The sequence below is a fragment of the Hyla sarda genome, chromosome 1 (genome assembly GCF_029499605.1).
Source record: "Hyla sarda isolate aHylSar1 chromosome 1, aHylSar1.hap1, whole genome shotgun sequence".
NCBI classification, from domain to species: domain Eukaryota; kingdom Metazoa; phylum Chordata; class Amphibia; order Anura; family Hylidae; genus Hyla; species Hyla sarda.
Window position 1 is genome coordinate 303,750,948 of NC_079189.1, and position 72,089 is coordinate 303,823,036.

The 72,089-nt window shown below is 43.6% G+C and overlaps 2 protein-coding genes across 6 annotated transcripts in view; one reads left to right on the forward strand and one right to left on the reverse strand.

Moving 5' to 3' along the window:
• Positions 1–212: 212 nt before the first annotated feature.
• Positions 213–27,396, reverse strand: C1H19orf44 (chromosome 1 C19orf44 homolog). 4 transcript variants are annotated; one of them, XR_008843552.1, is made up of 11 exons: positions 27,018–27,044; positions 24,809–24,919; positions 21,206–21,525; positions 20,798–21,089; positions 19,068–19,416; positions 15,815–15,885; positions 6,610–7,093; positions 4,615–4,701; positions 3,883–4,049; positions 556–677; positions 213–463 (listed from the first exon to the last, which is right to left on the reverse strand). XR_008843552.1 is itself a non-coding variant. In XM_056518163.1 (10 exons), the coding sequence occupies exons 2-10, from the start codon at positions 24,911–24,913 to the stop codon at positions 371–373; spliced, it is 1,968 nt and encodes a 655-aa protein (XP_056374138.1). In that variant the 5' UTR covers positions 24,914–24,919; positions 27,132–27,396; the 3' UTR covers positions 213–370. The 4 variants fall into 4 exon arrangements, 3 of the variants coding, with proteins under 3 accessions (XP_056374138.1, XP_056374137.1, XP_056374136.1); XM_056518163.1 differs by lacking the exons at positions 556–677; positions 27,018–27,044 and adding an exon at positions 27,132–27,396; XM_056518162.1 differs by lacking the exons at positions 556–677; positions 27,018–27,044 and adding an exon at positions 27,132–27,396 and having other exon boundaries at positions 24,809–24,922.
• A 25,498-nt stretch (positions 27,397–52,894) lies between these two features.
• The window catches only part of EPS15L1 (epidermal growth factor receptor pathway substrate 15 like 1), a 247,297-nt gene continuing 228,102 nt past the window's right edge, over positions 52,895–72,089 (forward strand). The window contains exon 1 of one of the 2 annotated variants that reach the window (XM_056518167.1): positions 52,895–52,920. In XM_056518167.1, the coding sequence (XP_056374142.1) occupies positions 52,915–52,920 (6 nt within the window). In that variant the 5' untranslated portion in view covers positions 52,895–52,914. Of the gene's footprint in view, positions 52,921–53,157; positions 53,247–72,089 lie in introns of those variants that run through there. The other variant, XM_056518165.1, reaches the window with a different exon arrangement.

Genomic DNA, 72,089 nt, shown 5'->3' on the forward strand with positions numbered 1-72,089 from the left:
GGTTTCAAGTTACAATGGTCCAGAAAAGACCATTCTGTGTTGAAACTATTGTAAGATGAGGGATCACTGTATAAGGTTACAAGAACCTGATAAGCTTTTTTTAATTGATGCTTGGCACTCTAAAGCACTAAACAATGTGACCAATCAGTGGACACAAATGGGCACTGTCAGAATCAAAAACTTTTTTACATGTACATCTTGGCAAAAGAAAATATTTGCAAAGTGTTTTATTCTACATAGTAGAACAAAATACCAGTCAATATTAAAACTTTCACTATATAATTAAGTAAAAAGTGTTTTTCATGAATTCATGCAGGTAGATGTAAAAGTAGTTCTCAGGCCTTCACTGAAACAAGGTTGCAATGCGAGGTCACCGATCCCCGTCTAAGTGTGAAGAATGTAGTCTACTTAACACCTCTCTTGGCCTTTGCTTCAATTTATTAGCCCTCTGCTGCTGGATAAACTGAAAAATAAAATAAAAAATGACAGAAGTATGTTCAGGATCAGCTGCTTAATGTACTGAGAAGAAAAATAAGGAATAACACTATAGCGTACAGAAACCTGCTCTCCTTAGATACATCTGTAGAAGGCCATCAGGTTAAAGCAGTATTAGGTCTGTACATGGTCCTAGCTTCTTGATTTAAAGGGGTTGTCCAGCAAAAACAATCATTTTAAATCTGGCGAGTTAAAAAAAAAAAAAACTCCTCTTACCTTCCTTGCACCCCTGTTGCTGCTGGTATAACAGAGCTCTGCTCCCAACTGTCTGGTGTTTCCGGGTTTGGGGATGTGATGTTGAATGAACGGCTGCAGCAGTGTCCCACCTCAGCCAGTGATTGGCTGAGAAAGCGTGTGTCCTCTCAAAACCCGGAGGCACTGGACAGCCAGAAACCAAGCCACTGAAGTGAGGACGGAAAGTGTGTTTTATTTATTTACTTACCCCTTCACTGACCAGATTTAAAATAAAGTGGTTGTCTGGGCAAAACATTTAATGGCTGTGTACCCTTTTACAAACATACTGTATCTCCAGAAGGATATAGGTATTTTGGAGATAGTTCAGATTAAAGCTACTAAACTAAAAGGACCTTAACATGTATAGCTTGAAAGAAAGAAGAGACAGAGGGGATATGATAGAGACTTTTATATACATAAAGGGAATCAACACGGTAAAGAAGGAAGAATATATTTATATAGGAGAAAAACTACCACAAGAGGACAGTTATAACCCCTTAAGGACACAGCCAATTTTCAAATTAGCATTTTTGTTTTTTCCTCCTCTGCTTTTAACATCCACAACTCTAATTTTTCCACCTACAGACCCATAGGCTTGTTTTTTTTGCACAATCAATTGTACTTTGTAATGACATCTTTCATTTCATCATAAAATGTACAGCGAAACCCAAAAATTATTATTTTTTGCAACTTTTGGGGCGCTTGGATTTTACGCAGTGCATTTATGGCAAAAATTATAAATTGGTCAGGATTTACTATTGAAAACCCGACCTGTTTTGTTGGGTTGTGGGCCAGAAATTCTGTCTGCACCAGAATTTGTGCCAGAATTGAGAAAAAACCTGACCAACTCTCTATTTTACTTAGTAAACCCGAAAAGGGGGCGTGGCCACTGAAAAAGGAGCGTGGCCCGATATTATTCACAAAAAAAACTACATCATTTACTAAGGTTTCCACAGAAAATGTGGTGGATTTGAGCTGAGGAAAACCCTACAGATCAGAGATGTAAAAATAAAAAAAAAGTAAAAAGAAAAATGTAGGGAAAAGTGCCAAATGTAGGGAAACCTTAGTAAATACAATGGAAAACAAAATTGTAGGGAATTAAAACCCACAAAGAAAACTACACTCCACTCTTAGTAAATCAGGGCCATTATCTGTATTCCGTAGGTCAATGCGATTAGAATAATACCTAATTTATATAGTATTTCTATTATTGTACTACTACAAAAAAATGCTAACTTTTCTTTAACAAAATTGGTTTGCATAAAATTGTCTTTTTCTGACCCCTATAAGTTTATTTTTCGCTATACAGGGCTGTATGAGGGCCCAATTTTTGCACAGTGATCTGTAGTTTTTATCAGTACCATTTTTTTTTATGGGAATTTTTGATCACTTTTTATACATTTTTTTCTGATATATGATGTGATTAAAAATCAGTAATTTTTTCTATGTTTACTGTGCAGTATCATAAACAATTTGTCTTAATAGTTTGGACATTACTACATGCCAAATGTAATTTTTTTTTTTTTAAATGGGAAAATAAGGGTGATAAAATTTTTCTTTTTATTAGGGGAGGGTGTTTTTTCATAATTTTTTAATACTTTTATTTTACCCTTTTTAAATCCCCACAGAGGACTTTTACATGCAATCATTAGATTGCATTCACTAGATAATGCTATGCCTATAGCATATCATTACATAGTGTGATCGTCGATCCACTGATACAGCCTGGCTAAGCTAAGGAGCATCATTGGATCAGCAATCGGCGGCCGAAGGCACATAAGGGGACCCTGTTCAGCTCACCAAACCCTCGCAATCACCTCGCAGGGGTTTGGTGAGCTCTACTGAGCTACCTGCAACTTCCATTTTCACTTTAGACGCTGTGATCGGCATTGATCACAGCATCTAAAGGGTTAAATGCAGGGGCAACTGTGGGATCGCCGTTGCTTGTCATAAACAGTGAGTGTTTGGTTACTTAAGGATTCAGGGCGTATGCCCTTGGTCCCTAAGTACCAGGATACATGGGCGTACCCGTATGCCCTTAACAGGTTAAATTAGAGGGGCAAAGGTTTATGCATTAATATCAAGAAGTATTGCTTTATTGAAAGAGTAGTAGATGCATGGGATAGCCTTACTGCAAAAAGTGGTAGGAGTTCAATTATGCGTGGGATAGGCAAAAGGCTATTCTTCATATAAGATAGAGATATGCATAAGGCTATCCTTCATATAAGATAGGGATATACATAAGGCTATCCTTCATATAAGATAGGGATAAGACTATCCTTCATATAAGATAGAGATATGCATAAGGCTATCCTTTATATAATATAGGGATAGACTTAAGGCTATCCTTCATATAAGATAGAGATAGGCATAAGGCTATTCTTCATATAAGATAGAGATAAGCATAAGGCTATCCTTCATATAAGATAGAGATAGGCATAAGGCTATTCTTCATATAAGATAGAGATATGAATAAGGTTATCCTTCATATAAGATAGGGATAGGTATAAGGCTATTCTTCATATAAGATAGAGATATGCATAAGGCTATCCTTCATATAAGATAGAGATATGCATAAGGCTATCCTTTATAAAAAATAGGGATATACATAAGTCTATCCTTCATATAAGATAGAGATATGCATAAGGCTATCCTTCATATAAGATAAAGATATGCATAAGGCTATCCTTTATAAAAAAAATAGGGATATACATAAGTCTATCCTTCATATAAGATAGAGATAAGCATAAGGCTATCCTTCATATAAGATAGAGATATGCATAAGGCTATCCTTTATATAAGATAGAGATAAGCATAAGGCTATCCTTCATATAAGATAGGGATAGGCATAAGGCTATCCTTCATATAAGATAGAGATATGCATAAGGCTATCCTTTATATAAGATAGAGATATGCATAAGGCTATCCTTTATAAAAAAATAGGGATATACATAAGTCTATCCTTCATATAAGATAGGGCCAAGGCAAGCATTGACAAGCACTAGGTCTCCTTCAGAGTTTCCCACATGAAGTTCCCTGCAAGATTTGTGACAAGAATAATCCCAATAAGAGCATGCACATTACACACGTATCATTATACAATTGAAAAGCTTTATTTACATGAAGTGAACATACATCTTTAAGAAATATTACCTCCTTGGTGTTCTCCAGTGTAGTATAGCAATAGGATTCTTTCTCTAAAGAGGTTACAGTGGAAATATACAGTTGTTGAGCCATGCCTACAAATGACCTTGTGAGGAACAGATGCTGTTTTAGCATGTCATTCAGTGCCAACGCCATTGGATTGTATGTGGTCAAAGCTGGTGGATAAAAAAAAAAAAAATGTAATTTTTATAGACAAAGGTGGAAAATGTGAGATGGCATTTCATTGGCCGCTGTGAGACTTTTTTTTTTCCCCCTTTGCACCACTTTTCACAAATTTTCCCACACAGTAAGTTCCTGCTAACTTCCCTTTCTACTGATAAAGAAAACAAATGTTTTAAACATGAAGTTGAAATGGGTTTTTAACAAGGTCATTTAATCTATAGTGACATTATTAATTATAAAGAAATGGAAGAAAAAATAATTTTGGTAAAGCACAACAGATCAACTGGATTTTAAGGTAAGCACCATATTGGCTTAGATTTACCAATCTGTCTGAGACACACATTGTCTGATTTACCCATAGCAACCAACCACAGCTTAGCTTTCATTTCTTACATTTCTTTGGTAATGAAAAAGGACTGGTTTCTACGGGCAAATCAGACAGTTTTTGTCGCAGACAGTTTTATAAATCTGGACGAATGACTCTTAACAGTTCTTAGGCATAAATATATTTAAAATACTGCAATATTCTTTCACACTATAGCTGTGAAAAGAAATTACCTTCAATTACATCGGGGTTAACTACGTGACTGACCATTGACACTGGATCCATAAACGGTACAGTTGTGTGTTCTATGCCAACACTTGCTGTAAATAGAAAATAAGAATTTACATACTATTCCCAGATTAAAATTAGACTCAAAAACATAAGAATATTGCTATTAACAGAATAACATTGTTAAAACCGTTTTCAGGGTGAGGGTTTTCTCTGATTCTTCATGGTAAAAGTAAGGTTTGTTGCTGAACAAAAAGCCCACTCAGAAGCAGAGAGCAATGGGGACAGGGCACCATTAAAACAGCAGCCCTGGGGGATCGGGCAGTTGAGTATGACTTATTTTTTATTTATACTGCACCCAGAGGCAATAAAAAAAAAAACAGAGCAAACAAAGCATAACACTATTTTGTCAGGAAGAGCTCTATAAAAAATGTTTTTATTTAATTTATCAAAAAATAAAAAAAATCTATATTTGTCTGAATGCTCACCACATAATCTTATAGGTAGAAATTTATCAAAACCTGTGCAGAGGACAACTTGCCCAGTTGCCCATAGCAACCAATCAGCTTGCTTCTTTCATTTTTAGGAAGGCCTGTGAAAAATGAAACAAGCAATCTGATTGGTTGCTATGGGCAACTGGACAACTTTTCCTCTTCACAGGTTTTGATAAATGTCCCCCATAGTAGCTCAAAAAGTACAGTGAAACCACCTCTGAGTAGTCGTCTTAAAGGGGTACTCCGGTGTTAAAGGTTTTTTTTTTTTTTTTTTTTTTTTTTTAATGAACTGGTGCCAGAGAGTTAAACAGATTTGTAAATTACTTCTATTTAAAAATCTTAATCCTTCTAGTACTTATTAGCAGCTGTATGCTACAGAGGAAATTATTTTCTTTTTGAATTTCTTTTTTGTCTTGTCCACAGTGCTCTCTGCTGACACCTCTGTCCATGTCAGGGACTGTCCAGAGCAGCATAGACTTGCTAAGGGGATTTTCTCCTGCTCTGGACAGTTCCTGATACGGGCATCGGGTGTCAGCAGAGAGCACTGTGGACAAGACAAAAAAGAAATTCAAAAAGAAAATAATTTCCTCTGTAGCATACAGCTGCTAATAAGTACTGGAAGGACAAGTTTTTATACTAGAAGTAATTTACAAATCTGTTTAACTTTTTGGCAACAGTTGATTTAAAAAAAAAAAAATGTTTTCCACCGGTGTACCCCTTTAAATAGGTTTAACTATAGTTTCATTTCATGTAGTACTTAATTTTTATTATCTTGCCTAGTTCTGTGCAGCACAGTAGTTTTCATGCCGCCATGCTTGCTGTTGACTGAATAACCAATATAAAGACTGCAATTTCCCTGATTCTTCTCACAGAAATGACTTCTACTTACAGCTACCTGCACACCTCTGAATTACAAAGTTTAAAAGGTAGAGCTAGAATTACCGTACTTAGTGTCCTTACAAGCAGTATATGTTCTGCTGCTAAGACCAGCACATTCTGCCACGATACCCAGCATGTCAAACACAATCCCTACAAAGACAGTTAACTCCATTTCTTTAACTTCTCAATTGCCACAGTGAATATCAACCTCAAAGCCCACTGGCACCCCTGCAACACAATCAGGGGGGCCGATACATTGCTGTGGCAGCTGACCCCCAGGTTTACTATGCATGCAAGGACTAAGGAAGGGCCTTATATGTGTGTGTTACCCTTTCTTTTCTTAGAAAATGTTTTATGTATGATATTACAAAGTATGATGATAAGGAAATAACTATTATAACCCATATACAACCTATACAATGAACACATTAGTTACTGTGCATAGTAAATACTAAAAAGCTAAAACAAGAGCCAAAATAGCAGTTTTTTTCCTTTCACCTCCTATAAACTGGTGTCCTAGATGAGCTCCCTGAAATTTTCTATAGTCAGATTCTATAACAGCTAGCAGCCAAACCAGCAGATTATACTATACGCAGTAAGCTTGATATAACTGAATACGGTACTTACCGTGCGGCCAAGGAGAAATTAATTCAGCATTATTGGCTTGCACAGCAATATCCTTTACTGTTACTCTTTGTATGTTCCCAGCCATTTTATTCCACTGTCTTGCTTTGTTGGATGGTTTGTTGGAATGATCGGAGTAAAGGATAGATTTTTTTGCCGACATGGATTTAGAGTATGAATATGAATTCAATTTTGAACTATGTTCTGTATCAGAAAGCACAGATTCTTCAAAATCCTCTGAATAAACAGAATTTATGGTGGGTTCATCTAAGGCTTCTGGAATGTTGTGCTCAGAAGAGCTAGAGTGTTCTTTGTGTCGATAGGTTAACATTTCTGAATCCTCATTGGTTTCAGTGTGTGCTTCTATAACAGATTCCTCTTCTGAGACAGACTGTCTCGAAAATATCTTTGTATCCCTGCTAGGTGAGGGACCTTTGCCTTCAGCAGAGGAGACATGCTTGATATCCTTCGGCTTTTCACTAATCATCTGAAATAAGAAAACCGGCACCACTATCATAAATATACTATATATTATAATGCAGAGTTCCGTAAATAAGTTACATCTAAAAAAAACATATACCCCTTAAAAAGAGCTTAAAAGGGTACTCCACCCCTATCCAAAGGAATGTCTGATTGCGGGGGTCCTGCTGCTGGGACGCGATCTACGTGCAGCATTAGGGGCTCTAAACAGTATGTGGGTTCCAGCAGTGGGGGTCGTGAAGTCACGCCATGAACATTCATGAACCCCCGTCACGGAAACCTAGCGTTCTAAACATACAGGTGAAACTCGAAGAATTTGAATATCCTGCAAAGTTCATTTATTTCAGTAATGCAACTTAAAGGGGTACTCCGGTGGAAAACTTTATTTATTTTTTTAAATCAACTGGTGCCAGAAAGTTAAACAGATTTGTAAATTACTTCTATTAAAAATTTTTTAATACTTCCAGTACTTATTAGCTACTAAATACTACAGAGGAAATTCTTTTCTTCTTGGAACACAGAGCTCTCTGCTGACATCACAAGCACATTGCTCTCTGCTGACACCTCTGACCATTTTAGGAACTGTCCAGAGCAGCATGTTTTGCTATGGGGATTTTCTCCTTCTCTGGACAGTTCTTAAAATGGACAGAGATGTCAGCAGAGAGCACTGTGGTCATGATGTCAGCAGAAAGCTCTGTGTTCCAAAAAGAAAAGAATTTCCTCTGTAGTATTCAGCAGCTAATAAGTACTGGAAGGAATAAGATTTTTTTTTTTTTTTTAAATCAGATATTTTTATTAAGATTTTAAACATTTTTAAAACAAAAACAATACACCAACAGTAAACCTCCCCTCCACCCACCCCACCCACCTTACAAACAAAACGTCCGTCTCTCCCCACCGCAGCATCAATAATACACACTAGTAGTGAACTAGAGGTTCAAATATACCCATATCCCGATGAACTCGCTCCCTCACATCTTGCACACAAACCTCAGCAAGCAGTACCTACAGGCATTCCAACAGAGCTACCAGAGAAACACAAAGATAGTGAGTAAGGAAGGAGGGATGCCACATACAGAAATCCCCAGAATTCGAGCCAAGCATACCACGGCAAGTACAGCCCAAGGACTCACAGTCATTTATGAGTCAGTCGTCGGGGGGGTCAAAATAGTGAACCCAGGGTCCCCAAACACCATCAAATTTCCGTTCAACGTTACGTTTAATATATATCCCTTTCTCCAAGCGCACTATCTGCCGTAATCTTTTAATAAGATCAGCCACTCCCGGAGGAGACGGTCTGATCCAGAACTGCGCGATCAGTTTCCTGGCTTGATACAACACCCGTAAGATCCCCACTTCTCTCAAGGAGGGTTCTTCATCACAGCCAATAAGGTCAAGTAAGCATACCTTAGGTTCTCTAGGCAGTGTAACCCCATAAATATCCCTGATAAGATGTAACACATCAGCCCAATATGTATCTAAGACGGGACACGCCCACATCATGTGAAGCAGATGAGCCTCCAACACACCACACCAAGGACAGGCAGAGTCAGACCGCACCCCAATAGTATGTAAGAACAGTGGGGTCTTATACACCCTGTGCAAAAAGAACAGCTGCGACAGTCTATTAGACTCCGACAGGGACAATGACGGGGTAAGCGACAAAGCAGTAGACCATTCCTCGTCACTCAGCCCGCCAAGGTCTCTCTCCCACTTTGTTCTGACTGTTAAGGAGAAACGTTCATGATAAAAACTCAAGAGCTCACCGTACAGCCAAGAAATAACTCCCGCAGAGTCCCTCTTCGTAACTACAGATTCAAGGACCCTGTTCGTTTGTACCTCCAGCAGTCGCAGCCGATTCTGAGTTTCGTACACATGACGGAGTTGCAGGTATCGATAAAATGAGGAACGCAGTAAAGCGAACTCCTCCTGCAAATCCTCAAAAGATCGGACTACCCCCTGTACAGCCAACTGCCCCACTTCACACAGTCCCTTTCTCTCCCAATAACCAGCATCCACAAAAGAGCAGAATACTGGCAAGCCCGGGTTACGCCACAGCCGTGTACACGACATGAAACTTGTAATACCTAGTAGCTTACGCGTGTGGCCCCAAAGCTTGCAGAGAAGCTGGGCAGTGGGAGAGGAATCCGGAGGTCTGGTCAGGGCTCCAATTTCCAGAATATACAATGGCACCCTCCCTCCATGTTGGGCAATAAACAATCTACCCGTAGGACCCAGGAGAGACGTCTTCGCCCACCCCCTAACCTGATGCAGTTGCGAGGCAAGAAAATACAACCAGGGATTAGGTAGCGCCAGTCCACCCAAAGATTTTCCCCTTTGCAATGTCTCAAGTTTGATTCGAGCAGTCGCATCCCCCCACACCAACTGCCTGAAAAGTCGCTGTATCCTATGAAAGTAAAATATTGCTATCCACACAGGTGAGTTCTGCAGCACATACAACAACTGCGGCATGAGCACCATTTTTATTAGATTAGTCCTGCCAACCACTGAGATCGGCAATTTACACCAGACGGCTACCTTCTGAGAACTCCTGTCCAGTAGGGGTGTCAGATTCCGGGGTATGAAATCATGTACAAATGGTGTGATGGTAATACCCAAATATTTAAATTCCTTAACTACCTGGATATTAGAGAGGGCAATCTGAGGAATACTAGGCAAGGGATCCAGGGGCATCAGTACCGACTTATCCCAATTAATGAGCAGGCCAGAGTAGGTACCAAACTCAGAAATAATAGACATAGCAGGGGTCAGGGACCTAACAGTATCACCCAAAAACAGTAACATATCATCTGCATAAAGCGCTACCCTCTCGTCCATGGAGCCATAACAAAATCCATTAGATCAGGTGAAGAGCGCAGGAGGCAAGCCAGCGGCTCTATAGCTAGTGCAAAGAGTAGGGGCAACAGGGGGCACCCCTGCCGCGTACCTCTCCTCAACTCAAATGATGGGGAAAGCCATCCATTAACTGGAATACAGGCAGTTGGGCACTTATAAAGGAGTTTAACATAGGAAATAAACCTGGGCCCAAACCCCATAGCCCCCAGCACCTTCCATAGATAAGTCCATTCGACACTATCAAATGCCTTGGCAGCGTCCAATGAAAAAATCTAGCCCCTGCACCCTCCTGAGTCATCTGCAAGTTAAGATACACCCTTCTAATATTATCTACAGTAGATTTACCCGGTATAAAGCCAGTCTGATCCCCATGGAAAAGGGAAAGTACAACCTTAACTAATCTGTTAGCGAGTACCCGGGCCAGCAACTTCACATCAGCACACAACAATGAGATCGGTCTGTAAGAACCTGCACATAGAGGGTCCTTTCCCGGTTTTGGGATAAGTACTATAATGGCCTCCATCATTGAACGAGGCAGAGCTCCCTCCAAAGCCGCTGACCCGATCACTCGCAACAGCTGGGGGAGGAGTATCCCTGAGAATTTTTTATATACACCTCACTCGGAAGGCCATCCGGCCCCGGGGCCTTTTCATTAGCAGCTTCCTTCAGTGCTTGTTCCAATTCCTCCAGAGAGATGGGCGAGTCCAGCTCGTCCCTCTGCTCCAGAGAAAGGGAAGGAAGCGAAGCCCTGCCCACAAAATTCACCAAGGCCTCCTCAGTACAAGAGGCCTTAGAAGAGTACGCCTCCCTATAAAAGTCTACCATCACACCCAAGATCTCCTCATCCGCCTTGACCTCTCTCCCTCGACCGTCTCTCAAACAGCCAATATATGCAACCCCCTGCTGGGCCCGAGCAATGGATGCCAACAATTTACCCGTTCCCTCACCACACTCAAAGTAACGCTGCTTATTAAAAAACCTCTTATGTTCAGCCGTCTCCTCCAAGTATTTAGTATATTCATCCTGTGCCCTCAGCCACACTTCCTCCACCCCAGGGATAGGGTGCAAGACATAACTAGCTTCAGCTTCAGTGACAGACAGTGACAACTTTACACCCCTCTCCCTAGTGAAGGACTTGTGAATACTTATGTCTCGAATAAACAGACCACGCGAACGCCTTTAGAGAGTCCCAGACCATGGAGATAGAAGCCGAACCATCGTTAAGGGCAATAAAGTCCCCGAGTTCTACACCGACTAATTCAGCAGTAGTCAGCAAATGGAGCCAGAACGGGTTCAGTCTCCACAGAGGGCGCACCCCACCAGAATCCCCCCCTAAATCAATTCGCAAACGGATTGGGGAGTGATCCGACAACCCCCTGGCCAAATATTCAATATCTCTAACCAGTCCAGCCATGGTCTCATCCCCAACTGCCATGTCTATCCTGGACAGGGTGCTATGCGTGGCCGAGTAACAGGAGAACTGTCTAACACAGAGATTACGGAGACGCCACAGATCATGTAAATCTATTTCCATCAACAGCTTGGCAAGGCCAGTAGGCCTAGATGAGGGAGGAGCCTGAGTTCCCCAAAACTTATCTTTGGAAGCATCCAAAACCTGGTTGAAATCGCCACACACAAGCACAGGGGCCACTGGGAATCCAGACACTATAGTGAGGATACGTCGTACGATATCATCACTATAAGGGGGAGGAATATATACACCAACTATAATAATCAGTCGATGAGACACCTCACACAATACACAGACAAATCTGCCATCATGGTCAATGATAGAGGAGATAGCCTTAAACGGAATGGATTTGTGGATCAGCAGACTAACCCCTCTAGAATGTGAGGAAAAGGTAGAATGATAAGAATGACCGACCCATGCCCTATGAAGGGCCGAGGTAGTTTCTGCTGTTAGATGAGTTTCAGTGAGGCAGAGTATGGCAGGGTGAAAATGTCTCACCGAGTTAAAAATGGCATAGCGCTTCGCCACATCCCCCAACCCCCTAACATTCCATCCTATAAAATTAAAGACCGCCATCAGGGATACTGGAGCAGCCGAGGACGAGCACCCGCAGGAACCCCACAAACAGTACGTACAGCCACACAGGGAGAGACGGAAAACAAAACAAACACCCCAAAAGAAAACACAAAAACAGCCACACAAGTCGCCGCGTCACGCGGCACCCAGGGGCACTAGTATACCCACACCACTCATAACCAATCGTATCAATGAAACATAATAGGAGTTGTGCAGTAAAGTGAGAGCATACAGCAGGCATACAAACGGCCAAGTGAACACAAGCAGGTATGCATTCATTCAGCTCCTAAAATGAAAAGGAAGCATGGATATCCCACACAGTATACACGTGTGCAGCTTCCCCTCCACAATCCAACTCCCAACCCCCCACCAAGGCTGCACAGTAGGAAAAAATAATCAGACATCAAGGTAATGTAAGGGCACACATATTTAACTAGAAGAATAATAGGTATGAGAGACACCGAGGGCTACCAAAAAACAAAGCCCAATATGTCTCACATAGTGACCTAAAATATAATGTGCAATGAAATACCAGAACCATCAACTTAAAACATAAGCAAGTAGTAGCAAGGTCCCATCAGCGTGAGCACAGGGAGGAACAGTTCAGTGCGGGTCCGGCCCCGGGGAGCCTTCACAGGCCCCCCGGCGCAGCTGGGAACCCAGGGCAGCCACCCTCAACCTGGCAGGATACAGCATGGAATATTGTACATCCAAGGCTCGCATTCTACTTTTAACATCCAAGAAGGAGGCACGCTTCTTTTGCACCACCGCTGAAAAATCAGGAAAGAAAGAGATGACGTGATTGTCCACAGTCACTGGTTGCTTCTCTCTAGCCAGCCGAAGTATCAGATCCCTATCACGGTAATGAAGAAGTTTCACCAGCATAGACCGGGCTGGACCACCAGGGGGGAACGGCCTCGTAGGAACACGGTGAGCTCTCTCCACTGCAAAGAGAGGAGTCAGGTTATCAGCTCCAAAGACATCTTTAAGCCATGTTTCCATATATTCCATTGGAGAGCGTCCCTCACATTTTTTCAGGCAGTCCCACAATGCGCACATTATTGCGGCGCAGACGATTTTCCAGGTCATCTGCTTTAGCTTTAAGTAGGGCAATATCTTGGCTGTGTCTAGTAGAGTCTCGGACCAATGGAACAACTGTATCCTCAATGTCGCTGATCCGACCCTCCGCTGCCGAGGTGCGGTCAGCCACTCTTTGCAGGTCGTGACGAATAAGTGAGATGTCAGATTGTACAGTTCCCACCTGCACTGATAGCTGAGAAAGAGTCACATTGCATCTCCGTATTTCAGTGAAAACCGCAGCCAAGGTAGGTTCCGCCCGGGGTGCAGGAGAAACAACAACAGCAGCCGCAGCAGCGAGCTCAGGAGGAGTACTAGGTAGGGAAACACGTAGATCTTCAACAGAAGCCTCAAAAAGATCCGCACAGTCCCCAAGGGGGTCCGGGGGGGGGAACACACCAGCCATTGGGAGAGGGGCCACTCCGCGGTCAGGGGAGTAAGGGGACGGGCGTCTCAGAGCAAACCTCTCCAATTTGGCCGCCACCTCTTGTTGCAGAGTCAGTGTATTTCTACCAGCGGGCGATCCACCGGTTCTCTGTTGGGAGGTACCATCCCCCTCCTTGTTCCTGCGGCCCATATCAAGGTGGAGGTAAGGTATCAGGAAGATCACTCAGGTAGCATGGTAGCAGTATGCAGCACTCAAGTCAGCCAGCAGCAATGGGAGGCAAAATACTTCTATAGTCTGCAACAGCAGGGAGCACTTAGTCCAGCCAGCAGCAAGAACAAGCAGGGCACCCCTTGAAGGTGGAATATCTGTCAGCACTCAGTCCAGCCAGTAGCGGTAAGAGCAGGGGCTAGGAAACCACTGTAGGATGCGTCCACGTACAGCACGCAGGTCAGCCAGCGGTAGGAATAGACAGGGTACCCCTTTAAGTTGCAGCCATAGTCAGCACTCAGTCCAGCCAGCAGCAGTAGGGGGCAGGGTACCCCTGTAAGATGCAACAGCTGTCAGCACTCAACCCAGCCAGCAGTAGTTGGAGGTAGAGAATCAGTAGGTTGCAATCACGTTCAGCGCTCAGTCCAGCCAGCAACAAGATATCTCAGAGTACCCCTTTAATCCGTAGCAGCACTCAGTCCAGCCAACAGTCCAGCACTCAGTCCTCAATATGATGTATAGGGCAAAAGGGGTCCCCAAGTCACAGCAGCCCACCCTTCAGCAATGCCACCACAGCTCCACTCACTGTAATCCAGGGGTCCTCCAGCTGTTGAGACTCCGGGTACTGCAGGCGCTCTCCTCTCCCACGCAGCTGCCCACCAACCACGCACAGCAGGGCCAGGCATTCACAGAGGGAAACGCAGGGACCCCGGCAAGAGGCCCTGCAGTCTCACAAGATGGCGGCCGGCACAGCACGAGGCCCCTCTCCCACCAGCACCACATCTCCACTGCCACAAAGTCTCCTCACCGCAGCCTCTGAGGACGTCCGGGGGCCCTGCACTCAGCTCCGGAGTCCGGAGGCACCAGCACGGCTCCCCGCGCCGCAACAAACAGCCGGAGACAGAGGGGGTGTCACAAGATGGCGCCCAGGACCTCGCCGCCGCCGCAGAGAGGATCTCCGCCAGCCACCCCCGCAGGCCGCACTCTTCACCCGCTCACCGGGCCTGTCCCGATCCGCCACCAGTCCTGGTAAGAGGCCTCTTCAGCTCCCCAGGGAGCGCAGTAGTGCTCAGTCGGCCGCAGGAAGGGATACCAAAGGCCGCAGGCTTCAGGGCCTGGATCGTTCCCCGCAGCTGGGCTCACTTCCGACGCCTCCTCTCCTCCAGACAATACCTCCACAAGGTTCCCCCCAGCAGCAGGGGCCCCTCAAGGTATGGCAGCACACTTAATTATACAGGATGGTAGGGATATCTTCAGGATAAGTTACAGGATGGCGGGAGCTCTCCTCACACACGTCTGCTCAGGCAGACATCCCAGCCACGCCCCCAAGGATTAAGATTTTTTAATAGACGTAATTTACAAATCTGTTTAACTTTCTGGCACCAGTTGATTTAAAAAAAAAAAAAAAAAAAAGTTTTACACCGGAGTACCCCTTTAAAAGGTGCAACTAATATATGAGAGACTCATTACATGCAAAGCAAGATAGTCGAAGCCATAATTTTTCATAATTGTGATAATTATGGTTACTGCTCATGAAGACCCCAAATCCCCAATATATTATGATTTGGGGAGTCATGTTATCTGCTGGTGTTGGTCCACTGTGCTTTATTAAGTCCAGGGTCAATGCATGCGTCTACCAGGAGATTTTGGAGCACTTTATGCTTCCTTTCAAGTTGCATAATGAAATAAAATGGACTTTTGCACAATATTCTAATTTTTCGAGTTTCACCTGTACTGTTTAAAACGGTGGATGCTGTGCAGAGATCGTGGGGAGTCCCAGCGGCAGATAACCTTTGGATATGGGATAAGATGTCTAGGTGCGGAGTACCCCTTTAAGGGCCCATTTACATGCCAGAATTCCCAAGCAAAATCCAGCGGAAAACTTAGCTTGGAATATCCGATGCAGAAACCTCCTATTGATTCTGCTGCACAATGCACACACAATTTCAAGCTGCGATATTAAAATTCTGGACTCCACTAAAAGAATTAACATGCTTACTCTTTCAGCGGAATCGGCTTGGACATGCTTAGCCATCAATGAAGACTGCAAATGTCACAGCGGTCCCAGCACCCAGTCGGGCAAATATTGTGTTGTATAAATGGGCTATAATACTAGTGGCTTTGCCATAAACAGCTAAAATGGAACTACTTACCTTTACTTTTGCCTTTTCTGTGTCTATAGGGAGTGCCAGATCATCCAAACTTAGAATGTTTTGTTTGAAATCTACAAGAGAAAGTATTCAAAATGATACAGAAAGCACAGTATTTCAAGCCAACAGTTCACAATACAAAAGCTGTTAAAACAAGCCTTAGGACTGCTCAGGAATGCGCCATCTCCATAGAAGACAATGCATTTTCCAAATGGAATCCCTAGAAAGAATTAATAAGTCAAGTCTTTCTTCGGAGGCTGAAATCGGAATTTCAGCAGCAAATGTTTCCACCACTAGCACAGTGCAGCAGAATCCCATTGCAAACACTGGGACTCCATCGTGTGAACGAGGCCTAACTCGACGACGGGATAAGTACTTGTACTAGAGTTCCCCTTTAAGGGCAAATAAACAGATTTTGGCCTGAGGATACAGGTAATTTACATTTTTGCATTTTCATCTTTTTGTCCTTGCTCTTTTAAGAGACATAACTGTTTTTCCATCCACAGAACCACGAGTGCTTTTGTTTTTTTTTTAGCAGTACTTTGTAATGACTTAGATTTTATCATAAAATGTACGGTGCAACACCTTCAATTTTGCGATTTTTGGAGGATTTTGTTTATATACGCAGCACCCTTTACAACTGACATTATTATCTGCATTCTGGTGGTCAATATGATTTTTGTAAACAAAATTTGTTGTTTAATATTGCCCTTTTCTGACCCCTTTAGCTTTTGTATTTTTTTGTCTATGTGGCGGTTTAAAGAGTACCTGTCAAGAGCTTGATACATTTTTTTTATCCTCCCAAGTTCACAATATCATGAAGTATCATGATAAACCACATCTTTATTTTTATGATTTTTACGTTTTCTACCTTAATAATGTTGTGTATCTTCTGCTCAGTGTCAGTCAGCTGCACAGACTGGCGAGTGGCTTACCCAGCAGGTGTGACATCATCTGAAGCCCTGCAATGGGGAGCTTCCTCCCTCACTCTGCTACACACAGCCCAGAGCAGTTCAGTGTGAGATGGGCTGTGATTGGCTGAAACTGCACACACCCCCTCAGCTCCTGGCACTGAACTGTACAGTTTGCCAGCTCTGCCCAGCCTCTTCCTTAGGGAGCAAAATATTTAGCACAATATTCAGCACTATGCATCAAAGACTGTAGCTCAGCTCAAAAGGAAAGGGATCTGAAATATTTAACTCCATACACTGTGCTTAGTTGAGGTCCCACCTGAATTTCCTGATTTTTGTGTCCGTCAGACTGCTGCAGGAGACAATCTACTTGCTGAACTGCAGGCAAGACCAGAAGAAGGACCTTCTGGTGGCCAAACTTTTAGGGGTTAATTTAAACACAAACTTACAAAATTTTATTAATAAAGTATATTAGAAAAGTAATTCAAGTAGAATAATTTATAAAATTAATTTTAATTACTAATGACAGGTACCATTTAGGGGCTAATTCTTTGTGTGCATGGTTGTCTGATCTATGATGTGACCAAAAATCACAGCAATTCTGGCTTTCTTTTTGTTGTTTATGCCATTGACCGTATGGGATTAATAATGTTATATTTTAATAGATCAAACAATTCTGCACGTGGCAACAGGAAAAATGCTTTTTTATGAAGATGAAGAAGATTTAACTTAGTGGAGTACTCCTTTAATGCTCTGTTGCATAAATCAAGTATTAATGTGTGGGACTTACACCAACATCTAGTGAGATTACCCATTTCTAACCTTACTCGACCTTCTGTTGTACACTACAAAAGTACCAAAGAATATAAAATAACATTGTGGACTTAATAGTCCACATGATTGCGAGTTACTTATGTAAAGTGACATTCAGAGTAAAACTGTTTAGTTTTGCCACATAACAACCACAGTTCAGCCTTCATTTTACCAGAGCTTGATAAGAAATGAAAGCTGAGCTGTGACTGGTTGCTATGGGCAAAACTAGACAGTTTTGATTTCAGGTAAAAATCTGGGCCTTAGAGATTGATTACTAAGAACACAAGCAGATTGGATGGACAACAGACTGTTTTTACATCAAATACATGCAATCTGATTGGAACAATTTTTATGTTGGACAATATTATTTTTTGTCTTTTTGGTCTTTAGCTAGTACTTTTACTTGCATTTTACGGCAGTTTCTCGATCTATTTGCGTCACATGACATTGCCAGTTATCTCAGTTTTTTGTATATGTTTAGGTGGAATAAATTTTAGACATTTCATTTACATAGCAAAATAGTAATGTTATGTGTGTGTGCGTGTGTTTCTTGAGGACTGTTATGTTATATTTTCTTTGATTTAATTTTGTTAACTACATGAAGGTTAGTAGCATTTTATCAGTGGCCTGAGGGCCAATTACAGTTCTAAAATAATTACTACATTGCCAGTCCAGAATGCCTAGCATTCCACATCTTTGTCCAGCCATCATTTAAACGTCATGGGATCAGTGGAGCCAACAGTACAGAATAAGAGAGAGACACGCAAAGTGGTGTGTAGCAGAAATGCTAGACATTACGATTTGTAATTTATGCAACACGTGGCCCACAGGGACTGTGTAATCTGCCACCTGAGGCTAGATATTTATTCCACCTCATAGCAGACAGCCCTGAGTCTCTATGATCCCCTGGTTCTGTGTTGAGCTGCTGATTTTTACTTACTGGTTTAAGAATGAGATGAGCACTCATACTTAAACTTAAATAGGTACTGTCAGATCCAAAAACATTTTATATGTAACTGATAAAAATTAAAGACATTTTGTAATATGGTTGTTTAAAATTTTTTGAATATTAAATAAAATAAAAAAATTGGCTGTGGAAAATCCCACCACTACGGGTCCCCATATCTGCTGGGACACTAACCAGTCCAGCAGCAACACCAGCTTGTCCATGGGTCATGGACAAGAGATGAGTCATGGACAAGGCTGCATGAGCAGACACACCAATCACCTCCCACCACAAGGAGGGACACACCCCCTTCCCCTGAGAGGATGTCTAACACTGTGAGCTAATGAAATGATGTATTTTTATAATAAATATAGATGATAGAGGCATAAAAATGATGTACATGGTCAGGATGATTAGGTACAAATTAGTAAAAAAAAAAAAATTTGGGTGGGATCTGAAAGGTATGCTTTAAAAAAAATTCAAAGCAACTGCCAAGAAAAAGACAAAATATTCTATTATTTGATGTCATTTGTAAATCTAAATACAATGCACATATATAAGTAAAACATAAAAATTGGAACATTACCATTAGAACTTGCACTGCTAAGATCCTCAGGTCTGGAGAAAAGCTCATCAAGGGATTTAATGTCACTTCTCTGGGACAAAGGTGTACGACTTCTTCTCCCCAGCCTTGTCCTAGGAGATGGACTAGTCAATGAACTTCTTATAGATGGTGAAGGAGACCGTGACCTAAAGCGAGTTAAGGAGTGTGTTCTTGAAAACTTAGGGCTTCCATAGCTAGGAGGTGATGGTGTTCTAGAACGTAACCGGGAAGGGGGGCGGCGAGGAGAAACAAATCCCAGAGCTGAGGGACTGTGACGAAGCTTTCTTCGAGGGGTTGATTTGCTGGGAGGTGATGGTGTCCTAGGTGGTTTCTTATGTAAAGGAAATGAAACATTAATCATCAATATACCAAACAGAATAGAAGAGATTAAAAATATCCAGCACTATATAAATGTGGGACAAAATACTCAGTCAAAATGTTTTGCCCACACTAGAATATCCTTTTAAAGATGTGCAGAGTACATATAGAGTAAATACAGGCCAAGTAGACAAGTCGATAAGTTCAGGAATTAACAAGTTCAGGAGGCGAACCCAAAATAACCAGACCAAACCAATGGGAAGGGAAGGGTACGGGGGGCCACTATTAAGTACAATCTTTATTTTTTATTTATGATTTTAAAAAGTTGAGCAGTTGCACACGTAATCCCAAATTATAACTAGTCACACTACTAATCATTTTGAGAAAAAAAAAAAGACTGTAATTAATTGTAATCAGGGGACACATCACTTCTACGGTTATCACTCCGTTTTTCAGTGAGAGAGGTTGAGTTCTTGGATCAACCCACAGGAGTCACTGGTATGCTTTATAGGAAAAGACATGCCAGTAGTGTAACAGGCTCTCTTCTTTCTGGTGTCACTTGCAGCTTCCCCCCTCCCACATTCTCCCTTGCCTTCTAGCTTCTAGAGACACAAAACAAGCAACTACAATTTCCATCCTCAACCTAAATACCATTCTAAACCGCAACCCCAAATAATGGCTGCACTCTAATACTGCAGTATGAGCTTCGATAGATATTAGGATCTAGGCTCTACCCTTACACACTTAACAGTGACTGCTGGGATCCCTCATGATCTCAAGAACTGGGCCCAAGTCTCCTGTTAGAATAAAGCACCAGCTGCTGCCGGGCATAGCGGAGTACAATTCTTGCAGAAGAAGAATCACTTGCAGCACTCCATGCAGTGAATCAAAGGTGAATAACTTTATTCCATCAAGTGAATGGATACAACATTTTCGGTTGCCCTTGAGTACAATTCTTGGCTATCTCCATAGACAATTATATTTCCAATAAAAATTGACATGAAAAGAGATGTCAAGAATTTGAGAAAGTCCAGGGTCTGGATGCTGAGACCCCCAACAATCACTAAAATGAGTGTGGAGAAGTGTTCAGTTAAGCACTTCTTTTCTCATGTGTCTTCATTACAAGATGGATTCTATAGAATGTCTGTGGAGACCACCTCATGCAGTAAGGAAAAAGATGGGGGGGGGGGGGGGAGCAGTGCTCAGCAGAGCGCTTCTTCCCATTTGTTCTAGTAATATGAGGGGGGTCTCAGCATCCAGACCCTGACTGATCAAAACTTTTGCCATGTGCCCATGACCTGTCCAAAGTTTTTATTTTTTAAATGATTCTAACACTATAAGCCCTGAACAGTTGCTGGGTTCTACCATGAAAACCATATGAAACCAAAGCTCACCGGAAGCTTCCACCATCTCTCATCATTTTCTGAGTATTCTACTGAGCTGCCAACAAGTCGTAGCATTTCTTCTTCTTCACTTTCCATAGGTCCTGACTTATTTTTTGCAGTTTTCCTTCCAACAGTATTCCCATTGCTCTGTCTTACGGACTCTGGCTCCAATATATTAACTTTCTTTTTAAAAAATCTTTTTTCGCCGGTGCTGAATTCACTACTCGATCTGTTAGAGAAAGGTCTTTCTTCAGACGTCCTCAGATCAGAGTCGTTCTCAGAAACATCAATCTCCAATTGTCTGCAACAATACAGTGAGGACATTAAGTAAAGACTGAACGTTATCGTACTTTCTGAAGGAAAACAAAAAATCATTTAAACAACCAAAAGTGTATACATAACACATCTCATGTATACCTTCGTCGATGCCTGCTTTCAATTTCTGCCAGCCTCCTCAGGGCTGCACTGGTTGGCAGCTTTGACTGGACTGGCTGGGGTTGGGGTTGGGTGGGCTTTTTGGCCACAGTTGTGATAACAGCATTGCTCTTTACATCGTTACTAGATGGTGCCTTCTTCTTTAGAAACCTACTCTGCATTCCCAATATCTGCTGTTGAGTAGCAGTTGCTCTGTACTTTTCACTTTCCTGTTCTTCAGCTGACAAGTCACTCAGGTCAGCAACTGATGGCTGGGAGAGTTTTAAAGCACTTGTCTTCTTGTTAAGAGCTTGCATGTATTCCTAAAGATATAAAACATATACACATTATCCAAAATGCTGTAGAAAGATGTGATGGCCTGTAAACAATTTCCAGATCATGCATCAGTGAAGAGCTGGCTCTAGGTTTATATTGGCATTTGGGTGGCAGAGTCACAGTGGGCCGCTTTATACCTCAACTCTGTCAACTTCTGTAGGTGGTAACAGTTGGATGGATCACATCTAGGGCCTGGAGATCTTTACCGGCATCAGTGGAGACACAGATCTGCACCATGGACTCTGCTCCTATATCAATCTACTTAAGACTATGAGAATCTCGACTGTTTTTGTCCAGTATTGACAAGAACTATAGTATAATATAGTCTAGAACTAGCTTGCCTGAAATGGCAACAGTGTTTATTTGCTGCTATATGGTTTGGATGTCTGTTCATGCTTAGTATATGAGAATGAGTTTACCTGCATGGATACCAACACATAGGATTGTAGAGGCCACCTCTAAGATGGTTTATATGCATAGGGGCTCACTTACTGACTGCTACCAGCATTGAAGCATGTCACTCTCCCTTATCTTGTTTACATTGTATGTGGCATTAATACACAGAGTGTCTAGCGTGTTGGCTTTTTGTTATTTATATGGCCTGGACTAACACACACTAATGATCAAAATGTATATAGGGCTGCACATTTTGGGAGGAAATGTGCAATTGTGATTATAGAAGTAAATATTGCAATTTTGATATTATAAACAAATAGTGAAATCTCCTCCGTTTAATTTTCAATCTACCTCCCCCATTTCATGTGCCTGGCCTGGTCTGCGCACACTATGGCATTGTTGCTCCCTCCCACGCGGTTGTGCAGCACCATAGAGTGCTATAAATAAACTATTAAGTCACTTCCTCCCAGCTATAGGCACTGCTGGGAGGGAACAACAGTCGGACACATACTGGAGGGGCTTAAGACACAGGAGCTGGACCGAGCCACTGCGACATGGAAGCCGGACAGAGCCACCCCCGGAACCAGGTAATCGTAGAATTTTCCTGGGGGCATAAATGACATTTAGCAAAACGCAAATAACATGATGCGATTTCGATATATCATACAGCCCTAGTATATGTATTTTTAATATTGCCAGTGTCCACCTCATGGTGACAGCAAAGTGTACTTCTTTACTGAATTATACTGCTACCAATTCATGTTCCCTTGATGTGTATACTGTGTCAAAAAGGTATGTACATTTAGATCATTGTAACCCTGTCACATTACGGGTTAGCTATTAACCCCAAGATGTATGGTTCCCTGATCAACCTACCATTATTTTGCGGGGAAAACACACCAGAAACTGGGACCGTGTAAGCACAAATGCACTTTTGACATTAGGTGTCTTGGTGCATTTTTTATGGGTTATGGTTTGTTTGGTTGGTACTGACTTTGGAGTAGTGGTGTTCTCCTACCTAGAGGGAAACATAATTCTCTATCATTCTAATTTACTTGTTTGTTTTGTTTTCTCCCACCTATTATAGGTTAAGGACTGTCACCGTGGTTGAGGCCACCCTGTTAAGGGTCCTCAAATGGCACGGGGAGAAAGATGGGTTTTTGAGAAATAGAGTGCACATCTATCTAGCTCCATCCATCGCCTATATTTTATTTATTTATATTTTATTGCATATAACTTTGTAATGCAACAGTGATTTACTTTCTGGACATTTCCTTGTGTTAAGACAGGGACCAGGAAGTGGCGAGCTGTAGGGACCCAGGGGGTAGGCAGGTGTGTACAGCTTTTTATTTTCTTTATGTTTAAAATTGATATTTTTGTAATTATTAACAAGTCATCGTATATATTATATAATACTTGCCATGCCAAATCGTACATTTCTTTATTCCCATCTGGTCATTTTTAACCCCTTAAGGACTGAGCGATTTCACATTTTTGCATTTTCGTTTTTTCCTCCTTGCCTTTAAAAAATCATAACCCTTTCAATTTTGCACCTAAAAATCTGTATTATGGCTTATTTTTTGCGCCACCAATTCTACTTTACAGTGAAATTAGTCATTTTACCTATAACTTTTTTATTTTTCTGTGTTCAGGGCGCTACCATTTTTGTTCTTATCAGACTTTTTGATCACTTTTTATTCACTTTTTTGTGGTATAAAAAGTGATCAAAAATGCGCTATTTTGCTTTTTTTGAACGCCATTGAACGTGCGGTTTTAAAAGCGGTATATTTTTATAATTCGGACATTTCCGCACGCGGTGATACCACATGTTTATTTTTATTTACACTGTTTTATTTTGTTACTAGGAAATGCTGGGTGATTTAAACTTTTAATTCAGAAGGGAATACCTGAAAGGGTTAACTTTTTTTTTTTACACTTTTTTTTTTGCGAGCTCATAGCTCCTATAGGGACCTATGAGCTTGCAAAGGCTTATTTCATACACAGATTGTTGCCTTGCCGTTGCATGGCAACAAGCTGTGTATTTGGTGGTTGATTGCTCCAGCCTGTAACTCAGGCATAGAGCAATCAATCAGAGCCGGGACGCTGACGGAAGAAGGTAGGGACCTTCTCCTATCCGGGTAGCTGATCGGGGCATCGAGATTTTATCGCGATGACCCCGATCCGCCCCGACTGAGCAGCCGGGAAGCATATACCTTCACTTTCGATGCGGCGCTCAGCTTTGAGCGCCGCATTGGAAGGGTCAATAGCGCGTGGCCGAACGATCGCAATATTAGCCGCGGGTCCCGGCTGTGAATAGGAGCCGGGACCATCCCGCTATGACAGAGACCAGACTTAGGACGTACTCATACGTCCTAAGTCCTTAAGGGGTTAAAAATAGACAAAATTGCCATACAAAATTCTTTAAAGGAGAAATGCGGCGCAAAACATTTAAGTTTCCCTGTGCCCAGGCTGCAAAAAATAAAAAATAAAACTTTAACTTACCTTCCTACATTCCCCCCTTGCAGCGGTATTGGCCGATGTCCTGCCTCGGCCGGTGATAGGCTGAGCGCACTGTCAAGAGCTCAGGCCGGCTCCTTACATGACAGTGCGCTCAGCTTATCATCGGCCGAGGCGGGAGATCACTGCGGCCGGCGATACGCTGACCGCAGTGTGACGTTCCGAGCCTAAGAAGCAGGGAAAAGAAAATTTTTTTTTTTGTTTTTTTTTAGTTCTTCCAACCCAGGCACAGGGAGACTTAAAAGTTTTGCGCCACATTTCTCCTTTAAAACCTATTTGTCATCTTATGTTTTTCTTCCATTAAAAAGTCGTTGATGATAGAAAAGACTACAAAAAGGTCTATTGTAGAAAACAGACCTGTAGTTCATCTGCAGCATCTTTTGGTTTTACAGGAACTCTCTGACCAGAAAGCTGGGATTGGGCCCGGGCCAGGGCTGAACTCCTCATACCGCGTCCAGCCATTCTGTCCTGCTGAAGACAAAAGACCTTGTGAAATGTGCTATAGTAAGGCATTCAATAAGTATTCAAAAGGTTATTACAACTACATGACATTGTAGTAAAACATTTTAGGATTGCACGTACAGAACACCCCTTAACTGTGACAGCTTTGGCTGGACTGTACACAGCACAGGGATTCATCCACGAAAAAAAGCCATGTTGTGGTCTACTGTAGGTGAATAATTTTATTTTAGGGCAATGCAACAACTGTAGTCACTCAACCAAATAGTAGTGCTTCTACCATAGGATGCAATCCAGTATTTTCCAAATAGTGTGTCTCCAGCTGTTGCCAAACTACAACTCCCAGAATACCCAAAGCCTGTCCGAGCATGCTAGGAGTTGTAGTTTTGCAACAGCTGGAGACACATTGTATTGAAAACACTGATGTTATCATACAGCTTGATCTCTTTTCTGACTAAGGATTTCTGGACATTTTTAACTGGGCCAAATTTCACACTTCTGACCTAAAAATAAAACCTATTTTCTGAACACCCACATCTTGCAATTTTGCATTGGCCCTTTGGTGACCCACTTTATGCATTCTTTTCCTGGTACTGCACCTCACCCGCATTCTGGAGAAAGCAGCGGTCTCTTAATTTTTGCTGATCAATGGGGGTCCCCAGAAGTCAGACCCCCCATTGATAGCCTTTCATTAACCTATCATTCTCCACCAATGAGCACAATAAAGGACTGTGGGAAAGATTTTTGAATGTGCGTTTACAACTAACTTACCCGGCTCCAGTTATGTGTACGTGCTTCTAATTTATCAAAGGTTGCACACAGTGTGATAACTTTGTTGCACGTACATATGTGTAGTATTTTTGCCTTTGTGGAGTTGTTGGAAAGCAAGTTTTGGAAGTGAAAAGATTGCTGGTAGTGGTTTTGCAACATCTGCAGCCCTCCGCAACAAAAATTGGGACATTTTGGGAAGTCACACTTTAGCTGCAGAGGGCATCCATGGACCCACATCATATTACCCTCATCCGACCCATGACGTACATGTACGTCATTGGTCTGGAAGTGGTTAATTATCTTTGTTGCCTTCCTCTGCACACACTCCTGTTCAGTCATGTCCTTCTTATATACAAGTGCCCAAAGTTACACAATAATCCATCAATCTGACTAATGATTTATATGAAGGCAAAACGTTGTTTCAGTCAGGAGCCTCTATGGCGCTCTAAAAATCACACATTATAAATTAGGTTTTGTTTTATTTTACCACTTGTAAAAAATACTAACTTTTTGTGTTAAAATGAGTATGCTTAAAATTTCTGAACCCTATAACTCTTATTTTTCCATATTCAGGGATATTTGAGGGCTCATTATTTGCGTAATTTTTGTATTTTTTTATTGGTAACATTTTTGTTTTGATGAGACTTTCTAACCATAAAATGCAATTCTGGACTTTGGTCCTTTTTTTATATGTACGCCATTTACCGTGCTGTTTAAATAATGTTTTATTTTAATAGTTTGGACGTTTACGCACACGGCAATACCATATATGCTCATGTTTTTCACATCATTTTATTTAAAAATCTGAAAAGGGGGTGATTTTTTTAAGTCCCCACAGGGAACTATTAGATGCAGTCTTTAGGTTGCACACACTGTTCAGTGCTGTTCTATAGAACAGCATTGATCAGTGTTATCAGTGCTCCATTGCTCCTGTTGGCTGCAGTATTGGAGCACAGTTCAGACAGCGAGGAGGCAGGTAAAGGCCCTCCTGCTGTCCTTTCAGCTGATCAGGACATTTTTCCGCAGGTGTCCCGATCAATTCCTCTGCACTACCGGAGAGTAAGCGATCGGACCCCCAGCGATCAAAGACTTATCCCCTATACTGTGGATAGGGGATAAGTGTTAGAACACTGCAGCTGTCCTTTAAGGGGGTTATATATGGCGCATGGTAGCCAGGGAGGGGGCTGCATACCATCTACATCAGTGTTTTTCAACCAGGGTGCCTCCAGCTGTTTCAAAACTACAACTCCCAGCATGCTCAGACAGTCGTTGGCTATATCAGTGTTTCCCAAACAGGGTTCCTAAAGCTGTTGTAAAACTACTACTCCGAGTATACCTGTTTGAACATGCTGGAAGTTGCAGTTTTGAAACAGCTGGAGGCATCCTGTTAGGATACACTGGTCTACATCAATCGCCAATGAGGATAGACATTTCATTCACTCCACCTTACCAAGCCTGCTATCTGGCCGATCCCGTTTACCAGCCGGTCACCCGTGGACAGAGGATAACTACCAGCCTGACACCATGGTAACCCGCGCCGCCGCAGTCAGCTCCCGCACGCCTATTGGACAGAGCTGTTGCTTGTGTTTGTGTTCCAAGCCTCGTTCGTATATAGCATTGACCTTTCTCTCACAATAAAAAGCAGTTTAATGTAGCGTGAGCAAATCGCAAATGTAGGAATACGGAGATGAAGAGGTGTGGGGCATGACGTGCACAGTATCACTAGAGAAAAACAAGTCTGCGGCGTTGCTTCCGTATGACGTCATCGGAAGGGGTTCAGGCTCCTGCCTCAGTGGGATGTTACTAACCGTTTCAATGGCATTGTGATTAGATGACGTGTGTAGTTGGTGTACACCAGTTTATAGAAATTCTGTCCCTTTTGGATAAAAAGAAAAAAAACATGACAAATGTGACATCATTATATTAACCCCTTATGGCAGTGTTTTCCAACCAGTGTACCTCCTGCTGTTGCACCACTACAGCTCCCAGCATGCCCGGACAGCCTTTGGCTGTTCGTGCATGCTGGGAGTTGTAGTGTTGCAACAACTGGAGGTACACTGGTTGGGAAACACTGTAAGGGAGAGTGGAATTCCACACAGTGAACATTACCATCAGTGAGAATGGTTCTTCCTCGAGACCCGTTCACATTGAGGAATTTCAGCGCAAAAAAGGAACATGTTCATTTTTTTTGCGCGGAAGTCTGCGAGCTCTGCATAGGTGTCAGTGGTGACGGCGCAGTGCCACGCGGTCCTACTGCTGAAGTATTTTTGGCGGCAGCTGCCAGACGGAATCTCCTCTCATGGAATTCTGCAAGCGGGGATTCCACAGTGTGAACGTACCCTTAAGGACACAGCTAATTTTCATGAATTCCTCTATATTTTTTCATCCACGCATATGAGGGTTTGTTTTTTGTTCAATCAATCGTACTTTTTAATGACACCTAATGCAGTGCACTTTATGGTAAAAGTTACATGCTATCTATATTCTGTGGGTCAATACGATTAAAATGCCTGAGCTTCAAGAAAATTGAAACAATAAAGAGGACTCACCTGCCACTGCTCCCCCGGTGTCCTGGTATCTCACTCTGCCCCTCTGCCACCGCCTTTTTCCTGGTTTGGTCGTGGTCAGCGCATCACACTGCCAGTCAGCAAATCGCCTGCCACAGTGATATCCCAGCTCCGCCAGGAGTGTAATGCATTGAGCCACGGCATTGATCGCCTAGGCTCAGTCCATTACGCTGGCACTCAGCGGATCGCTGGCCGGCAGCGTGACGTACTGACCCCAACCAGGCCAGGAAGAAGACAGCAGAGCGAGATACCGGGACATTGGTGGCAGGTGAAATCCTCTTTATTGTTTTATTTTCTTGCAGCGTGGGCATTTTGGGGAAAAAACTTGCTAGGTGAGATATCTCCTTTAAAATATTTTTAAGAAAATGGTGGTCATGATTGTATATTTTTAGTTTGCATAGTATATTTTTATACAAGGCTACCACAATGGCCCTGCGGCAGACCTTTTGTGTGTGTTTATAAATTATATGAGTAATTTCATTTCAAATCACATACTGAATACCAAACATCTTTTCTCTTTTTTTTCATTATTTTTTCTATTCTTCAGAAACATTTTTTATTTTTTTGCTTCTATGTAAATACAGTCATAGGATGCATTTTTTCTATGGCCGCACATGGCCTGAACTGACAGAACCATAACAATCAATACAGGAGGGGGACAAGGTACAGGAGAGACGGCGGTGTATGCTACAGAAGAGATGGGACGGCGGGAGCATGGTGCTGGAGAGAAAGGGGCAGTACATGAAAGTAGGGGGGCAGGGTACAGGAAAGGAGGGAAGGCACAGTGCATGAGAACAGGAGACGCTTGGTACAGAAAAGGAAGGGGCAGTACATGGAAGGAATTATGGATTTCATCATTGTTCTTCTTTGTTTTAAGGAATGATGGGACCCCCATGAACTCTTGATTATATCCTCTGTCCTGTGGATAAAGGATAGGGCAATTTGTCAGAATTACCCTTTGAAAATCAATAAAAGTATAATAAAAACAAAAAACATTTTATTAGACCTCAAGATGAGTTTTACTATTTTGAAATTCAGAGGTATTATATGCTTCATATTCCAGAAGCAGTGCCCATTGGAACCCTGATTTTATTTGTTTGGTGTAAATATTGTGATGAGTCTGGGATTTATGGTCCAATAGAGTCTTATATTGGGTTGGTGCAGCAGCTCTAAATTCTTATTTTGCCTATAACCTTGCACAACAGTGAAATACGAGTGGCCCACAGTAATTGACATTACAACACTCGTTGACATTACTACACAAGGAGTAATGTCTGTTTTGCTTCTTTTTATGTGCATCTTTCCTTAGTATATCCTCTCACAATGTATCTGCAGAACTTTCTCCTGTGCTGCCCCATTCTTCTTTTCATTTGTTATGCCCTGGACTATTAGACTTGCTCCTATCATTGCCAGACACAGAGCTGCAAATTCCAGAAGACAGATGCTAGGTCGATTAAATTAACCATACCCAGTGCCGGCCACCTAAAAGCACAAACGCACGTTCGCGCACACACATACATATATATATTTTGTTAACATATGCATGACCGTTTTTTTACGCATGATAATACTGTATACAGTGGTATATACCGGCTGTACACAGGTTCTGTATACCATATAAGTGATTATATACAGGACCATATAGAGGTATATACTAGCTGTACAGAGGATCTGTATACCATATAAGTGATTATATACAGGACCGTATAAAGGTAGATACCAGCTGTACACAGTATCTGTATAACATATAAGTGATTATAGTTACATCTAGGGACTCACAGGTCATGTCTTTTCTGATCAGTGTTGTTCTCTTTCCTTTTCTTCTCCAGCTCTCCGGCTTTATGCCATCACTGGCCAGTATGTGCTTGTCAAAGGTAATCACTGGCCATTATGTGCTTGTCAAAGGTAATAACCAGGCCCAGACTGGCAATTGGACAAAGCAAGAAATTTCCCTGTGGGCCTACCAGATTGTCTTTGGGACACTGTGCTGCCAGTGCCGCCTTTATGAAGCATTTACAATAAAAGGCGGTGCTCTTTTCACAGAGCTTGTTCCTCTGTCAATCACTATTGTGACCTAGAAGCCATACTTGTCCTCTGGGCATCTTGCGCATGAGTTCAGCCTTTAGTGACTGCCGGTTTAATGCGCAGAGCTGGGAGGAAGAAAAGAGGAGCAGCTGTACTGTCCAGTGCGGGAGTTGGCAGGGGAAGGTTAGTATCAGCGGAGGAGGTGGCTGCCTAACTTTCTACCTACCTACCTTTCTAACTAGCTACCTAAATTACTAGCTGTCTACCTGCCTGGCTACCTACCTACTGGGGGGTCAATCTACCTATCTAAGGATGTATTTATTTCCCTGACTACCTAGCTAAATACCTAGCTGGTTATATACCTAATTAGCTACCTACCTGGCCACCTACCTACTGACATATTTACCCACTGGGAGGGGGTGGATCTACCTATGTAAGGATGTATTTACCTCCCTAGCTATCTACCTACCTAAGTAGGGTCCGTCCCAATGAGGCCACCTTATCGCGGTGGGACGGTCCAAGCTATTTGACCGCCGGCGGAGACAAGTTTGCGAGCTAAGTGCCTCACTATTTCATAGTTTCACATTTGCATCTATTACACCATAGCTGTATAGCTCTCCATGTTTTAACTGCATATTCATGTTTCACCTATATCCTTGTGCTGGCAGTGTGCTGCTGCATTCTTCTGTTGCTGTATATCTAGCCTAGTAGCGTGCACCTGCCGGCCAGGTCCATATAATAGTTTGGTATCAACTAAAGTGCTGGCTGACTTATTCTTTGTCTGTATTGCACATACGGGGGAGTGGCTACCTCCATGTTGGCCTTGCACCCCACCCACCTCTATCAGGTGTGTATATAAGGTGTCTTGGATGTTCCAGACCCTGCCATGCTTACTGAACTGTTCACACAGAGGCATATTCACAGTGTAGGGTCCATCCCAATGAGCCCACCTTATCGCGGTGGGACGGTCCAAGCTATTTGACCGCCGGCGGAGACAAATTTGCGAGCTAAGTGCCTCACTATTTCATAGTTTCACATTTACATCTATTACACCATAGCTGTATAGCTCTCCATGTTTTAACTGCAAATTCATGTTTCACCTATATCCTTGTGCTGGCAGTGTGCTGCTGCATTCTTCTGTTGCTGCTACCTACCAAGCTGGCTACCTACGTGCTTAGTTAGCTACCAACGTACTGGTGTTTTTACCTATTGGGAGGGATAAATCCACCTACCTAAGGATATATTTATCTATGGGGGGCAGCTACCTAATAAAGGAACTATCTTACTACTATTGGGTGAACTACCTACTGGGGGATATACCTACTTAATAAGAAACCTACTTTACTACCCACTTTTTCTGTGCAGGAGGCATGGGGGCATAATTATAGAAGAAATTGTCATGTCGGTCTGAGCCGAACGGAGAAGAAAAGGAAAGAGGACGACTTTGATGAGAGAAGTCATCTGTGAGTCCCTAAATATAATTATAATCCCTTATATGGTATGCAGATCCTGTGTTCAGCTGGTATTAACCTCTATATATAAGTGCATATAATCACTTATATGGTATGCAGATTCTGTGTAGAGCTTGTATCTACCTCTATATGGTCACTGTATGGGGAAATATTTCTCTATATACAGTTGATATAGTCCTTGTTATATGTGTACTCTCAGCCCGTCTCCCTGTCCTGTTTCAGGGACGGGCAGCGCTGCGGCTCTCATGTCAGGCTGCGGGCGCACTGTTTCACCTGGCAGTTACGTACCTCTCCGCACTCGTGGCTCCTCTGCTTCCTCTGACAGCCGGCGTGTGCATACCGGTCTCCTAGGGCACGCTCGTGCCGTCTCACTGATATTTAACCCCTTAAGGACCTAGGGCGTATGGATACACCCTGGCTTTCTGGTACTTAAGGACCCAGGACGTATCCATACGCCCGTGGGAATTTCTGCCCCCGCCGCGCGCCGGGCGGGGACCGGACCGGGGTGACTGCTGATATCTATCAGCAGGCACCCCGCGCAAATGCCCAGGGGGGTCAACAGACCCCCCCATATCAGTGATCGGCGCAAATAGCAAGTGAATTCACACTTGCGATTTGCGCCGATTCGGGTCTATGGTGACCCGATGACCCGGAATAGAAGGGGATCGCGGGTGTCCATGACACCCACGATCCCCTGAAGCGATAGGAGTGAGGTGGCAGGGGTGCCACCCCTCCTATCCCTGCTATTGGTCATCAAGACGCGATGACCAATAGCAGATCGGGGGCAGGGGGCTTTACTTTCGGTTTCCCCGTTCTGCCCACCCACAATAGGCGGGGCAGAATGGGAAAACGACAGAGGACCGGCGCCGAAGTCCACACACCCATCGGCGACAGCAGCGGGCGACGATCGACGGCGGCAGCGGGTGACGATCAACGGAAGAAGAGGATAGCGACGCAGCTCCGTGGATCCTACGGAAGCCGGTGAGTTGCTTAGCAACATCTGGAGGGCTACAGTCTGAGACCACTATAGAGTGGTCTCTAAACTGTAGCCCTCCAGATTTTGCAAAACTACAACTCCCAGCATGCCCAGAGAGCTGTTTAGGCATGCTGGGATATGTAGTTTTGCAACAGCTGGAGAGCTACAGTTTGAGACCACTGCACAGTGATCTCTAATACTGTCGCTATCCAGATCTTGCAAAACTACAACTCCTAGCATGCCCACATACCAGTTTGCTGTCTGGGCATGCTGGGATTTGCAGTTTTGCAACATCTGGAGGTCCACAGTTTGGAGATCACTGTGCAGTGGTCTCTAAACTATAGCTCTCTAGATGTTGCAAAACTGCAAATCCCAGCATGCCCAAACAGCTGTCTCGGTATGCTGGGAGTTGTAGTTATGTACCTCCAGCTTTTGTATAACTACATCTCCCAGCATGCCCTTCAGCGATCAGTACATGCTGGGAGTTGTACTTATGCAACACCTGGAGGCACACTGGTTGGAAAATACTGAGTTAGGTAACTGAAGGTTTTACAACCAGTGTGCCGCCAGCTGTTGCAAAAGTACAACTCCCAACATGCACGGTCTGTCAGTACATGCTGGGAGTTGTAGTTTTGAAACAGCTGGCAGGGTACATTCCCACTAGCAGGTTTACAGTTAGTTTTCTGTTTCAAGTTTGGGCTGCGGCAAATTTTTCGCTGCAGCACAAACTCCTAGTGGTAAACTCACTGTAAACGCCCGCCAGTGCGAATGTACCCTAAAAACACTTCACTACACTACACTAACACATAATAAAGAGTAAAATTCTACATATACACCCCCATACACTGTTCCCCCCCCCCCCCCCAATAAAAATGAAAAACTTATTGTACGGCAGTGTTTCCAAAACGGAGCCTCCAGCTGTTGCAAATCACCAACTCCCAGCATTTCCAGACAGCCACTGACTGGAGGCACCCTGTTTGGGAATCACTGGCGTAGAATACCCCTATGTCCACCCCTATGCCATCCCTAATTTAGTCCTCAAATGCGCATGGCACTCTTTCACTTCGGAGCCCTGTCGTATTTCAAGGAAACAGTTTAGGTCCACATATGGGGTATTTCCGTACTCGAGAGAAATTGCACTAGAAATTTTGATGGGCTTTTTCTCCTTTTACTCCTTATGAAAAGGAAAAGTTGGGGGCTACATCAGCCTGTTGGTGTAAAAAAATAAAACATTTTACACTAACATGCTGGTGTTTCCCCATACTTTTTATTTCCACAAGTGTTAAAAGGTAAAAAAAAGACCCCCAAAATGTGTAAGGCAATTTCTCCTGTGTAGGGAAATACCCCATATATGGGCGTAAAATGCTCTGCGGGTGCACAACAAGGCTCAGGAGTGAGAGCGCACTAAGTACATTTGAGGCCTAAATTGGTGATTTGCACAGGGGTGGCTGATTTTACAGTGGTTCTGACAAATGCAAAACAATAAATACCCACATGTGACCCCATTTTGGAAACTACACGGAACGTATCAAGGGGTATAGTGAGCCTTAACACCCCACAGGTGTTTAATGAAAATTCTTCAAAGTTGGATGGAAAAATAAAAAATAAAAAAATAATTTCACTAAAATGCTGGTGTTACCCTAAATTTTTCATTTTCACAAGGGAAAATAGGAAAAAAAGACCCCCAAAATTTGTAAGCCCATTTCTTCTGAGTAAGAACATACCCCATATGTGGATGTAAAGTGCTCTGCTGGCACACTACAATGCTCAGAAGAGAAGGAGCACCATTGGGATTTTGAAGAGAACATTTGTCCGGAATTGAAGGCCACATGTGTTTACAAAGCCCCCATAGTGCCAGAACAATGGCCCCCCCCCCCACATGTGACCCCATTTTGGAAACTACACCCCTCATGTAATACACTACACCAAAAGAAAGGGTATAGAAATCTATAAGAAGATAATTTTTCATGCAAAAAGGAGATTTTTTAACACTTAACGTAAAATCTCTTTCTCGAAGGATCCTTCGGGGGACACAGACCGTGGGTGTATGCTGCTGTCTCTAAGGAGGTGTGACACTATGGTAATAAAAAAAGTCAGCTCCTCCCAGCAGGATATACGTGCCTTCAGGCTCTGAGCTAGTCAGTTTAAGTTCCAGAGCAATAGAAGGAGACTAATAGGTCAAAGAAAAACCTAAAACTGTCCGAGGACCAGAAGAGAAAACATAACTGAACACACCCTCGGACAGAGAACCAAAGGATAAAAACCCAAAAAGGGCGGGAGCTGTGTCCCCCAATGGATCCTTCGAGAAAGAGATTTTACGGTAAGTGTTAAAAAATCTCCTTTTTTCTATCGACTCCATTGGGGGACATAGACTGTGGGATGTTCCAAAGCCGTCCCTTGGGTGGGCAGATAAGTATTCAGGCAGACGGTCGATCCACTGCCACCTGCAACACTTTACGACCCAGACGAGCATCAGCCGATGCGAAAGTATGAACTCGGTAAAACCTCGAGAAAGTCTGCAAAGATGGCCAGGTAGCCGCCTTGCAAATCTGCGGGGCCGAGGCTCTATTCTGGAGAGCCCAGGATGCCCCAACGGAACGAGTGGAATGAGCCACAACCCTGAAAGGAGGAATCTTCCCCTTACAGCGATAGACTTCTGAAATGGCGGACCGAATCCACCGAGAAATGGTGGCCTTGGAAGCAGGTTGTCCCTTGCGACGACCTTCCATAAGGACGAAAAAGGAATCACACTGACGAAACGAAGAAGTTATGGAGAGGTAAGACCGAACAGCCCGAACTACATCCAGCTTGTGTAGTAAGCACTCCTTAGGATGAGAAAGAACCGGACAAAAAGACGGGAGGACAATGTCCTCATTGAGATGAAAAGCCGAGAACACCTTAGGTAAAAAGGAAGGATCTGGCCAGAAGATGACCTTGTCCTGGTGGATCACCAGAAACGGAGAACGCAAGGAAAGAGCTGCCAGTTCAGACACCCTCCGGATGGAGGTGATAGCCACAAGAAACGCCACTTTCCAAGAAAGGAGGCGGAGAGACACCTCTCTAAGGAGCTCAAAGGGTGCCCCTGGAGGGCACTCAGAACCAAATTCAAGTCCCAAGGGGGAGAAGGTGACCGATAAGGAGGAGCAGCGTGCGCCACTTCTTGCAGGAAGGTCCGGACATGAGAATTAGAAGCCAGGGGTCGCTGGAAAAGAACAGTAAGGGCCGAAACTTGACCTTTAACCCCTTAAGGACCCAGCCATTTTACACCTTAGGACCCGGCCATTTTTTGAACATCTGACCACTGTCACTTTAAACATTAATAACTCTGGAATGCTTTTAGTTATCATTCTGATTCCGAGATTGTTTTTTCGTGACATATTCTACTTTAACACAGTGGTAAAATTTTTTGGTAACTTGCATCATTTCTTGGTGAAAAATCCCCAAATTTGATGAAAAATTTGAAAATTTAGCATTTTTCTAACTTTGAAGCTTTCTGCTTGTAAGGAAAATGGATATTCCAAATATTTATTTTATTTTATTCACATATACAATATGTCTACTTTATGTTTGCATCATAAAATTGATGTGTTTTTACTTTTGGAAGACACCAGAGGGCTTCAAAGTTCAGCAGCAATTTTCCAATTTTTCACAAAATTTTCAAACTCACAATTTTTCAGGGACCAGTTCAGGTTTGAAGTGGATTTGAAGGGTCTTCATATTAGAAATACCCCACAAATGACCCCATTATAAAAACTGCACCCCCCAAAGTATTCAAAATGACATTCAGTCAGCGTTTTAACCCTTTAGGTGTTTCACAGGAATAGCAGCAAAGTGAAGGAGAAAATTCAAAATCTTCATTTTTTACACTCGCATGTTCTTGTAGACCCAATTTTTGAATGTTTGCAAGGGGTAAAAGGAGAAAATTTTTACTTGTGTTTGTAGCCCAATTTCTCTCGAGTAAGGACATACCTCATATGTCTATGTTAATTGTTCGGCGGGCGCAGTAGAGGGCTCAGAAGCGAAGGAGTGACAAGGGGATTTTGGAGAGTACGTTTTTCTGAAATTGTTTTTGGGGGGCATGTTGCATTTAGGAAGCCCCTATGGTGCCAGAACAGCTAAAACCCCCCACATGCTATACCAGTTTGGAAACTAGCCCCCTTGAGGAACGTAACAAGGAATTAAGTGAGCCTTAATACCCCACAGGTGTTTCACGACTTTTGCATATGTAAAAAAAAAAAAAATTCACTAAAATGTGTTTCCCCCCAAATTTCAAATTTTTGCAAGGGTTAATAGCAGAAAATACCCCCCAAAATTTGTAACCCCATCTCTTCTGAGTATGGAGGTACCCCATAAGTTGACCTGAAGTGCACTACGGGCGAACTACAATGCTCAGAAGAGAAGGAGTCATATTTGGCTTTTTGAGAGCAAATTTTGCTCGGGGGCATGTCGCATTTAGGAAGCCCCTATGGTGCCAGGACAGCAAAATAACCTCCACATGGCATACCATTTTGGAAACTAGACCCCTTGAGGAACGTAACAAGGGGTACAGCGAGCATTTACCTCCCCCTGGTGTCTGTCAGATCTTTGGAATAGTGGGCTGTACAAATTTTTTTATTTTAATAGCCCATTGTTTCAAAGATCTGTCAGACACCAGTGGGGGGTAAATTCTCACTGCACCCCTCATTACATTCCGTGAGGGGTGTAGTTTCCGAAATGGGGTCACATGTGTTTTTTTTTTTTTTTTTTACGTTTGTCAAAACCGCTGTAACAATCAGCCACCCCTGTGCAAATCACCTCAAATGTACATGGTGCACTCTCCCTTCTGGGCCTTGTTGTGCGCCCCCTGAGCAGATTGCGCCCACATATGGGGTATCTCCATAGTCAGGAGAAACTGCATTACAAATTTTGGGGGGCTTTTTTCCCTTTTACCTCTTGTCAAAATGAAAAGTATAGGGCAACACCAGCATGTTAGTGTAAAATTTTTTTTTTTTTACACCAACATGCTGGTGTAGACCCCAACTTCCCCTTTTTATAAGGGGTGAAAGGAGAAAAAGCCCCCCAAAATTTGTTTGGCAATTTCTCCCGAGTACGGCAATACCCCATATGTGGCCCTAAACTGTTGCCTTGAAATACGACAGGGCTCCGAATTGAGAGCGCCATGTGCATTTGAGGCCTGAATTAGGGATTTGCATAGGGGTGGACATAGGGGTATTCTACGCCAGCGATTCCCAAACAGGGTGCCTACAGCTGTTGCAAAACTCCCAGCATGCTTGGACAGTGAACGGCTGTCCGGCAATACTGGGAGTTGTTGTTTTGCAACAGCTGGAGGCTCCATTTTGGAAACAGTGGTGTACCGGACGTTTTTCATTTTTATTGGGGAGGGGCGGGGGGCTGTGTAGGGGTATGTGTATATGTAGTGTTTTTTTACTTTTTATTTTGTGTTAGTGTAGTGTAGTGTAGTGTAGTGTTTTTAGGGTACAGTCACATGGGCGGGGGATTACAGCGAGTTTCCCGCTGCGAGTTTGAGCTGCCGCGCAAAATTTGCTGCATCGCAAACTTGCAGCCTGATACTCACTGTAAGCCCCCTGCCCATGTGAATGTACCCTGTACATTCACAGGGAGGGGGGATCTCCGGCTGGTGCAAAACTACAACTCCCAGCATGCACAGTCTATCAGTGCATGCTGGCAGTTATAGTTTTGCAACAGCTGGAGGCACACGGGTTGGGAAACACTGAGTTAGGAAACAGACAATGTTTCCCAACCAGTGTGTCTCCAGTTGTTGCAAAACCACAACTCCCAATATGCCCAGGCAGCCGAAGGGCATATTGGGAGTAGTGGTTACGTAACAGCTGGAGGAGAACAGTTTGGGGACCACTGTGTAGTGGTGTCCAAGCTGCAGCCCTCCAGATGTTGCAAAACTACAACTCCCAGTATGCCAAAACTGTCCAGGCATGCTGGGAGTTGTAGTTCTGCAACATCTGAAGGGCCAGATGTTACAGAACTACAACTCCCAGCATGACTGGACAGTAAGGGCATGCTGAGGATGTGTAGTTTTGCAACATCTGGAAGGGCACAGTGGTCTCCAAACTGTGGACCTCCAGATGTTGCAAAACTGCAACTCCCAGCATGCCCAGACGCCAAGGGCTGTCTGGGCATGCTGGGAGTTGTAGTTTACAGGGTCCCATTACAGCAATGCATGTCGCTTTACGGCGATGTGCATTGCTGTAAAGGGCCCAACCGCGGCTGAAGAGGAACTCACCTGTCGCCGCCGCCGCCGTCTCTGCCGCCTGGATCCGGGTCTTCAGGGACGAGGTAAGTACCGGGGCCGGTCCCCAGCACTCCCCCGTCCCCCGCCGCGTCCTCCGGTCTTCCTCCCGTCCTCTCCGGACTTCAAGGGGCCGGGCAGGACGGAAGGAAGTAACCGCCCCCCCCTGCGATTGGTCGGTTAACTAACCAACGGATCGCAGGGGATCGGAGGAGGTGGCAGGCTTGCCACCTCGCTCCTAGGCTCCAGCATGGTCCTGGCTGTCTGTGACAGCCGGGATCATGCAAAATTACCGGGCGGTCGGGTCCCAGAGACCCGATCAGCCCGGTATCACCGCAGATCGCAAGGGCGATTTCCCTTGCGATTTGCGGCGATCGCCGACATGGGGGGCCTACATGGCCCCCCTCTGCGTTTGCCCTGGATGCCTGCTGAAGCATTTCAGCAGGCATCCGCTTCCGATCTCTACCCGGGGCGCGACAGAGACCGGAGAAACACCAGGACGTACTAGTACATCCTGGGTCCTTAAAGCCCAGGGTGCCAGGATGTTCTAGTACGTCCTGGGTCCTCAAGGGATTAAGGGAACTGAGAGACAACCCCAGTTCCAGCCCCGACTGCAAAAAAGAGAGAAGACGGGGAACCGAGAAGGTCACCGGGGAGAAGTCCTGAGCTTCACACTAACAAAAATAAGACCGCCAAGTACGGTGGTAAATTCTTGCAGAGGAGGGCTTACGAGCCTTGAGCATGGTGTGAATGACTTGGGAAGAGAACCCGCGGGCCCTCAAAACCGTGGTCTCAACCGCCACGCCGTCAAATGCAGTGACAGTAAATTGGGGTGGCAAAGAGGACCCTGAGAGAGTAGGTCCGGGCGGAGCGGAAGGCGCAGAGGAGCGTCGTCCAGGAGCCTGACTACGTCGACCTTCGGGGCCAATCTGGAGCTACCAGAATGGCGGAGACGCCCTCCGCCTTGAGCTTCCTCAGCACCCTGGGAAGGAGCGGAAGAGGAGGGAACAGATAAGGTAGTGCAAACCCCGCCCAAGGAATCACTAGGGCGTCCATGGCCAGAGCCTGAGGGTCCTGGGACTTGGACCCATCGCCGGGGTCGGGAGAGGACCGACTGAGGAAGTCCGCTTCCCAGTTGAGCACTCCCGGAATGTGAATCGCCGAAATGGCCGAAACTTTGTTCTCCGCCCAGGTGAGAATCTTGGTCATCTCAGCCATGGCTGCGGAGCTGCGAGTGCCACCCTGACGATTTATGTACGCCACGGCCGTGGCGTTGTCCGACTGAACGCGGACAGGACGGGACTGAAGACGGGACTCCCAATGAAGAAGACAAAGAAGAATCGCCCGTAATTCCAATATGTTTATCGGGAGAAGAGTCTCCGGGGGAGACCAGAGTCCCTGAACCGTCCAATCCCTGAACACACCGCCCCAGCCCAACAGGCTGGCATCCATTTTAACAACCTGCCAGTGAAGGGGAAGACAGGACCACCCTTTGAGAAGAAGGGGGGAGCGGAGCCACCAGAGCAGAGACTGATGGACCGTGCGAGGGAAAACAATCTGACGATCGAGGGACAGGGGAGATCTGTTCCATCGAGAGAGAATCGCCAGTTGAAGGGGTAATGAAACTGGGCAAAGGGTATGGCCTCCATAGTTGCCACCATCCGACCCAGGACTTCCATACAAGTGCGGATGGAGATTGATACCTGGGTCCTTCGGACCCCCGACCGGAGCGCCAGACGCTTGTCCGGCGGAAGACAAATTCGGGCAGAGGCCATGTCGAATCGAAGTCCCAGGAAGGTCAGAGACTGGGTAGGACAGAGGACTGACTTGTCCCGGTTGACCATCCACCCGAAGTGAGTCAGAGTGTGGAGAGTGATGTCCAGATTCTCCAGAGTCTGGGCTCTGGTTGGAGCCTTGATGAGGTCGTCCAGATGGGGTATCAACGAGATCCCCCTAGACCGTAACAGGCCCATCACTGGCGCAAGGATTTTTGTAAAGACCCGAGGAGCCGTGGCTAGACCAAAGGGGAGGGCCACGAATTGAAAGTGCCCCTCCGGAACGCAAAGCAGAGGTACCGATGATGGCCCGGAAATATTGGCACATGGAGGTAGGCATCCTTGATGTCCACCGATGAAAGAAACTCCCCTTGTTCCAGGGACGCCACCACTGAACAGAGGGATTCCATTCTGAAGTGGCGGATGAGAAGGTGACGGTTGAGATGCTTGAGGTCTAGGATTGGTCGCACAGAACCGTCCTTTTTGGGGACCACAAAAAGATTTGAATAGAAACCCCAAAAACGTTCCCCTGGAGGAACGGGGACGACAACCCCCTGGAGAAGCAGAGATCGGAGAGCCGCTCGAAATTGCTTCGCCAGAGGAGGAGACCGGGGGGCCCGGGATCGAAAAAAGCGATCCCTCGGAAGGGAGGCGAATTCGATCCGGTAACCGTTGGACACCACATCCCTTACCCAAGAGTCCTGAATGTGCAAAGTCCAGATGTCTCGGAAAAACAAGAGACAACCTCCACCCCGAAAAGAAACCGCGGGTGGGGGCCTCACTTCATGCAGAAGTGGGTTTGTGGTTGCCTGATTTGGGCGCAAAATGGCCGGACCGGTTGGAGTCCGAGTTCCAAGACGGGCGTGCACGGAACGAGGGAGACTTCTTGTCCCGCAAGGGCGCCTGCCTGCACCCTTTACTGGGGCCAGAGGTCCGAAAGGACCGAAAGGAAAAGGACTTCTTCTGTGAAGTAGGGCGAGCCTTATTTTGAGGTAACAAGGAACTCTTACCTCCCGTTGCCTCAGAAATAATCTCATCAAGGCGTTTGCCAAAAAGACAGCCACCCGTAAAGGGAAGCTCAGTGAGAGACCTTTTGGAAGCGGCATCCGCATTCCAAGCTTTAAGCCACAGCAAAGGCAGAACAACGGGCTGACTGCATGGAAGCTGTGCACAGAAAGTCCTCAGCTTTAGCGCATTGGAGAGCCAGAGCAGATAGATCCTCTGGGGGGGATCCCGCTGACATATCCTGATGGAGCTTTTGGCACCACTCCAACAGGGCCTTGGACACCCATGTCGAGGCGAAGATGGGAAGAAGAGAAGAGCCAGCTGCTTAAGAAGCGAACTTCGCTAAAGATTCTACCTTCTTGTCCGCGGGATCCTTGAAGGCAGCGGCATCTGCCAGAGGCAGTGTAGTCGCCTTAGAGATCCGGGAGATTGGTGGATCCACTGAGGGAGGGGAAACCACCTTAGCCACAAAGTCCTTGTCAAATGGATAACGTTCTTGAATTGACTTGATTCCCGGGAACCTCTTATCTGGATGTTTCCATGCGGATTCCAGAATGGGGTGACCCAGACCGGGTACGCGGCTCTGGCATAGCAAAGCGGCGACTCCAAGAACGTCCACTGGAGGAGCGACGTTTGTGCCCAGAAGATAGGGGGGGTGGGACCCACGAGGGGAACGCTCACGTCTATCAGAAGACTCAATGGAAGTCAGACGAGGCACCCCTAGCATGCTTATGAGAGTGTGAAGTATGGGGAGACGAGGAGCGGACCCTCTCAGAGGTCCTACGCCGGGAAGACCCCTTCAAGGCGGACACCATTTCCCGGGAGGCCTCAGCCACTGAACGGGAGACTTGGGTCAAGTCAGCCATATACTGGGTCAGGGAAGAAACCCAGGCTGGAGGAGCGGCTGAACCCACTGGGACCGAAGGGGCATCAGGGGGTCTGGGGGAGCAGTGGAGCAGGCAGGGCAAGAGGGCTCAGTAGAGCCAGACATCTTGGTATTACAGTGCTTACAGATATAATAAGTCACTGAATTACCAGGTTTCTGTTTGGAGGGAGGAACAGCTCTGGGTACGGACAAAAAAGAAGACAGGAACTTTCTCACCCTGGTCTGTGTTCCCTGTCAGCTGCAGTAAGGAGAACTCGCTCCGTGCAGCCAGAGAGACTGAACAGGCCAGCCAAAAGGGAGGGAGGGGCGTGCCTGAAGCAAGGCACGCAGTAACAGACCCCTTCACATAGAAAATCGCCCCCACGGCACTGATTGGTCGCTGCTTCGCGCCTCTGAGAGCTCCCAGCCCAATGGGCGGAGCTACAGATGGCCAAAAAAGAACTGTCATGGCGCCCGCTCCTTGTCCCGAGCGCATCTGCCTAGCCGTATATGCGCTCGGGGAAATGGAGTGGGCGGCCAAAACGCCGGCAGAGGCTGAAGCGCCCGGCTCGTAGCAGCGCCGTGGCTGTCAGCCGCGTTAAGGCGCTGTAAGCATAACGAAGGTAAGCCGGCGCTGAGAGTGCCCGGCCCGGAGCAATGCCGCGGCTGACATCCACAAATAAGGCGCTGCAGTAATTGCACCAACACACACACCACATAATAAAGTGCCCCATACTATATGCCCCATAAAGTAAGGTACCTTATAAGATATGCCCCCTCAGGTGCCACTGCTCCCCCAGCATAACGTGCAGCCCCTGTATAATCAAGCCCCATAAATGAAGGTGGGCCAAAACAGGGGGTCCCCAGAGGGTGCGAGTCCGTACCTATGGAGAAAAAAGGGGGGAAGTACTTACCTCAGTCAGAAGAACTTACCTAATGGAGTCTTCAGTGAAGTCTTCAGTCAGCTTTTGTCCCTGCATCACGCCTGGCTGCTATGAGCGAGCGAGGCGAGCAGAGAAAAAGGGGGACCTGGACCCATGAGGTACCACCCAGACGCTGACCGTTGGCGAAGGGGGGTGAACAGCGCATATACGCAATGTCTGTGCCACCTCACTCGCAATGGGGAAACCGGGAGCCCCCACCTAAAAACGGAAAAGAAAAGGAATAAAAAACTAACACGTCCCTATACTAGAAAAATTAAAAATCAGAAGACCTGGTCTGGAAGATCCAGACCATGTCCACCTCCTTCAGACACTAAGCTTAAACTGACTAGCTCAGAGCCTGAAGGCAGGTATATCCTGCTGGGAGGAGCTGACTTTTTTTATTACCATAGTGTCACACCTCCTTAGAGACAGCAGCATACACCCACGGTCTGTGTCCCCCAATAGAGCCGATAGAAAAAAATCTTTATTAGAAATAATCAATAAAATATACATAAAATAGAACTGGCACAGTATGATAGCAACATGGATGACAATGACATGGGGAAGGTTGTTACATAGTTACAAGCCATAGAAATCGTAAAGAGCAACCTATCATGAATTCATAAATGGAATACAAGTGTACAAAATAATCAGATAGGGAACATAAATAAGGAACCAGTACCCACAGATATAGAAACCTTAACCAGGTCAATGTCAGACCCCTACATATGTTTTGCTCCAACGAGCTTCCTCAGGGGGCGTAATGTAATAAGGGGTACAGTGAGCATTTACACCCACAGGTGTCTGACAGATTTTTGAAACAGTGGTCCGTGAAAATGAAAAATGTAATTTTTCATTTGCACAGCCCACTGTTCCAAAGATCTGTCAAACGCCAGTGGGGTGTACATACTCACTGCACCCCTTATTAAATTCTGTGAGGCATATAGTTTCCAAAATGGGGTCACATGTGAGGGGGGTCCACTGTTCTGGCACTATGGGGGGCTTTGTAAATGCACATGGCCCCGACTTCTATTCCAACCAAATTCTGTTGCCAAAAGCTCAATGGCGCTCTTCCTCTTCTAAACATTGTAGTTTGCCCACAGAGCACTTGGCGTCCCCACATTGGGTATTTACATACTCAGAAGAAATGGGGTTACAAATTTTGGGGGTCATTTTCTCCCATTACCCCTTGTAAAAATGTAAAATTTGGGGAAAACCCAGCATTTTAGTGAAAACATTTTTTTTTTTCCCATTTACACATCCGACTTTAACAAAAAGTCGTCGAACACCTGTGAGGTGTTAAGGCTCACTGTACCCCTTGTTGCGTTCCTTGAGGGGTGTAGTTTCCAAAATAGTATGCCATGTGGTGGGTTTTTTGCTGTTCTGGCAGCATAGGGGCTTCCTAACTGCGACATGCCCTCCAAAAACCATTTCAGCAAAATTCGCTTTTCAAAAGCCAAATGTGACTCCTTATCTTCTGAGCATTGTGGTGCGCCAGCAGAGCACTTGACGTCCACACATGGGGTATTTCCATGCTCAGAAGGTATGAGGTTACAAATTTTGGGGGGAATTTGTCCTATTATCCCTTGTAAAAAAAAAATCATTTGAGGGAAAACCAGCATTTTAGTGGAAAAAAAAATCATTTACACATCCAACTTTAACCCCTTAAGGACCGGGGTTTTTTCCGTTTTTGCATTTTCGTTTTTTGCTCCTTGCCTTTAAAAAATCATAACTCTTTCAATTTTGCACCTAAAAATCCATATGATTGCTTATTTTTTGCGCCACCAATTCTACTTTGTAATGACGTCAGTCATTTTGCCCGGTAAAAATGACACCTTATCTTTATTCTGTAGGTCCATACGATTAAAATGATACCCTACTTATATAGGTTTGATTTTGTCGTACTTCTGGAAAAAATCATAACTACATGCAGGAAAATTTATATGTTTAAAATTGTCATCTTTTGACCCCTATAACTTTTTTATTTTTCCGTGTATGGAGCGGTATGAGGGCTCATTTTTTGCGCCGTGTTCTGAAGTTTTTATCGGTACCATTTTTGTATTGATATGACTTTTTGATCGCTTTTTATTCATTTTTTCATGATATAAAAAGTGACCAAAAATACACTACACACATTTTTGCATTGATAGGACTTTTTATTCACCAAAAATGCACTATTTTGGACTTTGGAATTTTTTTGCGCGTACGTCATTGACCGAGCGGTTTAATTAACGATATATTTTTATAATTCGGACATTTCCGCACGCGGTGATACCATATATGTTTATTTTTATTTGCACTGTGTTTTTTTTTTATGGGAAAAGGGGGGTGATTCAAACTTTTAATAGGGGAGGGGTTAAATGATATACATTCACTTTTTTTTCACTTTTTTTTTTTGCAGTGTTATAGCTCCCATAGGGACCTATAACAATGCACACACTGATCTTTATCATTGATCACTGGTTTCTCATAGGAAACCAGTGATCGATGATTCTGCCGCTTGACTGCTCATGCCTGGATCTCAGGCACTGAGCAGTCATTCGGCGATCGGACAGCGGGGAGGCAGGTAGGGGCCCTCCCGCTGTCCTGTAAGCTGTTCGGGATGGCTCGATTTCGCTGCGGCTATCCCGAACAGCCCACTGAGTTAACCGAAAGCTTTTACTTTCACGATCGGCGCTGCACGCTATTAGCGGCGGGTCCCAGCTTCACTATGACGCCGGGCCCGCTGTGATATGATGCGGGGTTACCGTGTAACCCCGCGTTATATCACGGGAGCAGGACCAAGGACGTACCTGTACGTCCTTGGTCCTTAAGGGGTTAACGAAAAGTCGTCATAAACCTGTGGGGTTGTCACGATGCCGGCTGGCAGGAGGTGGATCCTCTGTGCCAGAGAGGGATTGGCGTGGACCGTGCTAGTGGACCGGTTCTAAGTTACTACTGGTGTTCACCAGAGCCCGCCGCAAAGCGGGATGGTCTTGCTGCGGCGGTAGTAACCAGGTCGTATCCACTAGCAACGGCTCAACCTCTCTGACTGCTGAAGATAGGCGCGGTACAAGGGAGTAGACAAAAGCAAGGTCGGACGTAGCAGAAGGTCGGGGCAGGCAGCAAGGATCGTAGTCAGGGGCAACGGCAGGAGGTCTGGAACACAGGCTAGGAACACACAAGGGAACGCTTTCACTAGGCACAAGGGCAACAAGATCCGGCGAGGGAGTGCAGGGGAAGTGAGGTATACATAGGGAGTGCACAGGTGAACACACTAATTGGAACCACTGCGCCAATCAGTGGCGCAGTGGCCCTTTAAATCGCAGAGACCCGGCGCGCGCGCGCCCTAGGGAGCGGGGCCGCGCGCGCCGGGACAGGACCGACGGAGAGCGAGTCAGGTACGGAAGCCGGGGTGCGCATCGCGAGCGGGCGCCACCCGCATCGCGAATCGCATCCCGGCTGGAGGCGGTATCGCAGCGCACCCGGTCAGTGGATCTGACCGGGGCGCTGCCGTAGCGAGGATGTTGCGAGCGCTCCGGGAAGGAGCGGGGACCCGGAGCGCTCGGCGTAACAGGGGTGTTAAGGCTCACTGAACCTCTTATTACGTGCCTTGAGGGGTGTAGTTTCCAAAACAGTATGCCATGTGTTCTTTTTTTTTTTTGTTTGCTGTTCTGGCACCATAGGGGCTTCCTAAATGTGACATTCCCCCCCAATAACCATTTCAGAAAAACTCACTCTCCAAAATCCCATTGCCGCTCCTTCCCTTCTGAGCCCTCTACTGCGCCCGCCGAACACTTGACATACACATATGAGGTATTTCTTTACTCAAGAGAAATTGGGTTACACATTTTAGGAAGATTTCTCTCCTTTTACCCCTTGTAAAAATTCAGTAACTGGGTCTACAAGAACATGCGAGTGTAAAAAATGAAGATTTTAAATTTTTCTCCTTCAATTTGCTGCTATTCCTGTGAAACACCTAAAGGGTTAACAAACCTTTTGAATATCATTTTGAATACTTTGAGGGGTGCAGTTTTTATAATGGGGTCATTTGTGGGGTATCTCTAATATGAAGGCCCTTCCAATTCACTTCAAACCTGAACTGTGAAAAATTGGAAAATTGATGCTATAATTTGAAGCCCTCTGATGTCTTCCAAAAATAAAAACATGACAACTTTATGATGCAAACATAAAGTAGACATATTGTATGTGTGAATCAATATATAATTTATTTGGAATATTAATTTTCCTTATTAGCAGAGAGCTTCAAAGTAAAAAAAAAATGCACCATTTTCAATTTTTTATCAAATTTTGGAATTTTTCACCAAGAAATGAGGCAAGTATCGACAAAATTTTACCACTAACATAAAGTAGAATATGTCATAAAAAAACTGTCTTGGAATCAGAATGAAAGGTAAAAGCATCCCAGAGTTATTAATGTTTAAAGTGACAGTGGTCAGATGTGCAAAAAATGGCCAGGTCCTACAGGGAAAATTGGCTGGGTCCTTAAAGGGGTACTCCCCCCCTAGACATCTTATAAGATGTCAGATCGCGGGGGTCCCGCTGCTGGGGACCCCCCGGGATCTCGGCTGCAGCACCCACCTGTACGGCTTCCGGCAACGCTGGAGGCTTCGGATCCCGACAACAATGGCGGTTGAGCGTGACGTCACGACTCCGCCCCGTGTGATGTCACTCCCCGCCCCCTCAATGCAAGTCTGTGGGAGGGGGCGTGACGGACCTCCCATAGACTCGCATTGAGGGGGCGGGGCGTGACATCACACGGGGCGGAGATCCGCCATTGTGGTCGGGATCCGCCATTGTGGTCGGGATCTGAAGCCTCCAGCGTTGTCGAAAGTCGTACAGGTGGGTGCTGCAGCCGAGATCCCGGGGGTCCCCAGCAGCGGGACCCCCGCGATCTGACATCTTATCCCCTATCCTTTGGATAGGGGATAAGATGTCCAGGGGGGGTGAGTACCCCTTTAAGGGGTTAACCCTTTAACGACGCAGGACGTCCTGCGCCCGCTCCCGCGATATGAAGCATGACATCACGACGGTCCCGGTGCTCATCAACGGCCGGGACCCGCGGCTAATACCACACATCGCCGATCGTGGCGATGTGCGGTATTAACCCTTTAGAAGCGGCGGTCAAAGCTGACCACCGCTTCTAAAGCAAAAGTGAAAGTATCCCGGCTAGTCAGTCGGGCTGTTCGGGACCGCCGCGGTGAAATCGCGGCATCCCGAACAACTTGCAGGACACCGGGAGGGCCCTAACCTGCCTCCTCGGTGTCCGATCGACGAATGACTGCTCCGTGCCTGAGATCCAGGCAGCAGCAGTCAAGCGCCGATAACGCTGATCACAGGCGTGTTAATACACGCCAGTGATCAGCATAGGAGATCAGTGTGTGCAGTGTTATAGGTCCCTATGGGGCCTATAACACTGCAAAAAAAAAAAGTAAAAAAAAAGTGTTAATAAAGGTCATTTAACCCCTTCCCTAATAAAAGTTTGAATCACCCCCCTTTTCCCATAAAAAAATAAAACAGTGTAAATAAAAATAAAAATAAACATATGTGGTATCATATTTGCGTAAATGTATGAACTATAAAAATATATTGTTAATTAAACCGCACAGTCAATGGCGTACGCGCAAAAAAATTCCAAAGTCCAAAAAAGCGTATTTTGGTCACTTTTTATACCATTAAAAAATGAATAAAAAGTGATCAAAAAGTCCAATCAAAACAAAAATTATACCGATAAAAACTTCAGATCACGGCGCAAAAAATGAGCCCTCATACCGCCCTGTACGTGGAAAAATAAAAAAGTAATAGGGGTCAGAAGAGGACATTTTTAAACGTATAAATTTTCCTGCATGTAGTTATTATTTTTTCCAGAAGTACGACAAAATCAAACCTATATAAGTAGGGTATCATTTTAACCGTATGGACCTACAGAATAATGATAAGCTGTCATTTTTACCGAAATATGCACTGCGTAGAAACAGAAGTCCCCAAAAGTTACAAAATGGCATTTTTTCTTTGATTTTGTCGCACAATAATTTATTTTTTTCGTTTCGTCGTGAATTTTTTGGTAAAATGACAAATGTCACTGCAAAGTAGAAGGGGTGACGCAAAAAATAAGCCATAATATGGATTTTTAGGTGGAAAATTGAAAGGGTTATGATTTTTAAAAGGTAAGGAGAAAAAAACGAAAGTGCAAAAACGGAAAAACCCTGAGTCCTTAAGGGGTTAAAGGCACATGACCCAAAGGTCTACTATAATTAAATATATAAATCTATACACCAATATACGTTAATACATATTTATACAAGGCGACTAGGGGTTAGCCCTCCAGGAGAGCCCTACTAGCATGGAGGGACTCTGGCTGAGGGGACTTTAGACAGAGGGACAGGACCAAGTCCTGTACCGGGACACCACAAGTGCATTGTGGGAGTTGTAATTTTGCAACAGTTGAAGGTTTGGGCCCCCCCCCCATGTGAATGTACAGGGTACATTCACACAGGCGGGGGTTTACAGTGAGTTTCCTTCTACAAGTTTGAGCTGCAGCAAATTTTCCGCTGCAGCTCAAACTCCCAGCGGAAAACTCGCTGTGAACCCCTGCCAGTGTGAGTGTGTCCTAAAAACACTACACTACACTAACACAAAATAAAAAGTAAAACACTACATATACATATACCCCTATACAGTTACACCCCCCCCAATAAAAATTAAAAACGTCTCATACCGCAGTGTTTCCAAAACAGAGCCTCCAGCTGTTGCAAAACAACAACTCCCAGTATCGCCAGACAGCCATTGATTGTCCTGGCAGGCTGGTTGGTTTGCAACAGCTGGAGACACCCTGTTTGGGAAACACTGCCGTTGGGTTTTGGTGGAGACAAACGCCATCCTTGTATCCGGGTCCGCCCCTATTGCAAAGTCCTAATATAGGCCTCAAAGGCGCATGGCGCTATCTTGCTTTGGAGCCCTGTCGTATTTCAAGGCAACAGCATAGGCCACATATGGGGTATTTCCGTACTCAGGAGAAATTGCGTTACAAATTTTGGGGGGGATTTTCTCCTTTTACCCGTTATGAAAAGGAAAAGTTAGGGGCTACACCAGCATGTTAGTGTAAAAAATAAAAAAATTTACACTTACACGCTAGAGTTGCCCCATACTTTTAATTTTCAGAAGAGGTAAAAGGAGAAAAAGACCCCCAAAATTTGTAACTCAATTTCTCCTGAGTATGGAAATACCCCATATGTGGGTGTAAAATGCTCTCCGGGTGCACAACAAGGCTCAGGAGTGAGGGCGCACTGTGTACATTTCAGGCCTAAATTGGTGATTTGCACAGGGGTAGCTGATTGTTACAGCATTTCTAAAATGAAAGAAAAAAAAAAACACAAACATGTGACCCGATTTTGGAAACTACACCCCTCAAGGAATATAACATGGGGTATAGTGAGCCTTAACAGCCTACAGGTCTATTTTTGTTAAAGTTGGACGTGAAAATTAAAAACCAATTTTTTTCCCCCTGAAATGCTGGTTTTACCCCAAATTTTTCATCACAACGGGTAATAGGAAAAAAGCCTCCCAAAATTTGTAATCCCATTTCTTCTGGGTATGGAAATACCCCATATGTGGAGGTAAAGTTCTCTGCTGGCGAACTACAAGGCTCAGAAGAGAAGGAGCGCCATTAGGTTTTTGGATAGAGAATTACCGGTAGGCTGGAAGTGAAGGCCATGTATGTGTGCCCCCCACATATGACCCCATTTTGGAAACTGCACCCCTCACAGAATGTAATAAAAGGTGCAGTGAGCATTTACACCCCACAGGTGTTTGACAGATTTTTGGAATAGTGGTCCGTGAAAATGAAAAATTAAATTTTTCATTTGCACAGCCCACTGTTCCAAAGATCTGTCAAACGCCAGTGGGGTGTAAATGCTCACTGCACCCCTTATTACATTCCGAGAGGGGTGTAGTTTCCAAAATGGGGTCACATGTGGGGGGGTCCACTGGTCTGGCACCACGGGGGGCTTTGTAAATACACATGGCCCCCGACTTCCATTCCAACCAAATTCTCTCTTCAAAAGCCCAATGGAGCTCCCTCTCTTCTGAGCATTGTAGTGCGCCCGCAGAGCACTTTACATCCACATATGGGATATTTCTATACTCAGAAAAAATGGGTTTACAAATTTTGGGGGGCTTTTTCTCCTGTTACCCCTTGTGAAAATTAAAAATGTTGGGCTAACACCAGCATTTTAGTGTTAAAAATCACATTTTTCATTTTCACGTTTAATAAAAGTTCAACAATCACCTGTGGGGTATAAAGACTCAATTTACCCCTTGTTACGTTCTTTGAGGGGTGTAGTTTCCATAATAGTATGCCATGTGGTTTTTGTTTTTTATTACTGTTCTGACATCCTGGGGTCTTCCTAAATGTGACATGACCCCCAAAAACCATTTCAGCAAAATTCGCTCTCCAAAATGCCATTGTCGCTTCTTCCCTTCTGAGCCCTCCAGAGCACTTCCACATATAGGTATTTCCTTACTGGAGAGAAAATCTATTACAAGTTTTGGGGGGCCTTTTTACCTTTTACTCCTTGCAAAAATGAAAACAATTGGGCTACAATACCATGTTAGTGTACAAAATTGAGATTTTAATTTTTATCCTCCATTTTGCTGCTATTCCTGTGAAACACCTCAAGGGTTAACAAACTTTTTGAATGTCATTTTGAATACTTTGAGGGGTGCAGTTTTCATAATGGGGTCCATAATAGGGGATTTCCAACATAAAGACCCTCATATTTACTTCAAAACTTAACTGGTCCCTGAAAAATTCTGATTTTGAAATTTTTGTGAAAAATTGGAAAATTGCTGCTGAACTTTGAAGCCCTTTGATGTCTTCCAAAAGTAAAAACACGTCAACTTTATGATGCAAACATACAGTAGATATATTGTATATGTGAATCAATATATCATTTATTTGGAATATCCCTTTTCCTTACAAGCAGAGAGCTTCAAATTTAGAAAAATGCCAAATTTTCTAATTTTTTATGAAATTTTGGAATTTTTCACCAAGTAATGATGCAAGTATCGATGAAAATTTACCAAAAACAAAGTAGAATGTAACAAAAAAAAAAATCTCAGAATCAAATTTATAAGTAAAAGCATCCCAGAGTTATTAATGCTTAAAGGGATAGAGGTCAGATTTGCAAAAAATGCTCCCATCCTTAGGGTCATAATGGGCTCCATCCCCAAGGTGTTAAAAATGAAAGAAGCAATCTGATTGGTTGCTATGGGCACCTGTACCACTCTTTCTCTCTGCAGGTTTTAATAAATCTCCCCATAGTAGAGAATTTGCAAATCTGGGCGGACCCATCAAAGTCAATGGAGGTAACGGATTTTATTTATGAGTAAACATACCCCAAGAGATTTTTAAAAAACTGTCCAATAAAAATAGGGGAAAAATATTAACACCAAATGATATGACACCAAAACAAACATAATTGGTAAAAGGTAAGAGGTTAAACGTTGCATAGTCCCTCACACAACCATCCCCTCCTATTTCCCACTCGTCCTTCATTTCCCACGCACCGCCTCCTTACCGACACGCATTTACATAACCCCGCCCCCGTGCGCGCGACCACGATCTCTGGTTGACGCTTCGCGCGCACCCGTGAGTGGCTGCAAAGATGGCGGCGCACATCACCCTCACACAGGTAAGGCCGGTCTGCAGAGTGACAGTGCGGGTCTGGGCTGGGGTATGATGTGATGGACTGCGCGGGTAAACACTTATCCCTCATAGGTCGGGTACTAAGGGCAGCTGTGCCCTCTCTTCGTCACCTTGGGGTCTAGTTATAGTGTACCGTAAGACTGAGGCCTGGGGAGGGTACAGTAAGGAGCTATCACCCCGTGCACCCTCTCCTGCCCCAAACACGTCCCTTCCTGTGGGCGCTTGTGTGCCACTGTGCAGTATGGCTAAATCACAGCTGATATGTCAGGAAGTGGCACTTCTGCTCTACACTATAGCTTGTGACTGGCATCCTCTCCTGGGGGCCCATTACTAACTGTAGAGTGTGGCCCCCTAAGCTGGCATCACTGGACCTTCCTTTACATCTCTGGAGCTCGGGCGTCCTGTCTACATTTTACTAATGCTCCCTGTTCTGAGCCGTGTAAGGATGGGCAGAGTGCAGGGAAATGTATCGGGGAGTAGCTATACATTGTATACAGTGTCAGGGGTGTGATATACTGTATAGTGTCACATTGTACATTAGTCTGAGTGCTATGAATGCTGGAAGCCTTGTCCTCTGCTCCCTGTTGTGTTATGGTATACACCTATATAATATATATCAGGGATGTGATATACTGTATAGTGTCACATTCTGTACATGAGTCTGAGTGCTATGAATGCTGGAAGCCTTGTCCCCTGCTCCCTGATATGGTATACACCTATATAATATATATCAGGGGTGTGATATACTGTATAGTGTCACATTCTGTACATTAGTCTGAGTGCTATGAATGCTGGAAGCCTTGTCCCTGCTCCCTGTTATGGTATACACCTATATAATATATATCAGGGGTGTGATATACTGTATAGTGTCACATTGTACATGAGTCTGAGTGCTATGAATGCTGGAAGCCTTGTCCCTGCTCCCTGTTATGGTATACACCTATATAATATATATCAGGGGTGTGATACACTGTATAGTGTCACATTGTACATGAGTCTGAGTGCTATGAATGCTGGAAGCCTTGTCCCTGCTCCCTGTTATGGTATACACCTATATAATATATATCAGGGATGTGATATACTGTATAGTGTCACATTGTACATGAGTGAGTGCTATGAATGCTGGAAGCCTTGTCCCCTGCTCCCTGATATGGTATACACCTATATAATATATATCAGGGGTGTGATATACTGTATAGTGTCACATTCTGTACATTAGTCTGAGTGCTATGAATGCTGGAAGCCTTGTCCCTGCTCCCTGTTATGGTATACACCTATATAATATATATCAGGGGTGTGATACACTGTATAGTGTCACATTGTACATGAGTCTGAGTGCTATGAATGCTGGAAGCCTTGTCCCTGCTCCCTGTTATGGTATACACCTATATAATATATATCAGGGGTGTGATACACTGTATAGTGTCACATTGTACATGAGTCTGAGTGCTATGAATGCTGGAAGCCTTGTCCTCTGCTCCCTGATATGGTATACACCTATATAATATATATCAGGGGTGTGATATACTGTATAGTGTCACATTGTACATGAGTCTGAGTGCTATGAATGCTGGAAGCCTTGTCCCTGCTCCCTGTTATGGTATACACCTATATAATATATATCAGGGGTGTGATATACTGTATAGTGTCACATTCTGTACATTAGTCTGAGTGCTATGAATGCTGGAAGCCTTGTCCCTGCTCCCTGTTATGGTATACACCTATATAATATATATCAGGGGTGTGATATACTGTATAGTGTCACATTCTGTACATGAGTCTGAGTGCTATGAATGCTGGAAGCCTTGTCCCTGCTCCCTGTTATGGTATACACCTATATAATATATATCAGGGGTGTGATATACTGTATAGTGTCACATTGTACATGAGTCTGAGTGCTATGAATGCTGGAAGCCTTGTCCTCTGCTCCCTGATATGGTATACACCTATATAATATATATCAGGGGTGTGATATACTGTATAGTGTCACATTGTACATGAGTCTGAGTGCTATGAATGCTGGAAGCCTTGTCCTCTGCTCCCTGTTGTGTTATGGTATACACCTATATAATATATATCAGGGGTGTGATATACTGTATAGTGTCACATTGTACATGAGTCTGAGTGCTATGAATGCTGGAAGCCTTGTCCCCTGCTCCCTGATATGGTATACACCTATATAATATATATCAGGGGTGTGATATACTGTATAGTGTCACATTGTACATGAGTCTGAGTGCTATGAATGCTGGAAGCCTTGTCCTCTGCTCCCTGTTGTGTTATGGTATACACCTATATAATATATATCAGGGGTGTGATATACTGTGTATAGTGTCACATTGTACATGAGTCTGAGTGCTATGAATGCTGGAAGCCTTGTCCCCTGCTCCCTGATATGGTATACACCTATATAATATATATCAGGGGTGTGATATACTGTATAGTGTCACATTGTACATGAGTCGGAGTGCTATGAATGCTGGAAGCCTTGTCCCCTGCTCCCTGTTGTGTTATGGTAAACACCTATATAATATGTATCAGGGGTGTGATATACTGTATAGTGTCACATTGTACATGAGTCTGAGTGCTATGAATGCTGGAAGCCTTGTCCCCTGCTCCCTGTTGTGTTATGGTATACACCTATATAATATATATCAGGGGTGTGATATACTGTATAGTGTCACATTCTGTACATGAGTCTGAGTGCTATGAATGCCGGAAGCCTTGTCCCCTGCTCCCTGATATGGTATACACCTATATAATATATATCAGGGGTGTGATATACTGTATAGTGTCACATTGTACATGAGTCTGAGTGCTATGAATGCTGGAAGCCTTGTCCCTGCTCCCTGTTATGGTATACACCTATATAATATAAATCAGGGGTGTGATATACTGTATAGTGTCACATTGTACATGAGTCTGAGTGCTATGAATGCTGGAAACCTTGTCCTCTGCTCCCTGATATGGTATACACCTATATAATATATATCAGGGGTGTGATATACTGTATAGTGTCACATTCTGTACATGAGTCTGAGTGCTATGAATGCCGGAAGCCTTGTCCCCTGCTCCCTGATATGGTATACACCTATATAATATATATCAGGGGTGTGATATACTGTATAGTGTCACATTCTGTACATGAGTCTGAGTGCTATGAATGCTGGAAGCCTGCTCCCTGTTATGGTATACACCTATATAATATATATCAGGGGTGTGATATACTGTATAGTGTCACATTGTACATGAGTCTGAGTGCTATGAATGCTGGAAGCCTTGTCCCTGCTCCCTGTTATGGTATACACCTATATAATATATATCAGGGGTGTGATACACTGTATAGTGTCACATTGTACATGAGTCTGAGTGCTATGAATGCTGGAAGCCTTGTCCTCTGCTCCCTGATATGGTATACACCTATATAATATATATATATCAGGGGTGTGATATACTGTATAATGTCACATTCTGTACATGAGTCTGAGTGCTATGAATGCTGGAAGCCTTGTCCCCTGCTCCCTGTTGTGTTATGGTATACACCTATATAATATGTATCAGGGGTGTGATATACTGTATAGTGTCACATTGTACATGAGTCTGAGTGCTATGAATGCTGGAAGCCTTGTCCCCTGCTCCCTGATATGGTAAACACCTATATAATATATATCAGGGGTGTGATATACTGTATAGTGTCACATTCTGTACATGAGTCTGAGTGCTATGAATGCTGGAAGCCTTGTCCCCTGCTCCCTGATATGGTATACACCTATATTATATATATCAGGGGTGTGATATACTGTATAGTGTCACATTCTGTACATGAGTCTGAGTGCTATGAATGCTGGAAGCCTTGTCCCCTGCTCCCTGATATGGTATACACCTATATAATATATATCAGGGGTGTGATATACTGTATAGTGTCACATTGTACATGAGTCTGAGTGCTATGAATGCTGGAAGCCTCGTCCCCTGCTCCCTGTTATGGTATACACCTATATAATATATATCATGGGTGTGATATACTGTATAGTGTCACATTGTACATGAGTCTGAGTGCTATGAATGCTGGAAGCCTTGTCCCCTGCTCCCTGTTATGGTATACACCTATATAATATATATCAGGGATGTGATATACTGTATAGTGTCACATTGTACATGAGTCTGAGTGCTATGAATGCTGGAAGCCTTGTCCCCTGCTCCCTGATATGGTATACACCTATATAATATATATCAGGGGTGTGATATACTGTATAGTGTCACATTGTACATGAGTCTGAGTGCTATGAATGCTGGAAGCCTCGTCCCCTGCTCCCTGATATGGTATACACCTATATAATATATATCAGGGGTGTGATATACTGTATAGTGTCACATTGTACATGAGTCTGAGTGCTATGAATGCTGGAAGCCTCGTCCCCTGCTCCCTGTTATGGTATACACCTATATAATATATATCAGGGGTGTGATATACTGTATAGTGTCACATTGTACATGAGTCTGAGTGCTATGAATGCTGGAAGCCTTGTCCTCTGCTCCCTGTTATGGTATGCACCTATATAATATATATCAGGGGTGTGATATACTGTATAGTGTCACATTGTACATCAGTCTGAGTGCTATGAATGCTGGAAGCCTTGTCCCCTGCTCCCTGATATGGTATACACCTATATAATATATATCAGGGGTGTGATATACTGTATAGTGTCACATTGTACATGAGTCTGAGTGCTATGAATGCTGGAAGCCTTGTCCCCTGCTCCCTGTTGTGTTATGGTATACACCTATATAATATGTATCAGGGGTGTGATATACTGTATAGTGTCACATTGTACATGAGTCTGAGTGCTATGAATGCTGGAAGCCTTGTCCCCTGCTCCCTGATATGGTAAACACCTATATAATATATATCAGGGATGTGATATACTGTATAGTGTCACATTCTGTACATGAGTCTGAGTGCTATGAATGCTGGAAGCCTCGTCCCCTGCTCCCTGTTATGGTATACACCTATATAATATATATCAGGGGTGTGATATACTGTATAGTGTCACATTGTACATGAGTCTGAGTGCTATGAATGCTGGAAGCCTCGTCCCCTGCTCCCTGATATGGTATACACCTATATAATATATATCAGGGGTGTGATATACTGTATAGTGTCACATTCTGTACATGAGTCTGAGTGCTATGAATGCTGGAAGCCTTGTCCTCTGCTCCCTGTTGTGTTATGGTATACACCTATATAATATATATCAGGGGTGTGATATACTGTATAGTGTCACATTCTGTACATTAGTCTGAGTGCTATGAATGCTGGAAGCCTTGTCCTCTGCTCCCTGTTGTGTTATGGTATACACCTATATAATATATATCAGGGGTGTGATATACTGTATAGTGTCACATTGTACATTAGTCTGAGTGCTATGAATGCTGGAAGCCTTGTCCTCTGCTCCCTGTTGTGTTATGGTATACACCTATATAATATATATCAGGGGTGTGATATACTGTGTATAGTGTCACATTGTACATGAGTCTGAGTGCTATGAATGCTGGAAGCCTTGTCCCCTGCTCCCTGTTGTGTTATGGTATACACCTATATAATATATATCAGGGGTGTGATATACTGTATAGTGTCACATTGTACATGAGTCTGAGTGCTATGAATGCTGGAAGCCTTGTCCCCTGCTCCCTGTTGTGTTATGGTATACACCTATATAATATATATCAGGGGTGTGATATACTGTATAGTGTCACATTGTACATGAGTCTGAGTGCTATGAATGCTGGAAGCCTTGTCCCTGCTCCCTGTTATGGTATACACCTATATAATATATATCAGGGATGTGATATACTGTATAGTGTCACATTGTACATGAGTGAGTGCTATGAATGCTGGAAGCCTTGTCCCCTGCTCCCTGATATGGTATACACCTATATAATATATATCAGGGGTGTGATATACTGTATAGTGTCACATTCTGTACATTAGTCTGAGTGCTATGAATGCTGGAAGCCTTGTCCCTGCTCCCTGTTATGGTATACACCTATATAATATATATCAGGGGTGTGATATACTGTATAGTGTCACATTCTGTACATGAGTCTGAGTGCTATGAATGCTGGAAGCCTTGTCCCTGCTCCCTGTTATGGTATACACCTATATAATATATATCAGGGGTGTGATACACTGTATAGTGTCACATTGTACATGAGTCTGAGTGCTATGAATGCTGGAAGCCTTGTCCCCTGCTCCCTGATATGGTATACACCTATATAATATATATCAGGGGTGTGATATACTGTATAGTGTCACATTGTACATGAGTCTGAGTGCTATGAATGCTGGAAGCCTTGTCCTCTGCTCCCTGTTGTGTTATGGTATACACCTATATAATATATATCAGGGGTGTGATATACTGTGTATAGTGTCACATTGTACATGAGTCTGAGTGCTATGAATGCTGGAAGCCTTGTCCCCTGCTCCCTGTTGTGTTATGGTATACACCTATATAATATATATCAGGGGTGTGATATACTGTATAGTGTCACATTGTACATGAGTCTGAGTGCTATGAATGCTGGAAGCCTTGTCCCTGCTCCCTGTTATGGTATACACCTATATAATATATATCAGGGATGTGATATACTGTATAGTGTCACATTGTACATGAGTGAGTGCTATGAATGCTGGAAGCCTTGTCCCCTGCTCCCTGATATGGTATACACCTATATAATATATATCAGGGGTGTGATATACTGTATAGTGTCACATTCTGTACATTAGTCTGAGTGCTATGAATGCTGGAAGCCTTGTCCCTGCTCCCTGTTATGGTATACACCTATATAATATATATCAGGGGTGTGATATACTGTATAGTGTCACATTGTACATGAGTCTGAGTGCTATGAATGCTGGAAGCCTTGTCCCTGCTCCCTGTTATGGTATACACCTATATAATATATATCAGGGGTGTGATACACTGTATAGTGTCACATTGTACATGAGTCTGAGTGCTATGAATGCTGGAAGCCTTGTCCCTGCTCCCTGTTATGGTATACACCTATATAATATATATCAGGGGTGTGATATACTGTATAGTGTCACATTCTGTACATGAGTCTGAGTGCTATGAATGCTGGAAGCCTTGTCCCTGCTCCCTGTTATGGTATACACCTATATAATATATATCAGGGGTGTGATACACTGTATAGTGTCACATTGTACATGAGTCTGAGTGCTATGAATGCTGGAAGCCTTGTCCCCTGCTCCCTGATATGGTATACACCTATATAATATATATCAGGGGTGTGATATACTGTATAGTGTCACATTGTACATGAGTCTGAGTGCTATGAATGCTGGAAGCCTTGTCCTCTGCTCCCTGTTGTGTTATGGTATACACCTATATAATATATATCAGGGGTGTGATATACTGTGTATAGTGTCACATTGTACATGAGTCTGAGTGCTATGAATGCTGGAAGCCTTGTCCCCTGCTCCCTGTTGTGTTATGGTATACACCTATATAATATATATCAGGGGTGTGATATACTGTATAGTGTCACATTGTACATGAGTCTGAGTGCTATGAATGCTGGAAGCCTTGTCCCTGCTCCCTGTTATGGTATACACCTATATAATATATATCAGGGATGTGATATACTGTATAGTGTCACATTGTACATGAGTGAGTGCTATGAATGCTGGAAGCCTTGTCCCCTGCTCCCTGATATGGTATACACCTATATAATATATATCAGGGGTGTGATATACTGTATAGTGTCACATTCTGTACATTAGTCTGAGTGCTATGAATGCTGGAAGCCTTGTCCCTGCTCCCTGTTATGGTATACACCTATATAATATATATCAGGGGTGTGATATACTGTATAGTGTCACATTGTACATGAGTCTGAGTGCTATGAATGCTGGAAGCCTTGTCCCTGCTCCCTGTTATGGTATACACCTATATAATATATATCAGGGGTGTGATACACTGTATAGTGTCACATTGTACATGAGTCTGAGTGCTATGAATGCTGGAAGCCTTGTCCCTGCTCCCTGTTATGGTATACACCTATATAATATATATCAGGGGTGTGATACACTGTATAGTGTCACATTGTACATGAGTCTGAGTGCTATGAATGCTGGAAGCCTTGTCCTCTGCTCCCTGATATGGTATACACCTATATAATATATATCAGGGGTGTGATATACTGTATAGTGTCACATTGTACATGAGTCTGAGTGCTATGAATGCTGGAAGCCTTGTCCCTGCTCCCTGTTATGGTATACACCTATATAATATATATCAGGGGTGTGATATACTGTATAGTGTCACATTCTGTACATTAGTCTGAGTGCTATGAATGCTGGAAGCCTTGTCCCTGCTCCCTGTTATGGTATACACCTATATAATATATATCAGGGGTGTGATATACTGTATAGTGTCACATTCTGTACATGAGTCTGAGTGCTATGAATGCTGGAAGCCTTGTCCCTGCTCCCTGTTATGGTATACACCTATATAATATATATCAGGGGTGTGATATACTGTATAGTGTCACATTGTACATGAGTCTGAGTGCTATGAATGCTGGAAGCCTTGTCCTCTGCTCCCTGATATGGTATACACCTATATAATATATATCAGGGGTGTGATATACTGTATAGTGTCACATTGTACATGAGTCTGAGTGCTATGAATGCTGGAAGCCTTGTCCTCTGCTCCCTGTTGTGTTATGGTATACACCTATATAATATATATCAGGGGTGTGATATACTGTATAGTGTCACATTGTACATGAGTCTGAGTGCTATGAATGCTGGAAGCCTTGTCCCCTGCTCCCTGATATGGTATACACCTATATAATATATATCAGGGGTGTGATATACTGTATAGTGTCACATTGTACATGAGTCTGAGTGCTATGAATGCTGGAAGCCTTGTCCTCTGCTCCCTGTTGTGTTATGGTATACACCTATATAATATATATCAGGGGTGTGATATACTGTGTATAGTGTCACATTGTACATGAGTCTGAGTGCTATGAATGCTGGAAGCCTTGTCCCCTGCTCCCTGATATGGTATACACCTATATAATATATATCAGGGGTGTGATATACTGTATAGTGTCACATTGTACATGAGTCGGAGTGCTATGAATGCTGGAAGCCTTGTCCCCTGCTCCCTGTTGTGTTATGGTATACACCTATATAATATGTATCAGGGGTGTGATATACTGTATAGTGTCACATTGTACATGAGTCTGAGTGCTATGAATGCTGGAAGCCTTGTCCCCTGCTCCCTGTTGTGTTATGGTATACACCTATATAATATATATCAGGGGTGTGATATACTGTATAGTGTCACATTCTGTACATGAGTCTGAGTGCTATGAATGCCGGAAGCCTTGTCCCCTGCTCCCTGATATGGTATACACCTATATAATATATATCAGGGGTGTGATATACTGTATAGTGTCACATTGTACATGAGTCTGAGTGCTATGAATGCTGGAAGCCTTGTCCCTGCTCCCTGTTATGGTATACACCTATATAATATAAATCAGGGGTGTGATATACTGTATAGTGTCACATTGTACATGAGTCTGAGTGCTATGAATGCTGGAAACCTTGTCCTCTGCTCCCTGATATGGTATACACCTATATAATATATATCAGGGGTGTGATATACTGTATAGTGTCACATTCTGTACATGAGTCTGAGTGCTATGAATGCCGGAAGCCTTGTCCCCTGCTCCCTGATATGGTATACACCTATATAATATATATCAGGGGTGTGATATACTGTATAGTGTCACATTCTGTACATGAGTCTGAGTGCTATGAATGCTGGAAGCCTTGTCCCTGCTCCCTGTTATGGTATACGCCTATATAATATATATCAGGGGTGTGATATACTGTATAGTGTCACATTGTACATGAGTCTGAGTGCTATGAATGCTGGAAGCCTTGTCCCTGCTCCCTGTTGTGTTATGGTATACACCTATATAATATATATCAGGGGTGTGATATACTGTATAGTGTCACATTCTGTACATGAGTCTGAGTGCTATGAATGCTGGAAGCCTGCTCCCTGTTATGGTATACACCTATATAATATATATCAGGGGTGTGATATACTGTATAGTGTCACATTGTACATGAGTCTGAGTGCTATGAATGCTGGAAGCCTTGTCCCTGCTCCCTGTTATGGTATACACCTATATAATATATATCAGGGGTGTGATACACTGTATAGTGTCACATTGTACATGAGTCTGAGTGCTATGAATGCTGGAAGCCTTGTCCTCTGCTCCCTGTTATGGTATACACCTATATAATATATATCAGGGGTGTGATATACTGTATAGTGTCACATTGTACATGAGTCTGTGTGCTATGAATGCTGGAAGCCTTGTCCCCTGCTCCCTGTTATGGTATACGCCTATATAATATATATCAGGGGTGTGATATACTGTATAGTGTCACATTGTACATGAGTCTGAGTGCTATGAATGCTGGAAGCCTTGTCCCTGCTCCCTGTTATGGTATACACCTATATAATATATATCAGGGGTGTGATACACTGTATAGTGTCACATTGTACATGAGTCTGAGTGCTATGAATGCTGGAAGCCTTGTCCTCTGCTCCCTGATATGGTATACACCTATATAATATATATCAGGGGTGTGATATACTGTATAGTGTCACATTGTACATGAGTCTGAGTGCTATGAATGCTGGAAGCCTTGTCCTCTGCTCCCTGATATGGTATACACCTATATAATATATATCAGGGATGTGATATACTGTATAGTGTCACATTGTACATGAGTCTGAGTGCTATGAATGCTGGAAGCCTTGTCCCCTGCTCCCTGATATGGTATACACCTATATAATATATATCAGGGGTGTGATATACTGTATAGTGTCACATTGTACATGAGTCTGAGTGCTATGAATGCTGGAAGCCTTGTCCTCTGCTCCCTGTTGTGTTATGGTATACACCTATATAATATATATCAGGGGTGTGATATACTGTATAGTGTCACATTCTGTACATGAGTCTGAGTGCTATGAATGCTGGAAGCCTGCTCCCTGTTATGGTATACACCTATATAATATATATCAGGGGTGTGATATACTGTATAGTGTCACATTGTACATGAGTCTGAGTGCTATGAATGCTGGAAGCCTTGTCCCTGCTCCCTGTTATGGTATACACCTATATAATATATATCAGGGGTGTGATACACTGTATAGTGTCACATTGTACATGAGTCTGAGTGCTATGAATGCTGGAAGCCTTGTCCTCTGCTCCCTGTTATGGTATACACCTATATAATATATATCAGGGGTGTGATATACTGTATAGTGTCACATTGTACATGAGTCTGTGTGCTATGAATGCTGGAAGCCTTGTCCCCTGCTCCCTGTTATGGTATACGCCTATATAATATATATCAGGGGTGTGATATACTGTATAGTGTCACATTGTACATGAGTCTGAGTGCTATGAATGCTGGAAGCCTTGTCCCTGCTCCCTGTTATGGTATACACCTATATAATATATATCAGGGGTGTGATACACTGTATAGTGTCACATTGTACATGAGTCTGAGTGCTATGAATGCTGGAAGCCTTGTCCTCTGCTCCCTGATATGGTATACACCTATATAATATATATCAGGGGTGTGATATACTGTATAGTGTCACATTGTACATGAGTCTGAGTGCTATGAATGCTGGAAGCCTTGTCCCTGCTCCCTGTTATGGTATACACCGATATAATATATATCAGGGGTGTGATATACTGTATAGTGTCACATTCTGTACATGAGTCTGAGTGCTATGAATGCTGGAAGCCTCGTCCCCTGCTCCCTGATATGGTATACACCTATATAATATATATCAGGGGTGTGATATACTGTATAGTGTCACATTCTGTACATTAGTCTGAGTGCTATGAATGCTGGAAGCCTTGTCCTCTGCTCCCTGTTATGGTATACACCTATATAATATATATCAGGGGTGTGATATACTGTATAGTGTCACATTGTACATGAGTCTGAGTGCTATGAATGCTGGAAGCCTTGTCCTCTGCTCCCTGTTGTGTTATGGTATACACCTATATAATATATATCAGGGGTGTGATATACTGTATAGTGTCACATTGTACATGAGTCTGAGTGCTATGAATGCTGGAAGCCTTGTCCTCTGCTCCCTGTTGTGTTATGGTATACACCTATATAATATATATCATGGGTGTGATATACTGTATAGTGTCACATTGTACATGAGTCTGAGTGCTATGAATGCTGGAAGCCTTGTCCCCTGCTCCCTGATATGGTATACACCTATATAATATATATCAGGGGTGTGATATACTGTATAGTGTCACATTGTACATGAGTCTGAGTGCTATGAATGCTGGAAGCCTTGTCCCTGCTCCCTGTTATGGTATACACCTATATAATATATATCAGGGGTGTGATATACTGTGTATAGTGTCACATTGTACATGAGTCTGAGTGCTATGAATGCTGGAAGCCTTGTCCCCTGCTCCCTGATATGGTATACACCTATATAATATATATATATCAGGGGTGTGATATACTGTATAATGTCACATTCTGTACATGAGTCTGAGTGCTATGAATGCTGGAAGCCTTGTCCTCTGCTCCCTGTTGTGTTATGGTATACACCTATATAATATGTATCAGGGGTGTGATATACTGTATAGTGTCACATTGTACATGAGTCTGAGTGCTATGAATGCTGGAAGCCTTGTCCCCTGCTCCCTGTTGTGTTATGGTATACACCTATATAATATGTATCAGGGGTGTGATATACTGTATAGTGTCACATTGTACATGAGTCTGAGTGCTATGAATGCTGGAAGCCTTGTCCCCTGCTCCCTGATATGGTAAACACCTATATAATATATATCAGGGGTGTGATATACTGTATAGTGTCACATTCTGTACATGAGTCTGAGTGCTATGAATGCTGGAAGCCTTGTCCCCTGCTCCCTGATATGGTATACACCTATATAATATATATCAGGGGTGTGATATACTGTATAGTGTCACATTGTAAATGAGTCTGAGTGCTATGAATGCTGGAAGCCTTGTCCTCTGCTCCCTGTTGTGTTATGGTATACACCTATATTATATATATCAGGGGTGTGATATACTGTATAGTGTCACATTCTGTACATGAGTCTGAGTGCTATGAATGCTGGAAGCCTTGTCCCCTGCTCCCTGTTATGGTATACACCTATATAATATATATCAGGGATGTGATATACTGTATAGTGTCACATTGTACATGAGTCTGAGTGCTATGAATGCTGGAAGCCTTGTCCCCTGCTCCCTGATATGGTATACACCTATATAATATATATCAGGGGTGTGATATACTGTATAGTGTCACATTGTACATGAGTCTGAGTGCTATGAATGCTGGAAGCCTCGTCCCCTGCTCCCTGATATGGTATACACCTATATAATATATATCAGGGGTGTGATATACTGTATAGTGTCACATTGTACATGAGTCTGAGTGCTATGAATGCTGGAAGCCTCGTCCCCTGCTCCCTGTTATGGTATACACCTATATAATATATATCATGGGTGTGATATACTGTATAGTGTCACATTGTACATGAGTCTGAGTGCTATGAATGCTGGAAGCCTTGTCCCCTGCTCCCTGTTATGGTATACACCTATATAATATATATCAGGGATGTGATATACTGTATAGTGTCACATTGTACATGAGTCTGAGTGCTATGGATGCTGGAAGCCTTGTCCCCTGCTCCCTGATATGGTATACACCTATATAATATATATCAGGGGTGTGATATACTGTATAGTGTCACATTGTACATGAGTCTGAGTGCTATGAATGCTGGAAGCCTCGTCCCCTGCTCCCTGATATGGTATACACCTATATAATATATATCAGGGGTGTGATATACTGTATAGTGTCACATTGTACATGAGTCTGAGTGCTATGAATGCTGGAAGCCTCGTCCCCTGCTCCCTGTTATGGTATACACCTATATAATATATATCAGGGGTGTGATATACTGTATAGTGTCACATTGTACATGAGTCTGAGTGCTATGAATGCTGGAAGCCTTGTCCTCTGCTCCCTGTTATGGTATGCACCTATATAATATATATCAGGGGTGTGATATACTGTATAGTGTCACATTGTACATCAGTCTGAGTGCTATGAATGCTGGAAGCCTTGTCCCCTGCTCCCTGATATGGTATACACCTATATAATATATATCAGGGGTGTGATATGCTGTATAGTGTCACATTCTGTACATGAGTCTGAGTGCTATGAATGCTGGAAGCCTTGTCCCCTGCTCCCTGATATGGTATACACCTATATAATATATATCAGGGGTGTGATATACTGTATAGTGTCACATTGTACATGAGTCTGAGTGCTATGAATGCTGGAAGCCTTGTCCCCTGCTCCCTGTTGTGTTATGGTATACACCTATATAATATGTATCAGGGGTGTGATATACTGTATAGTGTCACATTGTACATGAGTCTGAGTGCTATGAATGCTGAAAGCCTTGTCCCCTGCTCCCTGATATGGTAAACACCTATATAATATATATCAGGGATGTGATATACTGTATAGTGTCACATTCTGTACATGAGTCTGAGTGCTATGAATGCTGGAAGCCTCGTCCCCTGCTCCCTGTTATGGTATACACCTATATAATATATATCAGGGGTGTGATATACTGTATAGTGTCACATTGTACATGAGTCTGAGTGCTATGAATGCTGGAAGCCTCGTCCCCTGCTCCCTGATATGGTATACACCTATATAATATATATCAGGGGTGTGATATACTGTATAGTGTCACATTCTGTACATGAGTCTGAGTGCTATGAATGCTGGAAGCCTTGTCCCCTGCTCCCTGTTATGGTATACACCTATATAATATATATCAGGGATGTGATATACTGTATAGTGTCACATTGTACATGAGTCTGAGTGCTATGAATGCTGGAAGCCTTGTCCCCTGCTCCCTGATATGGTATACACCTATATAATATATATCAGGGGTGTGATATACTGTATAGTGTCACATTGTACATGAGTCTGAGTGCTATGAATGCTGGAAGCCTCGTCCCCTGCTCCCTGATATGGTATACACCTATATAATATATATCAGGGGTGTGATATACTGTATAGTGTCACATTGTACATGAGTCTGAGTGCTATGAATGCTGGAAGCCTCCTCCCCTGCTCCCTGTTATGGTATACACCTATATAATATGTATCAGGGGTGTGATATACTGTATAGTGTCACATTCTGTACATGAGTCTGAGTGCTATGAATGCTGGAAGCCTTGTCCTCTGCTCCCTGTTATGGTATGCACCTATATAATATATATCAGGGGTGTGATATACTGTATAGTGTCACATTGTACATGAGTCTGAGTGCTATGAATGCTGGAAGCCTTGTCCTCTGCTCCCTGTTGTGTTATGGTATACACCTATATAATATATATCAGGGGTGTGATATACTGTATAGTGTCACATTCTGTACATGAGTCTGAGTGCTATGAATGCTGGAAGCCTTGTCCCCTGCTCCCTGTTATGGTATACACCTATATAATATATATCAGGGATGTGATATACTGTATAGTGTCACATTGTACATGAGTCTGAGTGCTATGAATGCTGGAAGCCTTGTCCCCTGCTCCCTGATATGGTATACACCTATATAATATATATCAGGGGTGTGATATACTGTATAGTGTCACATTGTACATGAGTCTGAGTGCTATGAATGCTGGAAGCCTCGTCCCCTGCTCCCTGATATGGTATACACCTATATAATATATATCAGGGGTGTGATATACTGTATAGTGTCACATTGTACATGAGTCTGAGTGCTATGAATGCTGGAAGCCTCGTCCCCTGCTCCCTGATATGGTATACACCTATATAATATATATCAGGGGTGTGATATACTGTATAGTGTCACATTGTACATGAGTCTGAGTGCTATGAATGCTGGAAGCCTCGTCCCCTGCTCCCTGTTATGGTATACACCTATATAATATATATCAGGGGTGTGATATACTGTATAGTGTCACATTGTACATGAGTCTGAGTGCTATGAATGCTGGAAGCCTCGTCCCCTGCTCCCTGATATGGTATACACCTATATAATATATATCAGGGGTGTGATATACTGTATAGTGTCACATTCTGTACATGAGTCTGAGTGCTATGAATGCTGGAAGCCTTGTCCTCTGCTCCCTGTTATGGTATGCACCTATATAATATATATCAGGGGTGTGATATACTGTATAGTGTCACATTCTGTACATGAGTCTGAGTGCTATGAATGCTGGAAGCCTTGTCCTCTGCTCCCTGTTATGGTATGCACCTATATAATATATATCAGGGGTGTGATATACTGTATAGTGTCACATTGTACATGAGTCTGAGTGCTATGAATGCTGGAAGCCTTGTCCTCTGCTCCCTGTTGTGTTATGGTATACACCTATATAATATATATCAGGGGTGTGATATACTGTATAGTGTCACATTGTACATGAGTCTGAGTGCTATGAATGCTGGAAGCCTCGTCCCCTGCTCCCTGATATGGTATACACCTATATAATATATATCAGGGGTGTGATATACTGTATAGTGTCACATTCTGTACATGAGTCTGAGTGCTATGAATGCTGGAAGCCTTGTCCTCTGCTCCCTGTTATGGTATACACCTATATAATATATATCAGGGGTGTGATATACTGTATAGTGTCACATTGTACATGAGTCTGAGTGCTATGAATGCTGGAAGCCTTGTCCTCTGCTCCCTGTTATGGTATACACCTATATAATATATATCAGGGGTGTGATATACTGTATAGTGTCACATTGTACATGAGTCTGAGTGCTATGAATGCTGGAAGCCTTGTCCTCTGCTCCCTGTTATGGTATACACCTATATAATATATATCAGGGGTGTGATATACTGTATAGTGTCACATTGTACATGAGTCTGAGTGCTATGAATGCTGGAAGCCTCGTCCCCTGCTCCCTGATATGGTATACACCTATATAATATATATCAGGGGTGTGATATACTGTATAGTGTCACATTCTGTACATGAGTCTGAGTGCTATGAATGCTGGAAGCCTTGTCCTCTGCTCCCTGTTATGGTATACACCTATATAATATATATCAGGGGTGTGATATACTGTATAGTGTCACATTGTACATGAGTCTGAGTGCTATGAATGCTGGAAGCCTTGTCCTCTGCTCCCTGTTATGGTATACACCTATATAATATATATCAGGGGTGTGATATACTGTATAGTGTCACATTGTACATGAGTCTGAGTGCTATGAATGCTGGAAGCCTTGTCCTCTGCTCCCTGTTATGGTATACACCTATATAATATATATCAGGGGTGTGATATACTGTATAGTGTCACATTGTACATGAGTCTGAGTGCTATGAATGCTGGAAGCCTTGTCCTCTGCTCCCTGTTATGGTATACACCTATATAATATGTATCAGGGTTGTGCTATACAATATAGTGGGTCACTTTCTGTAGTTCTGAGTGATATCAATAGTGGAAAGCTTGTACCTGATCCCAGTTTTAGTGTTTTATTTACCTTTACAATTCTGCATCTCTTGTCATGCACTGTGCCCCACACTGGGGTGCCCAGTAAATGCTTCTGTGCTTACCATGCCAGAGCACCATGCTGAATCCTTTTTGTGATGATGTTTTACATTGCAGTTGCATGTAACAATGATCTGTGTGTTAGTGGATTGTTGGCATCATTTTGGGTCACTACATTTGTATTAGACATGACACTGCCCAAAGTCTGTTGTGACCATACACATAGGGATGAATGGGCTCCGTGTCAGCCTGTGATCAGAAAGGGATTGTTCACAGCACTGCCTGCCTCCTTGTACAGCAGCTTCTATAGCTGGATCACAAGGCTGATCTTGGTTAATGTCATGTTTTACATGTATTAAATGGGATTTAAGGTGATGTGTTACATTTTTGTTCAGAAACTGGGGGGGGGTGAAATTTATCGCACAAAAAGTCGATCTAAACGTGTGTGACTTTTTTGCGACTTTTGCTTTAGAGGATTTTTAGAACATGATTCATTCTACTCTATTTTAAACTGGAAAAATGCATTGGTGCTGAATTTATTAATAGCGACTTTTCGGTGAAATGTCCCATTGCCGAAAGTACGCTGAAATGTCAGACTATGCTGGACCAAGTTTAAATACAGTCTAAATCATAGATCCCCATTGACACTTGTTTCTTGTGCCACATATACGGACTATAGAGGGCATATAGACATGCACTGTACATGCAACAGATTGTCAGAAAGAAAAATATAGAGCTTATGTAAAAGGCTAATGCCTGTAGTCCGCTGAATCCTTTTTAGGCGCGGTTTACACCATGTTTTTGCAATACAGTTCCCGTATCAGGTTTTTGATGAAAAACGGATTCCTTAAGATCGGACTAAACTGTATCAAAACATTTGTACAAATTTTAACCTGTGTACGGTTTGAAAAATGATGTCCGGTTGAATGTTTGTTTTTTTTAAGAAAAAAAGTGTACGTTTTTAACTTTTCACTCCATTATGAAATGAGTTTCAATTGTTTGCTTGAAATTCCAAGAAAATAACTTTCGGTCTGCACTGCACATGTGCAAAGTCAAAAAACGTTGACGGTGCTGTATGGTTCCCATTTACTTCCATGGTAAAAAAAAAAAGTACATGGTTTCAA

Excerpts from the sequence above, each read along its gene's own strand:
- C1H19orf44 (XM_056518161.1), bottom strand. Across the intron at positions 15,886-19,067 it reads TAGCAGTGCAAGTTCTAATG|ATTTCAAACAAAACATTCTA; the intron begins GTAATGTTCCAA and ends TTTCTCTTGTAG. Across the intron at positions 7,094-15,814 it reads CAGAAAAGGCAAAAGTAAAG|ATGATTAGTGAAAAGCCGAA; the intron begins GTAAGTAGTTCC and ends TTCTTATTTCAG.